Here is a 63,875-nt window from a genome sequence, read left to right on the forward strand (position 1 = left end):
TGGATAAGTGGCATGCACAAACCAGGACTCCATCAGACATCCGAATCCTATGCAATATTGTGATGTGATGGACAGTTCTGCTAATTACAACTGTAGACCTGTAATTACAATTTTTACTCCAAAGTTGTGAAACAGTCTGTAGTAGACTTGTGTAAATGGACTAAAAACTACGCTGATAATTTTTTTGTTTTGTTTTTAGTCCATTTGGTTTTCTGCCCTTTCAGTTCAGATGAAATCAAGAGGGCTTTTTACATTCAGAAAAACAATTTGTTGTTACTCACTCTCATTCCCTCTCTCATGCTCTTTCACACTCTCAATCTTTCATACTTTTTCACACTCTCATTCATGTTATCTCATGCTCTCTCTGAATGCCTACAGTCGACTGCTTCTGTGTCCAGTTCTCCTTGCACCATAGCTCTGCCTTTTCTCTTGCAACTTCTTTTTCTTCTTTCTTTGTCTGCTGCTCCTGGTGTCTTCTTTCTTAATCTGTTTCTGAGGGGCCAGAATAATGCAGACAGATTTGCGGTGCAGAAACACTTTTCTTTCTCTGCCAATCTGTCTTAATTATTCTGGACTCCTGGTGAACCTCAAAATGGTGGAGCTTCCAGACACACCCTCTTCCTGTTCCTCCAATTGTTCCTGCACCTCTCACTCTCTGCAACTCTATATGCCTTATTGTGCACTTCCGCAAAGGGGTGCAGCCACGGGCATATCCCTCCCCATTCCAATCAAGAGAGAGGGTGGGCCTGGAGCCTCTGTCATTTTGCAGAGGTTCACCAGGAAGCCAAATCAGAAGTTGACAAAGATGACACGAGGAGCAGCAGATGAAGAGAGAAGGCAGAGGAACAAGAAGATGCTAGAGAAGTAGCGGAGCTGCAGGCACTGAAACAGGGACAGGTAGGAGAAGGTAGGGAGAGAGTGTGAGTAAGAAGATAGTGAAAAAAGCAACAAAATTCAAACAAAATTCTGAGCACATTTTCATTTGTTTCACTGGGGATCCCTCCTTGCTTTCAACTATTTGTATGAATTGACAGAATTTGCAAATTACGTTAAAATAGAAATTCAAACAAATCTGAATGCACAAGTCTAGTCTGTAGTTATTGTTTCACTTAAACATTGACAGAATATGAAGCATTATTACACAAAAATACAATATTTGGGATGAAGTTGCCCTCCCTAAAAGGATTTTTATTACACTATTTGACCAAAAGTATGTGGACACCCCTCCAAATTATTGAGTTTAGGTGTTTCAGCCATGCCCATTGTTATCAGGTGTATAAAATCAAGCATTTTCTAACCACTTGATATAAGATGAACAGCCTTGACCCCTCTCATCTACTTTTTAGTCTGTTAGGTTTGTAATCCAAATTAATGTCACAACGAAATGAATATGTATTGTACATTGTATTTTCATAGGTTGCCTTGGTCCACTGTAAGTGCTATTATTGTGAAGGCATAACAACAGCTCAGCCACTAAGCGGTTGACCACAAACACATTCATAGAGCAGGCCCATTGAGTACTGAAGCAAGTAAAAATCATCTGTCTTCTATAGTATCTTTCCAAACTGCCTCTGGAAGCAACATCAACAAAATTGGTTTCATTGGCCAAACAGCTGCACACAAGCAAAAGAATACTATGCGCAATGCCAAGAGTCAGCTGTAGTGTAAAGCACACCACAACTGGACTCTGGAGCAGTGGAAATGTGCTCTCTGGCATGATGAATCACGCTTCACTATCTGGAAGTGTGATGGGCATCTAGATTTAGTAGATGCCAGGAGAACACTACTTCCTGCAATGCATACTGCCTGTCACATCTGCCTGTAAGAACTCACCGCACAGGTTTTTCTGAAAGAGGTTGAGCCCCAAGTTAAAGGGTCAGGGGATCTGAACAGAGAGGCGGCTCAGGTGCTTGCAGGAAAAGTTTAGTACTTTTAATATACTCAAATTGCACCGAAAAATTCAAGTCCCGCTGTAGGTAGACTGCAGGCAAGAATCACTGGATACCAATACAGAATGGATGGCCAGACACAGTCAGGTTCAGTACACTAAAAGGATATTCCTAGATCAACTAGGAGCAGAAACACTGAGCAGAGGAGTAGTTGGGCAATCCAAGGATCAAATATAATGAATCAGAGAAGAACGCTGTAACACAGAACCACCAGAGGGTACCTGAGAACGGCAGTTTCAGATTTTTAAATCCGACACGTGTACGCGCCGTCCCTTGGTGTTCGTCAAGGGTGCGGCTGCTGTTGCGCATAACTGGCGTGCCCCCTTTATTCCTCACCCATCAAGACCGCGCAGTCTGCAGCCATCGGGTGAGTACACGCCTCTCGGAACCCTCTTGCCTGTGATGGGTCCCCGTGACATAACAATGCCTACTGTAAAGTTTTGTGGAGGAGAGAAGAGACTTATATGCCATGATTACGCATGCTGGTTTTGAGAATATGACAGCTGGGTTTTAAGCTGTGTTTGACCTCTTTCTAAAAGCACTACTGCAGGATAAAATTAAATGTGCACTGCTACATCTGTCTGAAATGTCTGCATTGCTTTCATGTTTTTTCAGCCCAGTTCTCAGCATGCGTTTGCTTCATCACTGTGTCCTATACAGAATCAAGAGTGGCAAACAGCATCTTTTTGTCTGCCCTTCCTCAGACAGGCGAACAATGGGAGCAGGTGGAGTCCAGACCATGTCAATGCAATTTCATGTAGCCTGGATCTGTAAAGCAGGATTTGTTTTTATCATCGCCAGCAAGCTCTATTGATCCCAGAATATAAAAAATACACAGGATCATTTGATGAATTAAAAAAAACATGCCTATTATTGAGAGGCTGTCCTATTTTATTTGGAGGTATACAAGATAAAAATTTCAATTTACCTATCCATTGTCCATAATAATAGTTGCCCAGCATGTGAAGTACATGTGTATCCATAGTTCGACACACAGAAAACTTTATATCTCAAATTACCAATGCTTTCCAACCAACCCTAGTAATAAAGTTTGCTATTTCATGTGATGTTCATCATTTTATGGCAAAGTAATTTAGCATTTTAGGTATACACAAATATTTCTATCTTAATAACACACATCAGCATCAGTATAGAAGAAACTTATATTGCTAAGAATATCAGGCTTAAGTACTTTATACTTTAAAATACAGCTGCCTGTGGCTTAATTTATTACAACATTAAGGAGAAAAATAAATGCAGCATCTCCTATTAAATCTCAAGGTCACAGTCAGAGAAACAATGTCACTATTCACAGTCCAGAAGTATAATGGAGTTAGCTTTCAAGAGATTGATCTCCTAGCAATGCAGCAGCCTTATTTGCTAATGCTTAATGCTGCTGTAGTGAGCCATTAGTGTATGAAAGCCTTATACGAAACTTGACAAAGCTAATCAGAGCTTGAGTAGCCTTGGTTCCTTGTTCCCCTGAGCATGACGTATACTGTTAAAGTAAATCTGACTTCATTATTACTTACTGTTTTGCTGGTAATGTACACAGGGAAAATGATATGAATAATAAAAGACTATGTAACTTAAGTGATATTATTGTAAAAGATTTCGGCCAATACGTTAGCAAACCTGGCATGTACTGAGAAGAAATTGATTAGAAACAATATATATATATATATATATATATATATAAGTATACCCTATTTCAATTCTGTGGTTTTTCATCTGTCCGACGGCTAAGCTTGGCTGAAATTGGGTCATGCAACATGGCAACAGAATGGCTGAAAAAGAAAAGAATCAAGGTGTTGCAATGGCCCAGTCAAAGCCCAGATCTCAACCCAATTGAAATGCTGTTGCGGACCTTAAGACAGCTGTGCATAAACAAATGCCCGCAAACCTCAATGAACTGAAGCAACGTTTTAAAGAAGAGTGGGACGAAAATCCTCCACAACGATGTGAGAGACTTCAAGTTATTGCTGCTAAAGGCGGTTCTAGAAGCTATTGAATCATAAGGTGTATTTAGTTTTTCACACACGGCTTCTCCATTTTGGCTTTACTCTTGTTAAATAAATCATGACATGGTGTAATATGTGTTGCTGTTTATCTAAGGTTGCATTTATGTAATTTTTAGGAACGGATGATTGTTATTATGTCCTGATATGTAAAACCATGCAATGCAAAGGCATGTATTTTTTACTTTAGACTGTAGAACAATAGTGTCCCTTGTAGTTACATCTGACAGAAGGGTAAAACCTGTGGTTCTACGTGTTGTATGCATGTATATTTATTTATTAAGCACTAGCTCCTTTAGAGCTTACAGTATTGTTAGTTGTAAGAAGAGGGTGGACATAGGATACAATCAAGAATAGATACAATAAAGAGAATTATACAAGTGAGTGATGCAACTGCTTTGATCTCCGTAACAGTTCATAAAGCTTCCAGTCAGCTAGCACACATAGCACTATTGGTGGCTAATACCCACTCCTCACACATCCCTATGTCCAAGCCCAGAGGTTATGTTTAAAACCTACTGATTGCTCACACAGTACTGCTAGCGATACTGGAGGGCAATTCAATTTTTTTCTGTGTTTTTTCCACCCGATAACATTGTTGTTGCTACCAATAAAAAGCCCCGGTTGTTCCCAATAAAGTGTCTTCCTGTTCTGCATCCTGACTAGCATGTTGCACCCTTTGTCGTGATCTGGTTTCCAGGGAAATTTCTCCATAGGAGTTATATTTTACTCCGAGAACCAGAGTATTTGTAGCTAGCTCAAAGTGCAAGGAAATCGGCAAAAATAATAAATCCCATTACAATAATAAACAAAATATCATTGTATTCCACATACCTACCTAATGAAATCAGGGTTATAAAAATATCTAAATTAGATTACATTTAAGAGTAGAAACTATTACACTGGAGGCAGTTCTAGACTATATTATCCAGAAAATGCTGTCATGCGTTCTGAGATCAAATAAAAGGCCCTTAGTTCCCTGTGCTAATACATGAAGTCTCACATAAGTAAACAGATGTTGGAAGCACATGCACGCTAACAAACTCTAAATGATGTCTTTGCTGCTCTGCTTTTGACTTGGATTTGCAATGTGCTGCTGACCTCTAGTAGGCAAAGGATTTAATGACAAATGAGACATACCGGCTCCAGTAATAATAACTAATAATTATAATAATTCCAGAATAACTTTACTTAGCATCATTCATTTGTATAGTCAAATTTCTTTCAATTGTTCTGCCAAAATATATTAAAAACCTAAAATATTTTTGAAAACTGTCAAGACAGTTTGTTAATGCCCCATAAACTAAATGTATGAAATGGCCTGAATAAAGCGTGTCTTGTAATGGAGGAATGTACTAAATCACCACTGTAGGACAGAAATGCAAATACATGGTGTGAAAAAAAACACAGTAACTTTTCTAGGCTTTCTTTTCAAACTGTTCTGTATGAAAGTGACTCAGTGGAGCACTTCCTCTGATGTACAGTAATGTGATTGTATACCCGCCTTGCAGATGTTATCCCAGGGATATGAACCATTAATAAACCAAAGCTTCACACCTCTGTCACTCACTAGTTTAGTTTAACCCTTTCTATTTCTTCACAGGCATAAGTGAAAAACATTCACATTAATACTTGGGAATGGTCAATGCACACACACAATGTCTTCATTAAATCATTGAGTTCTTATTAAGGTCCTCTGTAATTATTTTGTATTGTCCACAGATATAATTATGAGTTTCAAAAGTAATGTTTGGCTTTTGAGAGCAAGGTATGACTTCCCCTACAATTCACAAACAATCTCTTCAATTCCAGCACCAGGGGGATGGAGAGTTGTATAGGGTCAGTCCCTGATGGCCTAGTGTAGACCTGTCAGGAACACAGGCATTTTTACCTTGGTCACGGCCCTAGGACTGACCCAAGGCAGCACCCCAGCCGGACCTTCCTCTGCTACTAATCTCACTGAGGAGGGCTGATATAAGATGCTATATCTGAGTGCTCTATGACTTAATTGCATGCAGCACCTTTTAAAGTGGTCTACTTTTTAACTGGCCCATTGAGCAGTGAGCATTGAGACTTTGGATGGCTTGATCACTTAACATCTTCCCCCCTCTTTTACAGCACAAAGACTTAATATGTCGCTGGTCAGGAACTACGGTAATTAGCTTTTTTAGTTCCTCATGTGCATTAAACAGAAACAGAGGCAGAAGAAGGCACAGATCTATCTGCTTCACACTGGACCACAGTAGACAGAAGTCTCATTGTGTACAGAATAGCTGGGGTCTGCTTGCATCTTCACCCAATTAAACATGTAATTGCACCACTACTTAAAAGCAAGCGTCACTCCCTGACTAACAACTAACCTACTTGCAACTTTCCCAAAAGTCTCACTTGTGGGGCATTCATTGAATTTCACCAAGGGCATACTTTATTTCTCCCAATCAATTTGCTATTTATAAACAATGTGTTCTTAGAAAATATGTTTATCCTATATCTCTAAATGGTGCCAGGTTTGGAAAATAACGTAACATCCATTTTGGGTTTGTTATAGAACGGGCAAAAGCTCTAAGAACCCACCAGTCATTTTTCCGAGTTGTTTAGATTTTTTTTGCCAAATCAAATCTTCACAGTAATTTTATGCTTGTTTTTGTTCGTGTTCTTATGTGTTCAGACAGATCTCTGAAATGCAGGCAGCTGAAATGAACAGCCTTATTAAACAAAAGAGTTACATGTGGGTATCTGGCTCCTTGTATTACATGGTAATGATAACCATGATTAGTAAATGACCTTCAGCACAATGGCACCATTGAAAATAAAAGAAATGCATGAGAGAGACAAAAACAGCTGTCCGCCTTTGGTTATGTGACTCTTTTACCCAACCCAAGAGTGATTAATCAGTTAGGCTACAGTGAAAGTCCATTATATTTTACAGACATCACTTGTTCTTTTCTTCTATAGCAAAGTCAGGGATATTTGAAACCCTTCTTAGCTCCGTCTAAATCTCTGCCTGAATCATTTCTACAGCCTTGGGGTGTTTTGACGCTGGATTGCATTTCACACACAGTTTAATGGTTTGGCTGTTCAAACGACTGGGATAGGCTGAGAACTGCTTGCTTATGACCAATCCCATTCTGGTTGTTGGGTTACTCTATCTATTTTTAGCCTGACTGATTACACACATTCACAGACACCCGAGAGAGTTGTAGCAGGATAAATGAATGACATCTTGAAAACAGAAGCATTCTGTGCATCCTCTTAAAAGCAGCATACATTGAGAACTCTACAAATGAGTACATTAAATATTTACAGAGCCAATCTAAAGTGCCTCTGGGCTAAAATGTATACAACCAAAACAGAGATTGTTGTGCAATCAAATATCATAGGGACAAATTATGAGTCTTTTTATAAAATTATAGATAATTATAGAATTCTAGAACAAGACCTCACCTGTTGTTTCTGCATGTCTTCTTGTTATGTTATATACTAAATGTTACGGCCTATCTACCCTTTGTACAGCTCTGTGGAACCTGATGGCGATTTATAGCGAATAAATAATAATATGTGCAGGCCATGTTCTAACACCCCCCTGTTTTATTATGGTGGTCTTTCTATTCTCAGCTTTCATGTAAACTCCTTTGATTGTTATTTTTCTTTATATCAGCCCATTCTGGGGAAAAAGAGCACGTGGCACTGCATTAATTTCCAACCCCCTGGGCTTTTTCTTTTTATGATCTAATTAGACGCCTTCACATGCTTCTATTTACGAAACTCTATTAGACGTTTCAGAGCCGAAGGGATACACAAACATCTTTAAATGTATAAGGGCTAAAACATTGCAGAGCTCAGAGTCTGTGATTGAAAAAAGTTAATATTTATTTTAAGTGGAGTGCAATGCAATTCTGACTGCTACAACATGGATGATATGTTCTGATGTCTCATGGGGTCTTTTGATGGCTAATGCAGAGCTGAAAGAGAAATACCTAGCAGCTAAGCTAGACATAGCTTATAGTGACAGTTTAATCTATGAATACATCTTCTCATGAAAAATAGCTGACAATAGGGACAAGGGAAGGGGCAAATGTATATGGAGGGATTCTGCAGAATTCCCTGCTGCATTCGTGAAAACAACCCCAAGAAAATGTAAATGTGCCACGCAGCTCTCATATGCGTTAATGTGCAAATGATGGCTGGAGTGTCCCTTTAAATCATCTACCACTACTAAAGATGGTAAATGCATTTGATATGGTAGACTCACAACAGATGGATGAAAATAGTAAACAAGTATTGCCCCTACTAGAATAATTTTAATGTTAAGAGTAATTTGTGTTGTTTAGAGATGTTGTGCCTATTGTATTCCTATTGTGCTAAAAACTTAAACCCTTAGGTGTGATACTTTTACAGTAGAAGGAGTCGTAGGATTTGTACTTCAGTATAAGAACAAGGTATATAGTGGCCACTAGACTATCATTGCCTGGTGGTATAAATGGGATACTATGAAAGGAACACTGTCATGGTTCATTTTCGTACACACAAAAGACTGTACAGGACAAAGTTAATAGATATGATGCTAGGTTTAATACACGTACAATCAGGGCTCAATCAGGGTGAAAAGCAGCACTTAAAGGCCAATGGCAGGAAGCTGGATGTACATGGCCATACAAAGTCTTGCAGCATGTGGCCACATGTACTCAGCCAGCAGCCACACATTAGATGATCGGATCTGCTGTTGAACTGACACTGACACTGGCTTATCTGTTTTAATGCCCACAAAATGTTTTCTGCACTGGTGCACGTATACTGGAAAAAAAATCCCACCTGCTTCTGGTTTGGACTCCCTATTAAGGGTTGAAAGGATGATACATATAAAGCCTACTCTCAGTCATCAAAGATACTTGATTTAAAAGCCACTGTGACACTGTGTTTTAGTTACGACTTACCTCTCATGGGTTACCTTGATGTGACAGGTGAGCTTATGTGCTTAGTAAAGCCTTGTGTTATTTACCAAGTATATATTTGTAGGTTTGTAGTTGAGCACTAGTAACATGATCTTCTTTGAAATCAGTCATGCAAGATGCTGCGATAGGGTTAAGCTTGTGGATTTGAGAAATAAATCCTAAGCCACTGTGAGTCAAAAAAGAGGAGCTTGTGGAATAACATGTGGCAGGAGAAGGGTTCAGAAGCAAGATGGAGCTAAAGGAGCATGTGAAAAGGTTTACTTCTTGATGCTGCTTTGTGACCCGACAAAGCTGTGATTAAAAATTGAGAGAGGATAATAATTAACTAAGCACAGGAATCTATTACAATGAAACAAAAGCTGATTTTACAGACAAAATCATTGCCAAAATCCCATCTGTTTGTTTACATTATTTTCACAGTGCAAAACATAACTAAATCTACATGAAATACAGTGGAAGTGAGATGCAAGACAAGGCCCATAGCATGAGACTGAAAATAAATGATTTACCAACAAAACAATTTGTGCCAGTCTTAAGTGGACATCTAAAGCCTCTCAACCCACTTTTCATATCACACAGACATGAGGAATAGAGGAAACTCAAAGATTCCATCAACACTGAAGCCAGATACCACCACTACACCTAGGGATACATAAAATGCATTAACTCCCATATTTATCATGGCTAAGTATGAAGAGTTTTCAGAATTCATGATAGTAATCAAAATCAAAGTTGTTTTTTTATCTAAGGCATAAGGGGATTCTGTTATACTATAGGACCATATATTGCTTTTTCCAACACTATGTCAAAGTACTCCAAGTTTGGGGAGTCCTGCATTGCATGTTTAACCTGATGAGACTCTCATGCAATTGAAAGCCTTCTCTGGACACCATTAATGAGGCATCTGTGTGACAGGAGGGACTGCTCAACCCTAAGGTTTGGTCAGAACCTGCAAATATACAAAAACAGGGGAGCTCACAACCTAAAAAAACATAAAAGGAATACATACTCGTCTAGATTCCCGTGTAGATGCTAGAATAATAATGACCACCATGTATACAAAACAAAAAACTTCTATCCAAGGCATACATTTTGGGGATTCCATCACACCATACGGCCATATATTGCTTAGCCTGCAACTACATCAACCCCTACTTTATTATTTGAGAATTGTTGAATTACAAAGGTCAAAGAGCTTTATACATATAAAAGGCCTGTCACCATGGGACTGTCTGTTGCTCTGCTTGAGTCTAAGGCAGAGGTCCAGTCACAGTAATCTAATTTTAATGACAGGTACGTACACTAGTAAATGTTTGCTTCTGTAAACCAAAGGGCTCCAATATTATACGGTAAGTGGAGTAATTGCACATGATGTCTCACTTTTTATATTAGTTGTTTGTGCAATATTTAATATATATTTTCCGGCACTACAGCTCCTGTCATTATCTATTTTTGTAACTATGCTATACTGTAAAGGTCTTATAAGTCAAAAGGTCAGCAGTCAACATATTTTCTTGCAAGCTAAATCACTGTATTTACTGTCTTGTCTATGGATGGGGAAAAGGGAGGATATTATCCTTTTGATATGTTCAATTACAGAACATGCAGTAATAAACAAGTAATGGAAATGTATTAGTACAGCTTCATATACTTTATGATGGAAAAAGTGCTATCCAAAAAAAATATCCACATAAAAGAAGCCACATTATCAGATCTGCAACATTATTACTGTACTATATTCTTACCATAAGACAGCCACAGTATTGGATATCATAAAAATAAAATAAATCCTAGTACTCTTTCAAGATTGTAAACTTGTTTGTGCAGGGTCCTCCTTACCTTTTGGTTCTGTAAGTAAATACTGTTATATTATTTGTTATGTCCTGTTTACCCATTGTACAGCACTGCAGAGTATGATGGTGCTTTATAATCAATAAATAATTCTAATCAGAATACAGTTCAGGTGAAAGATAAGGTGATAAATTGGGCATACAATCCTTGATGCTTTAGTAAAAATGACATTTGGGAACTGGTGATAGTACCATGCTGCACCAATCAAGGACACAAACCTCATCCATCATTGGACACAAGTAGTAAGGAAACAAAAACAAGATCAAAATGCACTCCAGGGAGCATATCACAGCGAGCATTTTGTTTTGATAGCCTTATTTACTAGACTTGTGCACATGAACCAAAATGATTCAAACAAATTTTTCATTTTGTTCTTGGCCCCTTCTTTTTTGAGCAATATTATTATTATTTATTGTTTTATATAGTGCCATTATATTCTGTAGTGCTGTAAAATTAGTAGACAGGACATAACAAGTAGTATATAACAACATTTTGACTTACAGAAACAACAGGTAAGGAGGGTCCTTCTCAAATGAGCTTATAATCTAGAGTTTTTAGACAGTAAATTTAATTTCCTGCCCTTTGGGTTCAGAAGAAATTTGGAGGGCTTTTTCCATTCGAGAACGAAAATCATTGTCACTCATTTACACACTCTTTCACTTCCCCTTTTGTGGAAGTGCTCCAGGAGGCCAGGTTAATGGCTGCTTTAGCTGCTAGAACTTCCTTGTCATTGAGACAACCACCACACTACCTCTCAACCTTTCTCTGTGCCTTATACCCCCCACACTACCTCTCACCCGTCACTGATACCCCCCACACTACCTCTCACCCTTTCTCTGTGCCTTATGTTTGTCACGCCATTCCCTCAAGATTGTAAGCTTGCGAGCAGGGCTCTCGCCACCTAATGTGTCGGTTTGTCTTATTCTGTCAATTCTCGTCTTGTCATACCCCTTGAATTTATGTATTGTATTAAGCGCTGCGTAAATTGTTGGCGCTATATAAATAAAAGATAATAATAATAATAATGGAGCGGACAGCAGGAAGAAGCAGACTAAGAAAGAAGACAGACAAACAAGTAGCCAAGGATAGCCAAGGATATAGAAGGTGATGGGTGGAGAGGGCAGGGAGATATTGAAAGAAAGTGAGAGAGAGTAAGTAAGAGTGTGTGATAGAATGTGAGCAAAAAAAAAACAATGAAATGCAAACAGAAATTCTCTACTTTGTTTCCTTGGTGTCCCGCCTCATTTTAATGTTTTCATATGAATCCGAATGCACAAGTCTTTTATATACAGCATATTATTATATACTAGTGGGTATGTAAGGGATCTGTACTGGGAACCATACTTTTTAATAATTTTATTAGCGATATTATAAAAAGGTCTCACAGGTACAATATGTCTTTTTACAGATGACACAAAGGTCTGCAGCAGGGTATAACGAATGATTAAAGCAGCTTCATGTCGATAAATGTCAAACAATGCACTTAAGATGTAAAAATCCAATGGCAAAATATAGCATTGGGGGCACTGTTCTCTGAGTGACAAGGAAGAGAGGGAGAGTATTTTTTGAGGGGGACTTAAAGAAAAGTAGGTAATGCAATAAATCATCAGAAAAAGCAAGCAGGGTGCTGGGTTGTATAGCTACAGACATTAGTACAGGAAGATGGAGGTGGTTTTACCACTTAACATATCTGTGGTCAAACCTGTGGTGAAACGAGTAGAAATGTTAAAACAAGAGGTTATGCACTAAAACTAGAATGACATAAGTTTACATATAATGTAAGGACATTTTACTTTACTGCGAGGGTGGTATATAGGTTGAACAGCCTTCCATCTAATACAGTGAGGGAATTTGAATATGCATGGGACAGGCATAAAGATATCCTGAATCTAAGACATGACCAAGGACTGATTACAGTCTTTGAGATTTTACTTTAGAAGAAATGAGCAGAGTAATGGGCCAAATGCTATGTTTTTATGTGCCTGTATTTCATTAATATTTGAAGTAATGAGGAATATTTCCAGTATGCTAGGTTTGGTTAAGGATGGTTTTCAGACGTCTGTTGTCATCAAGGGTCGGATCTTTGTACTAGAATTTATACTGAATATATTTTAATAGGTTGCTTAGGGACTTGGACGGCAATGTATTTTCTAGAGAAGGTTACTAAATGTAAAGAGTACATTTTCATGCCACTGAATGTGTCATGTTATATGTAGTTGGTGTTCCTTTACTCATACATTCTCCACAAATGAAAACAGGAATGCACGCCTAAAATATCAGAGCCATCTCTTTGATGTTATCACCACCTAGTGGTAAAATATTAAAAGCTTTGGGCCTATAGGAAAACAAAAATCTGCTTATGAGTACAAATATCCATCGACCTATTTTTCTAAGCCTTCCTCTATAAGGGAAAACATGTCAAACCAAAACTAAACGTAAATTTAAAAATGACCGGTATGTAAGGATGCAAACTCGGCTTACCTCAATATAGGAACACAAAACAAACCATTGTCTATGTAATTTGTTATAAGGATTAAATCAAATATGATTTTTTTGTATTCCTTTTTTATTTGCACTTAGATGCAAAAGTAAAGTATTTGATGTTAATGAAGCCATTGAATTCTTTGTATGGTCTGTTTCTGATATATATTATTTTCCTCATAGTTTGTTGTCAGTTATACTAATAAGCCTTTAACGGGAATAACAAACTGAGCAGAGCTGCAGAGATTTAATGTCGTGGGCCGGTTGGGATCAGACATCTCCCCTAAATCGCACTCTTAGCTGCAACAAGCACACCTTAGCCATAAAAAAAACTAAATGATGTAAAAAAAAAAAAGGTGTTGTGAAATTGTCATTGTAATATATAGGCAACATGTGTAAATATACTTAAGACAACTCAACCAATTGTATGATGTTGCTGGAATTGGGTTGAAATGGAGGCTAAGAAAAAAAGATTGTTATTGCACAAGAAACACTGATATATTGATGAATGTCTAAGAATTTATAGTTAGTGAGGTAGTGAGATCATTAACATTAATGCTTTTATTATATGATATCTTGTGACTAAACAAAGAATGATTGCTTAATTATATCTATTAATACTCCCAGCACAATCCTAACATTCTCGTGTTAAATGGCTGCCATTTTTTTTCTTCAGCAAGAAAATTAAGAAGTATGTTTCTGTTAATCTCGGATGCTCAATCCTAAAGATTAAGAAATATAAAGTATTATATTTAACACTGTGCCTTGATTGCTATGTAAGTATAACCATAAAATGTGTCATTGTTTTATAGGAACTGACATAGTTGCACTGTATCATTTAGATATCTTTAAATTTAATATTGCGTGAATAAACCTTTCTATAAAAAACGTGAAAACGCATATTGCTTGCATATCTCTTAATTCATAATTTCTTTGGATTAGATCTAATGCAACCCTGGGACTGTCCTTATTAACATGAGCTGAAACCTTGTCATTCCAAGACTAAATTGCTAAGAATATTAATTTGCTTTTATAATTATGGGCTCTTCTCTCTTTGGTTACACTAATTAATAGTGACAGCTTCTGCCTCATTTGTGGTAGTGTTCTCGACAGCTGTCTGCTCTAACCCACAATGCAGTCTTCAGGGGGTCAATACATAATATCTCTAAAATAATAATAATAATACCCTTTGTTTCTTTATTGGCTTCACGGATTTCTCTAGTAATGATGTCTTTGTGGTATAGCTTAGTAGCCCCCTAGGCCCAAACACACTAATTCTATTGCACACACTAGCACACACTTACCTTGGTTGGAGCCTGTCTTATTTACGTGACTCCACTGCACTCCTGTCACTGTGAGCTGGCTTGCCCAAGTTTGACCGACACAGTTTAAAGACTGGCCCAGGGGGCATTTTCTGCCTCTGACTTTGGTGATATCACTGGGGTCCCTCTAATGTGTATCTTCTTTTTTACTTTTTCAGAATTTAGTTTATTGATCCCCCATCTGTGGTCCATACAGTGATCAGGAATAACTGTTTGCACCTCACCTTTGTGCTTATATCTACTGTAACCCTCATTGAATTGTCCTCTTCAACTATTATTTGGTTTCAATGTTTCGTTGTTGTATAATGACATATAATAATATAATAATACCTATACAGAAATATACAGGTAAAAAACAACAAGATATATGAAGAGACACAGGTCCAAACACAGACAGGAAATATGCCACTGACCACTAGAATTCTAATAAACAGTACTATGTATCAGAATTCTGGCGGTCAGTGAGGTTATTCTAATAATTGCTTTAATCACTTTTGGCCCCAAAAAGTGTGTTGGATATAAACTATTATGCCAATGAATTCAACAACATTATTATTATCTTTTAGTTATATAGTGCCAATAGTTTACACAGCGCTTAATACAAAACATATATTCAAGGGGTATGACAAGAATTGACAGACTAAGACAAACCGATACATTAGGATCCATTTCGATTCAGTTGTCGACATGCTGCCTTTTTTTGATGAAACAAAGGGTGGCAGTGTTTCTTTGTAAATGTGCTGACCAGAATTCTAATGGCAGCAGGATGGGGCCATAGCTGATTGCTTTGGCTTATCATAGTTTATTATGGTGCATTTGTAACATGTTATTACCTTCAGCAAAGGATATTGCTTAACACAAACATGTCCTTTGATTTTTCTTAAATATAAGGGCCAGCTTTATAGATGACCACCTAGGGCAGTGGGCCAGTCAGTGATCCAAGTGAAATTAACAAAGTAGGTTTGAAAAAGAAGGTTATAAGCACCAGTGACATGAAGCCACATTTAATAACCCATCTTAAAACTAGATTTAAAAAAAAATGCACACTCGCTGGAAAGATATTCAAACTCCGGGCATGAAACTGAATAATGAGTGCTAAGTGCCCAACGTCACATGCATTTGGCAAGTGTATTTCAGTATAACAGCACAGTGCTTGCTGATTCCAAGTTTAAACCTTTGTGAGTCTTATAAGATCAAAGCAGATTTTTGCATCTCCAAGTAAGATCAAGGCAATCGGCAATTAAGTTAAACAAGTTCTATAAATATGTAGAAAATCAGTTTTGTTAAAAATGAATTCATGTTTTTAAACCAGTCATTGAACTCATTTTGTTTAATTTAAAAATGAAAGAACCCACGTGTGGATAAGAGTGTAGTTCATGTAGAGAAGGGTTGCATATATTTAATTTATTTTACATATGTAATGTACCAGCATTAAAGATGTTAAAAACACAATTTAGTGTTCGAATATTTTTTTTTTTAATTAGGACCATACTATTTCTCACATAAAATCCATGCAAATGTATTTTCAGAACTGGTGGAAACTCTCTTCACTTCTTCTAGAAGTTCAGAGTAATAACATTAATATGTTTTTTTCGATTGAGCTGTGCAACTCTTTTCTGGCAACAAGCCCAGAATTCTACTGTTTAACCATATGAAGGAAAATTATAGTACTTATTCAAACATTGTTTTAAAATACATGCGTTTGAGCAGGGCCCTTCTTACATTTTGTTTCTGTAAGTACAGAACAATATTACTACAGAGCTACAGAAGTTTTTCGTTGTCTATAAATTGGAAACTTCCGACCAGGGCCCTCTTTACCTAATCAGTATCAGTTTATTATGGTCATACCCTTTGAACATATGTACTGTAAGAGGCACTGCGGAAATTGTTGACGCTATTTAAATTAAAAAAAAATATAACATCTGTATTATCATAGGGTTTAAAATATTGAAAATTATGTTATAATGAGGGCTTGTGTAGCCACCCATGGTTATCTCCCAAGAGACTCTACAGAGATTAAAAATCCCATAATGCATGGGAAGGTTGACATTAATGGGGTCTATTGGAGCTACTCAAGTAGGCAGGGTTAACAGAAGTCCCTGGAGTGGAAACAGGTTATGTAAACAGACATAATTGTTAATAATATCAGAGCAATAATTTCAAGTAGGTAAAACTTCTATTTTTGTGCTGTAGCCATTACCATAAATAGTTTCAAGTATTACGCATGGTCATATTAAGTATATACGTCAAAACAGTCCAATACTTCAGTGATCAAAAAAAGCAGGTTTTAATAAAGAGATTCCAGGGACAATATTAACTAATTATGAGCACTATGTATTATGTGTTATGCATTATGTTATGCAACATAAACATACTATATAGAAAATAGACATTCAGGGTTGCAATCAGAGGTTGTAAAAAAAAAAGTAAGAAAAAAACACCTTATATTTAGATTGCATACTAAGGCCCGATAAATGTGCATATGACAACTTAAAACCAGTTGCACCTAATCTGCCCTTTAGGGTCATCCAAAGCTTTCTTGAGTTCATTTTTCTGTGTTTGTCAGTACTACCTCCAATGGAGATCTCAGGGGCGTCTTCAACAGAGGTCAAAATGGGCATCTGCCCCAGTCATTCCTGGGGCTCATAGCAGGTGCCCCTTGAGTTGTGTTACTTCACGTTACATGGCCCTGCTATGTTCCTGCTTCCCCTGGGGGAAAAAAAAGAAGTTGCTCATGCAGTGGAGGTAGGGAATGCAGGTAAGGTAGGGAGTGCAAGAGGGAGTATGAATGAGTATGTGTGCATGAATGTGTGTATGGCAAGAATCTGGATGTGTGTTTGTATTGATGTATAAGTGTTGGGAGAGGAGATGGTACAGACAGGGTGCTTGAGGTAAAGATGACACACGCAGGCTGTTTGTGGACAAAGATGGATCAAGCAGGGCGTTTAAGGGCAAAGATGGAACAGGTAGACTGGGACAGAAATAGCACTGGTAGGCTGTTTGAGGGGCAAAGATGGCACAAGTAGCCTGTTTGGAGTCACTGACAAGTTGTTTGGGTAAAAATATGGCACAGACTAGCTGTTTGAGGGCAAAGATGGCACAAACCTGCTGTTTGGGGGACAATGTGGGTGCTAGGTGGGTCCTGTAGATGCTATCTGGGTGCCGGGTGCAAGTTTTATATGTGCAGTCTGGGTTCCAAGGGAAAGTCCTATGTGTGCAGTCTGGGTGGCAGGACTGGCCTTTGGGGCGTGCACCTGTGATCTGTGCCTGCAATTTAGGGTTTCCATGCATTATTTATTTGATTTATACATTCAATGCTGAGTTTAAATGTGATTTTCAGTTGATCTATACCTGAAATGCTGGGTTTGTGTGTTTTTTAGTTGCTCTGTACCTGTAATGCAATGTTTCATGTGTAATTTATTATTACCTGCAAATGTAGGGTTTGCATGATTTATTAAGTTCATCTATACCTGCAATGCTATGTTTCTATTTGTTGTTTATTTAAACTATAGTACACGAGGAAGGAAATTAAAGGTGTGGCACAGTTAAGGAGGGGACAAAGGGACTCTGGGGGTGATGATAGGGGGGGTACATTTAATTTAATGGCTAAATATAGTTATATATAGTTCTGCATAAAGGCATATTATTGTCATACTAAAGAAATTATTGAAATTCTTTTATGTGTTTCTTTTTCTCATATTTTAATAAATATGAAATTACACTTCCCCTTTTTATCCTTGTGGTTTAATAAATTACATATTTGACTTTAGTTGTATAAAGAACAGCATGTTTATACATGTTATCATCTACAAAAAGGGAAGTAAAATTAATCTGTATCATGAAATAATGTTTTATTCCTCCTACACAATATTTACTTAAAACAAAAATGTATGCTTGATTGTTTCCCAACATATTCATATTCAACATTTTTTTGAAAGACTGATTAGCTTTGTGAATGCAGGATATGGAGGTAAACATAGTAAAGCATCAACATTGAAAGATGATAATCTGGTAATTTGAATATTAGTTAAAAAAGGGGAACACTCTTCTGTATATTTAATTTGAGAAAAACAAGGTAATAAACTTTACAACACTGTTACTGAGAGAATAGGCGTGACAGTGAATGGCCTATGCATCAGTCTGATCTCCCTACACAATCTGCCATTGATCATCTCCACCTTCTAAGAGGAGGCTTCTTTTTCCTCTTGTGAGGACCATCTATAAGGGAGGGTTGGCACCTTCTGGCTTGGGGGGCCAAGTAAAGGCAAGTAACCATGATATGTTTTAATAATTTTTTCCATCTGTTCCCCAAATTACCATTTTAAAGAAAGTGCAGTTGGAAGAATCAAGAACACAAATTGCTACACAGCTTTGCCCTGGAACATGGTAAGTACCAGATTTAACCCTTGAACGTTATAGAGTAAGGCTTATGATTTAAAAATCCACACTTTCCACTATCCATGTTTTCACAATCTCCTCTCACAAGCCTGGATGAATCAATCACTGCTGTATTTATTCTAATGTTATGCATTGTTTGTGCGGATTACAAAGTGTTCATTAATAGCATACTACTTTAGTATATCAAAGCCTCCTGTTGCTTTTCACTATATAAAACGTGACTCAAGATTTATTCAGAACTACTGGTTGAAAGCACAAGTAAGTACAACTGCATTAATTCAGAACAGTAGTCAAATGCTCAAATCTGTAAAAAAATTCAATGATTGAAGTTACTGAAAATAATCTTAAATTGGCACCCTACGTAAACCCATTATTATTTAAATTCCTTCTAAATGGGTACTTTTTTGCTAACAATTCCTTTGTTTTCCAGTGCTCCCTGGGAAAAAGGGGTTCACGATTTAGAAATGTATGCAATAAATTACATGATATGCTTTCCTTAAAATTGCACATTTGTTGCCTTCCTTTTTAGGAAACGGTTCATGTCTTTCTTTATAAACCCTCAAAGCGTTACTGAAAATGAGTTTTGTCACTGGAAACCAAACATGTATTTGCTGATGTTAAATAGTGAAAAAAAATGAGATGGGTGATATTTCATTTGAAATAAAAAAAGAAAGAAAGCCTGTCAGGAACTACTTAGATTACATCTTCTGTTTTACCATATTTATGTTCATTTGTACATAGTGGAACATAACTCATACAAGTGAGCAAACAGATAAATCATTGTGGATGTTGTAGCCTTTATTGTGTGAAAATCTGTATTTGTTTAGAAAACAATAATGCAACAATGGGTTTCTGTACCTTGTGTACGGAGAAATGGGTTCAAAGTTAAAAGTTTAACTATAATTTCTTTCTTTGCAGCCTAGGTTTTTACTCAGAATCACTGTGCTAATATATAAGTGAATGTAAAACTCATAGATTAAGATGGGTTTCATTATTTTGGGGGTGGATCTTTCGTAGATATATAATCTATATTTCTGTTCATATGCAATTTATTATTTTGGGAAAGGGTCATCACTAATCCACCACAACAACCTCTTAGGATATGGCTAGGTCTGGAGAACCTGAAGGTCCTAAGCCTACACAAGCAACAAGTCAAACAATCCTCTTATGGGCCCACATTGGATCAGATTGTTAGTTTTTTTAATGTATCTTTACTAAAGTATGTATGTTTGATTTTGGGGTGGACTATCTGTTCCAAAAACTACTGTCCTCTAAACTCCACAGCTTCCTCTTTAATGACTATTCTCTTACAATGTGGTTTCAGATACTCATGAGGTACTCATTTACAACATTGTTACCAATATATCTTGTATTATTAATACCTAATGAAGCTTCACCATTGCCTGTTACTGGTGGTTTAAGCTTCAGTTTCAAAAGTATTTGATTAGCAAAATATGACATCATTTTGCAAGAGGCTGTGAATAGTTGGAGAGTGACTCAATGATGGACATGCAAGTGGAGGATTAGGGACCTTTAGACCTCTTCTCCTGAGTGACAGTGACATTTTACAATGAGAGTATTTTTGAGTGGCATACCCTGTTTTTAACTTGCATTAGTACTTCCAAAGTGTAATCTGAAAAACAGTTTCACTGAAGGATTTAGGTTAAAAAAAATACATTTTGACAGCTCTGTTTACAAAACAAGACTCAGTTACTCACATGACACAATAATCTGGTAAAAAATAAGGAAATACATATTTTAAATTAATAAAACTATCAACTCATATTTTATAAAATAATATATAACATCTGAAAACAAACACAATGTGTTTATGGTTTTTTATATATATTGCTTTATTAAAATTACATAGCAAAAACAGTGCATTGTTAAATTTCTGGCCTCAAATTGTGCCAAAAGGTTACTCATAACACAGGTGTGATGTTAACTTGTATGATTTTGTTGTTCTTAGCATTTTCTGCGCCATGCCTTCGTTTCATCAGCACAAAAGTAATGCTGTTAACAGTTTTGTGCGTAGCTGGATGAGGCGGTGTGGGTTTTTTCCCAAAAGGGGAAGTGCATCATAATAAGGATTTTTTTTCCCTTTGGACGTTCCTATGTGAGTCTGTGTGAACTTGTACGAACTTGCTCATAGCCCAAGAAACAGATTAGGCCCATGTCAGACTTGCTCACCTCTACCTCTGCATGATAAATGTACTAATTAAAAAATATAGCAGTAGTGCTTGATGCAGTGTCATAAAATGCTCCCATTTATATCAATGGTAGTGTTTTCTACGCATGGGGTGGTTTCATAATATCTTCTCCCTGCACAACGTTTGCTGGTGGCGCTGCCTGCGGTAAGTATATAACGTAGCTGAACACATCTCCTGCACAGAAAATTTGGAGCAAAAACATTAAGAAATATTTTTTAAGATATATTCCCATGGTAATTTGATGAATGTTTAATCCAATGTGGTTTATGAGATTTTTTCCATATATACAACTTGCCTGACACTCATAATGAAGCTATAATGTTTGTAGTATATGTTATTTCTCAATAGTCCAACAAATCCAAAGACTATAATGGAGATTAGACAGAAATGTAATGTATTGCTGACTGCTGGATCTTTGGCATGTCTATTACATAATATATAACCTTAACCTTTAACATTGTACGCAAGTGTCTTTCGCATTAAGTGTAATAAAAGATTTTCTTCAATGTAAAGTGGCTGTAAGGAATATAATACATGAGCAATAAAAAAAGTTCAAGATAGGTCAAAAGTTACTCTAACCCACATACTGTATCTCTCCTATTTATGACATCTGCAAGAACAGAGTAAAAAATGGTTCTGTATATGCAGTTGGGAAACGCGGGAGTGTGATTTCTCTCCAGGAACTTAATTGCTCCATTTATATTAGGCTGCCTTCCTTACAGTCATTCCAAGGACAGCACTAGGATTGGCACAAATAGGACGTTCTCAAATGTCTAAACTCTTTGTCTCCTAAATTTGCACACACTGAAAACAATTCACACTAAGCAGAGTTTTAGAGTATTTAACGTTGCTTAAAATTACAAAATGCAATAACCTGCTTTCAACCTGCAGGAGGAGCTCAAGAGTTCTCAAGAGGGTCTGGATAGACACTCTGTGAACACATTCATTTGTCAGTTGGCGACGCCATCTTGTGAGTGGCGGCAACGCCACTTACTTCAGCGCAATCACAAGGCGATCAGGGTAGGGGCATTGTGTTGCTGCATGCCTCGATATTGAGGCATGTCAGCAACACAGTTTATGCTTAGGAAACGCTGCCGCGATCTGTGATGATCGGGGCTCCCCGGATCCACGGTCAGCCTCATTTGTGAGACTTCCGTGGATGCGGCAAAGCCGCCGGCAATTCAGCTGTTTAACAGCAGCCCATACATGTACGGGCTTTGTTTGCATTGCACTGCAAACCCGTACATGTACGGGCTTTGTCGTTAAGGGATTAAGTGACTTTGAACATTGCATGGTTGTTGGTGCCAGGCGGGCTGATCTGAGTATTTCAGAAACTGCTGATCTACTGGGATTTTCACACACAACCATCTCTAGGGTTTACAGAGAATGATCCGAAAAAGAGAAAATATCCAGTGAGCGGCAGTTGTGTGGACAAAAATGTCGTTGATGTCAGAGGTCAGAGGAGAATGGGCAGACTGGTTCGAGATGACAGAAAGGCAACAGCAACTCAAATAACCACTCATTAAAGCCAAGGTATGTAGAATACCATCTCTGTCAAATACCATCATGTCAAACCTTGAAGCAGATGGGGTACAGCAGCAGAAGACCTCACGGGGTGCCACTCCTGTCAGCTAAGAACAGGAAAATGAGGCTACAATTTGGACAGGCTCATTAAAATTGGACAATAGAAGACTGGAAGAACGTAGCCTGGTTTGATGAGTCTCGATTTCAGCAATGACATTCAGATGACAGGGTCAGACTTTGGCGTAAACAACATGAAAGCATGGATCCATCTTGCCTTGTATCAATGGTTCAGGTGGTGGTGGTGTAATGGTGTGGGGGACATTTTCTTGGCACACTTTGGGCCCCTTAGAACAAATTGAGCATCATTTAAACGTGACTTCCTACCTGAGTATTGTTGCTGACCATGTCTATCCCTTTATGACCACAGTGTACCCATCTTCTGATGGCTACTTCCAGCAGAATAATGCACCATGTCACAAAGCTCACATCATCTCAAACTGGTTTGCTGAACATGACAATGAGTTCACTGTACTCCAATGGCCTCCACAGTCACCAGATCTCAATCCTATAGACCTTTGGGATGTGGTGGAACAGGAGATTTGCATCATGAATGTGCAGCCGACAAATCTGCAGCAACTGTGTGATGCTATCATGTTTCCAGCACCTTGGCAATAGTGGGTCCAACCTGGTACTAGCAAGGTGCTTAGCCTTGACCTTTGTTCCCTGATTCTTAAGTCCTCCTACGGTATACCGGACCTCAGCCTTCCCTGACTAAGATTCCTTCTACACTATGCTCCTGCTGTGTCTGCGCAGTGTTTGCTGGGTTTATAGTTATCGTTTAAATTAAATTGTGTTAATAAAATGCATCAATCTTTCTTTAAATTAATTGCTCAGTTACATCAAAAGAACAGTATTACAAAATCTCATAAAAAGTCTTTTAAGTTAAATCTACACCTATAGTAATACCACTAACCGTGTCCACAGAAACAAAAGTGTTCCTCTGGCCATTTGACGTGCCAGGAGGTATGTATTATTATTATTATTATTATTATTTATTGCTTAAATAGCACCATCAAATTCCGTAGCGCTGTACAATGGTTAGACAGGACATAACAAGTAGTATGTATGATTAGACTATGGTTTTGGTACAGGCAAATTAAACACATGTCATATATTTCATTGTAAAAGGAAGAGGAAAAGTATGTTGTGCAACATTAAAGTATGTACATGAGTTTTGATTGATCTAACACTATTGTTTGAATGCAAAAACAGTTTATTCTCCAACTGTTTTGCATTAGTCATTAAAACGTCTACTGCTATGGCATATCCCTGAACGATAAACTAAATACTACATTCACATAAACATCAGCTCTTGTAAACCTGTATAAGTGACAATACACATTTGTGATTTCGTTGGTAAATAAAATGTTTGTATTAAAATTCTCCAATACTATAGAAACAGTCACTATAAATGTACACTTGATAGTTTTGCAATAAAATTGGATTTTTTTTATTTAATAAAACTGTACGAGTTTCTATGAAAAAAATGGTCCAACAGATACCCAGACCAATTTTAATGTTTTTGAAACCGCAACAGTAAGCTTTTGTACATAGAGGGTATCAACAAAATAAAGGGACACTCTAGCCATCCGATATGCATATGATAGCCGAGCATCTCCTTTAAAGTATTGCTTTCTCCCTCTTGCAAGTGAATGGTGGGACTCAGCATTTGACTCTTTCACCTGCACCAAGCTCCTAGTCTTGCAGGAGATAAATTCAGCCAAACACTTGCTGATAATCACCAAAATCCAGCTGCAGTACTGGCTCTCGCAAGAGTTCCAGGAGAACCAATGAGACCGCTAGCATGTATGCGCATGAAAGCCCTCTCGGATCTCAGCAGGACGATTTCCTTCCTCCGACTATCTTCTTCAGGCAGCAAAACCTGGAGCCACGTAGGGCCGGTGCGCTGTAAATTCTCCTAAATGTATTCATTTTTCCCAATACAGATTAAAGAATGCATTTTAAAAGTACTAACAAAGTACTTTAACATACAATCTGTCCGTTTAAAGGGACTTTCTCAACAAAAGAACCAAGATCACTTTTTAAATAAGGTTAGAACTGTTTTGAATACCAGCATCATTGTATTGTCAGAACAAACAAAATAGGCCGATCTATTCAAAGCATTCTTTTTAAACATGCGCATTACATTTCCATTTTTTTTAACTTTTATAAAGGTTGCAGAATCATGTGACGTTTCAAATTCAAACAAACAAGGAATGCCTTTCTGTAAAAATAATTGCATTTTACCAAACGCACTGTGTTTTATAAACTAAACATTGTAAGGTCTTCGGGCTAAGGGTGGGGTAAGCTAATGGGAGGAGGGAAAAAAATCTCTTTTCAATGATGGCATGTCTTAAATATTACCAGATGAACCAGTTTCCTGACGTGCTAGCAGAGGGCCGTTTTCATCAAACACAGTTAATTGCTTCAGCATTATTTTGGACAGCCTTTCAAATCTAGGTCAGTAGCCCCTATGAAAGGACAAGAAATAATAATGGAATAACCATGCAACTTGCTGACTGGATCTGATCCAACAACCCCAACCTTTGACCTCTGTGGCAAACAGAGCTGCAGGGAAACTTTGTATCCATGAGGAAAAGCTTGTAGTCGCAGCTGAAACTTCAACAAGAATGTGCACACAGAGCCAAGGCTTCATTATAACCGAACCATATCAGCAGGTGTCGGCTTCTCGCTTTGGTTTTAATTTTTTCTTCTAGTTTTTTCACCCTATGGACACAACTGAAATTTAGAATCAAGTTTCCAAGATACGATCCAGTAAGTATCAAAACATTTTTTTATAGTTTACTGAACTTATACATAATATACATATAAATGCTACAAAATATTTCAGTTTTTCTTATTCTTCTTTTTCTTATCTTTAGAAAAAGGTATCGTGAAATAAGAAGGCTATGTACTATTCTGTCGATTGAGTGAGGAATATGTACGTGTTATAGTCTGTAACAAATCTATTTTCTTTTTATTGTTTATTATAAAAACATGATTTCAAAGCATTGTCAATGTACGATAAGACGTACTTCTAGTAGAACATTAGTATACTTCAGTTTGTTTCTTTTCTAAAGTTATATTGAACGGAACAACATAGTTAAGTATCTGAAAATCACCAGATATTAGTACTGAGCCGGAAGAGTTGAGGGACGATGTGTATGATAATGTTCAGAGTGTTTTCATACAACACAAAAACTGTGTTATCATATTCAGTGTTTGTTGATCAAAAAAGAATGAATGACATGCAAATACACTAAAGCATTTGTTTTATGAATGCTTGCTATGGTAATGATAATAATAATCGCAAAGCACCTGGAAAATAAGAACTGGTACGAATGATAATCACTCACCACTTATGACATTAAAGACCACTTTATAGTAGTCCTATACTAAGTAGGTACATTAAACGGTTCTAATCTCTCTATACATATTTTCCCATCAATGTGTCCTGCACTTCCTACACACAGCATTAGTCACTGGTAATGTTTGTGTGCACTGGGATGCATATGATAGCTGAAGTGTTCCTTTGTATTTTTGTAGTATCCCCATTGCAAATCCATGGGAGATCTTCCCCACCCTCCAAACGTTTGCCATGCAGGCAGTGTTTTCATCTGAACTCCTGACATATAATGTACTTACTGCCGGTCAGCGCTAGCTCTGGCTCAGCAAACTTTCTGTTGGGGGTCTTATGACACCCATGTGCACATGTATAGAAGGTGCTGCTTTTTTTTATTTCAATGGGGGTACTTTCATGTGCTCCAGCCAGTCAGTGACTCATTAAGGTAGGGAGGGGGCAGGTTAAATACATGCATTACATAGTACTTTCATGTACATTCATTGATCAGGGGGCTGTCTGGGACACTGGAGTGAATCTCCCGCTATAAGTATGGTTAAGATGGTAATTGGGCAAAACTTATGCTGTTAAGTGACTTTTTACTTTATCATCTATTGCAGACTTAGAATAGGCAGGTAAATCATTTGTGCAAATGATCCAGATGACTCACTTTCCTAACGCTACTACTTGGCCAATATAATGTTATCAGTGTCTTGAAGATAATCTTCACAATACAATAGTTATCCTTAACCAAGGTGGAAGGGCAGCTGGTTTAGATCAGTCACTTAGAATTGTGTAGGCTTTGCTTCCCTGCATGTTTACTGATGTCTCACAAGCAGGTGCAGGCTCAAGAGCACTCAGACATCAATGTCTTTCAACTACAATCCTTGTCAAAGTATGCCTGAAAGGAGCCAGGTTGTAAACCCGGTGTAGAAAACCTGCCATCTTTTAGAAACCGAGATATTGATCTGTTAACAAAAATATTTTCCAAACGTGAAAGTTATTTTATCAAATCTCTCTAGATCTTTAAGAAATATAAAGAAAAATAAAATGTACAACTTTAAGAAATATATCCCATCTTTACATTATTGTGCCCATCTATAAATAACAAGCAATAACTGCTGATGGCGACAGATTTGTCTCCCAACAGAGTACGCAAGTTCTACTGTAATACATCAACAATTCAATCAAAAGCCATTACTTGCATGCCATACCCAGAATAAAACCTTATTTCTTACTAGAACATGTCACTCTAATAAAAACCACAGATTGCACCCAAAAGGAAAACATAACCATGTTTGACTTATGGGATAAGGAACAAAAGCTAAAGGCTTAGTTTTTATTTATGATTTACCTTGTAAACATATTACAAAGTACAGCAAATATCAGTTCGGTCAAGTAAGAGTTTAAACCATGAATACCATTTTGTTAGTCATTTGTGCTAATTGTTCAATGTACCTGTGCAGCATGTAAATGCAGTTTTTCTTTTAACACACCATAATAAACTTCTCCTAATAGCAGTGGGGCAAGATAATAATGGGTGTTGGTTGAATGGCAACTAATTAAGTCATTCCTGGATTCTACATGAGATGTTTTGTAGTCTATAAAACCGTGTCCCAGACAGGATTTAGCCTCCCAGCTATATAGACATGTTGTCTTTATGATAAACCCATTCTGTGTTGGGGGATTCATGGAATACAATGGCTCCTTGTTTAAAACTCAGACAATCGCACACATTATTCACATCATAATCTCAAAATGCAATTTATTCTATGAATATTATGAGAATATGCCAATGCAAAGAAAACTGAAATAGAGAACAGTATAGACATACAAGTATTATAATTATTTTAATAAAAATTACACATAACAAAGCATTGATACATTTTTTTCATGGCATATCCTAGTTTTCGTCCATCTGATCGTTCACTATTAAAGATAGCATATTAGCCAGCTTTAGGATTTGAATAGTTCTATTATTCTCTATAGCAGTATGTACCAAAAGTCCATACCAGTATCCCCTAAAAGTACTGATGTTCATGATCTCTTCATATAAGTACAGGTGAGTGAATCAATGTGTCTTTCAAAGCTAAAGCTCCCTTTGTGCAAATGAAATAGCCACCTGTGAAATGAAATCCTAATCAGTGTTTGCCACCATGACTAATATTGTTTACTTCTCTATTACTGCACTACTGTTAAGTCCCTTACAACGTACACAACAGACAGGTTCCCCAAATGTTTTATACACCAGGAAGTATGCATTTAATTCATAAAAACGCTAATTAAATCTGATGTGTCAAATACTGTATTAATTTACCTGGCCTGCCTTAGAAAACAGAAACTTCTGCTTCTTTTAGATTTAGACATATAACTGATGCAGAGTCACACTGTGGCATGGTAGAAAATCAACTTTAGAAATCTATGTTGGCTGAGGCAGCACAGTGTTGTCTCACCAACAGCAACCTAAATACAGAGCCGGCCTTAGGCGTTGTGGCGCCCTGTGCGGACTACTCCTCTGGCGCCCCCCCTCACTACCCCCCCTCTCTGCCCCTTCAAACTACCCGCCCTCTCTGCCCCTTTAAACTACCCCCCCTCAAACTACCCCTCCCCTCTACCCCTTCAAACTACCCCCCCCTCTGCCCCTTCAAACTACCCCCCCTCTGCCCCTTCAAACTACCCCCCCCTCTGCCCCTTCAAACTACCCCCCCCTCTGCCCCTTCAAACTACCCCCCCTCTGCCCCTTCAAACTACCCCCCCCCCTCTGCCCCTTCAAACTACCCCCCCCCACTTACCTTGTTGCCGGAGTCCTGCGGTAAGAGCGGGAGGCATCCGTCTTCTCGCTCTGCCGGCATTTCATGTTGAGCGCCGGGCTATACCGGCGCTCAACATGAAATGCCGGCAGAGATGCTGGCACCGCGACGGAGTCACGGAGAGTAAGGGGCGCCGAGCGGTTGCCGAGAACTTCACGAGCAACCGCTCGGCGCCCCTGACCGGGACTTAGATTAAAGCATCGTTTTTTTTTTAAAACTTTATTTAACATCAATGATGTTAAATAAAGTTTACAAAAAAAAAAAAAAAAAAAAACGATGCTTTAATCTAAGTCCCGGTCAGGCGCCCCTGCAACCATGGCGCCCTGTGCGGTCGCACAGGTCGCACACCCCTAAGGCCGGCCCTGCCTAAATAGAATAGAATAGATGGGAGAACATACACTTCACAATATCATCAGATATCTCAGAACACATGAGGTCTGTTGACCACAGATAATGATGTTGACTGGGGCATTCCTTAATCCCCTGGTTACAATCTGTTCTTGTATTAGCTGTGCATTTGAGTCTCTATTAGTGTGGAAATTAATCGTTTTCTAGGGGTCTATAAACTTGATGACAAACAAAGTGGCAAACTCTATAATATGCGATGTGATAAGCGATTCCAAAAAGTGTAAAAAAAAACAAAAAAACCAGCCTGCATAGTCATGTTTGTGTGTTTTGCCGCAAACAGGCTAATTCGGGTCATTAAGGAGCAATCCATTGTGGGATGGACAATATTTTAGAAAGATCACTCTGAAAGCTAATGCTTTTTTTATAACAAGGCAACTCTTAGGGCAAATCAAACACAAGATTTATTGTGCAGAAGTGAAATTAACTTTTTTCAAACTCTGTAGCTTAACCTGATTGGAATGTGGCTGAACATTTTGGATCAATTCTGAAAGAGGCAGTAGAGACTCATGCTTCAAGACCGATACAACGACATATACCTATTAACATTTTAAAGACATCTCCAAGAAGTATAGGAAGACACAGAAAATTCAAGTTTATATGGTTAATCTGCAATATCAGCATGATTAGTGGGGAGGAGGGTACTAAAGTGTGACAGATGGTCACTAGTCATGACCAGGTATGTGCAATAATATTGCATTTCTGTGTTGTTATTACTTGAAAGATGGGTATATTGAAAATAAAAAAATTAAACCACATACAAATAGGGGTATTTATTTGTACACTCTATAATGGAAATGTACTGACCGTCACTACAATTACATATTTTTAAAACAAAAATTAGATTTCCGCTTGTAGAATGACAACTAGTAAAAAATATCTTGTACAATGTGTTTCACTATTTCAGGATACTCAAAAATAACATGGGCATATATATAATGACTGTGGTTTTACAGTATTTTTCATAAACATAATAAAAACACAATATATAGGTACATCCTAAAATGTTAATATTTATAGCAAAACATTTTTGTTTAAATATATTTATTTACCATAATATCTTTGTGCATCCACAGAGTTTAGTTAGGACGTATTTTAAAAATATTCAGTTTGACCTTGTCAAGCAATGTGTAGTGAATCCTCTACATATCTGCACAGGGCATGGCTGAGAACTATGGGTGGTGTGCGTATGCAATGCCAAAACAAATTAACAGGAGTGAGAGATATTAACATTGTGGTAATAAAAAAATAAATTATGTGATTATGTTCAGTAGGTTCTGTTGATTGTTTTATTTAGAGTATTTTATATACAGCAAGCATTCTGGCATACATAGTAGTAGGACAGCTTATGCCTGGCAGCCTTAGCATAAAACAAGGCACATGTAAAAATGTAAGGAAGAGTCATTTTTGTTTTTACATGTGTGTTTCCCTCCATCCTCCCACCATTTGTTGTGGTGTTGAGGATACTTACTCTTGACCCCATATTGAAAATTAGCAGTGCTATTGTAGAGTATGAGATGCTCACCAAGAACAGACAGCTGCTTTATAGGATGTCATGCTCATACTCATACTCTTTTTGGATTTCACCCTTCATGGATCTCTTGAGGTTTCCCCAGTGTAAAGGGTCATCCAGATGTGGACCTCTTTGCTTTCTTGTGCCTCTCTTGTGGGCAGCATCAGACTGATATGTAGATGGAATTTTTTTCTCTGTAATGGCATAAGAGAGCACACATTTTAGATGCTCCCAAGTGGTGAGGCACCATGGGACAGGATATAACGTTACTCTCTGTTCTTGGTGAGCTTCTCATACTCTTTTTGTATGGCATCATTTGGTATCTGACCAGTGTCAGGGGCACCTAAACCATGACGAGGATTCCCATAAGAGCTCTCAGAGTCATACATGATAGACAATGGAAAGTGTATGTGTATGGTTTATAGAAACATGGTTTATACCCAATAAAAGAACTGTGACATTAAGGAGCAGTTCTCATTTATAGTTTTGTGTTTTTATTTACATTAAAGGTATTATTTATGTTTGCCGGTTTTAGTAAAGTGCAGTCCACCAATAAGATACTAAACTATTAAATACATTACACCCTCATTGATATTAAGATCATGTATTGCTGTATTCCACAAATTAGTGACATGTTTTGTGGTACTGATTTATATTTATCAATTCTTATATTTATATATAATAATTCATTTGTTCTTCTTCCAGGGACTCTGAATATTTACAAATGTCTTAAAATGCAGGAACCAGTTAATTTTATTTTTCCAATCATGGATGACGAATCATTTGAGCCTACAGTGGACACAATAGAGGAAACTAGTTCACAAGGATATGAACTTATTGATTCCGCTATTGATTTAGAGATTACATGTGTGGAATCAGATGTAAAAGCTGTTGAGATCTCTATGGACAATTCAAAGTCTAGAGCAGACATTATACATAAAAGAACACACAATGTTCAGCATCTTGTTGTAATGGTTCCTTCTAAAGAACCAGATGGAAACTATAGCACACCCTTCCAGTTTGACAGACTGGCACCAGCAAGGATTTCAACTAGTCCCACATTAAGGAGATTACGCAAAAACACTCATGGACATTTTATGCCACTGCAGGATTTCTTTGACTCGGCCAAGTTTGCAACTCACAAAGAACAATCCAACTTGGAAAGTTCTGAGGGATACCTTTGTGAAACTCCCCCTTGGAGTCCCAAATACACAGAACATTTCTCACCACATTCTTGTGAAATCCCAATAGAGTCTTCCAACGTTGTTAATGAATTTAGTGAACCTCAAAACCAAGAAGAAAAGGTCAACAATGACAAAAACATAGATAACCTAGCTCCGCACAGTAACCCTGAAGGGGAGGAAAACATTCCACTGAGCTTTGAGGAGGATAATACTATCAATTCTACAAGAGAAAATCCTCCAGATGCTAACAGTGTGCAGAGCTGTACACAGGTAGGTCAAGTTAGTGGACTGAGATTCTTTTTTTAATATTGTGAATTAATAGCAATTGAATATAGTGTCAATTTCGTTTGTGCTGTATAAAAAATGCACAATTATGACTTAGCTGTCATTCTTTATGCCTCAGCCCATTTGGCTGTCAAAAACCTCATCTTCCTTCCCATTTCCCCCACATTTGTCTTTCTAACCCCCTTCTTTTCCTGTGATTTTTTTTCTGGACATTCCTTTCAAAGCATGTTTGCCTCTCAGAAAAAACAACTTTCCCCTTTTATCTTCCGTCACTATGTATCTTGCTTTCTCATCTAATTTTCAAGCCTTTCCTCTCTACTGTCTGTCAGGACCCTTTAGCCATTCTGCTTAGCATTAGTCTTTCAGAATAGTTTAACCAGGAGCTCCATCTTATCTTTTTCAGTCTCATCACATCATTAATTCTTTTTCTTCACCCTCATTATCAACAATGAACAATGAATATCTTCTATTCCTTGCACTCTGAATTTTCTCAGCTTGCCCATACGCCATTTGTTTCTCAACCCCCCTCCTCCCCATGTACACCCCTTTTACAAGCTCTGTTTTGTCTTGTAAGGACTAACCTAACGGTGTTCTCAAAAATAACATGGGCATAAGGAGACATTTTCTGCTTCACACACTCTGTGATTGCTCATAGGGCCATTGTAGGTCTAAGAGTTTGGTTGGGCTGTAGGCAGTCACCTTTTTTACCCTGAGATTAATACCCCTATGCACTTAAGATGACCATATTTCAAGCAAGTGTGGGGTAACCATTTGTTTTATTATTTGCACACACAGTCATAATCACATGTAATGAACATCAATGGTGTCTCCAATATAAAATAAAAACCCACCTGGAGGCCAAGTAGGTCAAAGACCATTTCGATCTCTGGATGCTGTGCATCATGTCAATCTTCCTCAGTACGCCGGTACACAAAATTAAAGTTAAAAAAGTACACTATTACCCAGTTTACTCACAGGGCAAATATGTTCTTTAAGAGTATGTAATAAAGTAGAATTTTTGTTATTTTATGCATACTTACGACAAGTAATGCTCCAGGGCAGTGCTCTGTTTTTTTAATAATGTCATAGGAAATGTAACCAGAAGTCTTCAAAGAAGATGTATACCTAGTGCTGTTGGTGGCATGTAATTTCCTGTAACATGGCCATGGTTTGCTGCATCCACAAAAAATAAAATAAAACCAAACAAACGTATACGCATATTAATAATAATATATATAATATATAATATATATATAATATGTTTATAAATAAATCCAATTAACACATTTTTACTGAGTAGTCACATTACACCGAGGTAGGCAAAGGGTATATTCACTAAACTGGTGAATTGCAGATGAGCTGCCCTGCATAATGCTAATCAATGATCTTCATTAACTATATATATCATGCAAGGCCAATTCATTGGGGTTGGCCCTTAATAATAATAATAATAATAATAAAAACTCAGATAGTACAGATGTCAAATTATCCTACAAAGTGCTGGTCAGATTAATAATACAATAAAATGAAAAGCTGCCATTACAAAACCTTGACTAAATTACTTGTTAAAAAGAAGAGATATATTAATCTGTTACTGATACACTGTGCAGCGGGATAGCTGAAGAATAACATTTTTATTGTATCAGCGACCACTGGGAGACATGTTGTAATGTTCTTAAATGGTTTGCACAAGGACGCAATTTCACACATTCACTTTTACAATACATACACATGTCCCTAGCAACCTGGAGCCTGTCAACGGTATCTGGATTAAGTGCCTGGAGATGTCAGTTTGTGGTTGTTTAGTGGAAGGCGGGTTAGGAAAAATCTGGCTCTTACTATGCTAATAAATTGTGGTTAACAGAACTATTCTGGTATCTAACAGCTAAATGGCCCTTACATGGGAACTATCAGTTCATATAAACAGGAATAGATTGCAACCTCTTGCCTATAGGCGGGAGACTTTTTGGCTCTCCATTTATTACCACACCTAGAGACATTTAATCTCTCTGTATTGAAAATAGATATTAAATAAAGTAGAATAGGCTGCTGTTACTGAGAAAATGAGCATATATACTTTTTACATTAAAATGTTTTATTGTATAATGTGTGTATGTATGTATTTATAAATATATATATATATATATATATATATATATATATATATATATATATATATAATCTGTAACTAGAAAGCCTAGACCTAATCAAAACTATCTTTGCGCATTTCACTACTGTACTCAATTCTATAAATCATTAAAAAAAAAAAAACAACTCTTCTAAGAAATGCAAATCACCAAACATAGTTCTCAAAAGTAATTATTTTGTTCCGGTAAATGGTATAGATAAGATATGCCTAATTGTTTACCACTATTTGGTGTCTTCTACTACTCTATGTTTGTTTGTTTTCTTGTAGATGAAAGAATTTCACCAGTCTCGGTAAGTACGGATAGTCTCCGACTAATGTTGTGATGACAGATAGGGTCACACTCTCTTAAAACCTGTTCATTTGGTGCTACACTACTTTCTTATGGAGCTGCCAAATTTATGCTTGTACTGATTTTAGGGCGTGAGGTTTTCTTTGTCAAACAGGAATTCTTTGACAGCTCTCATTATGTTCTTGGCTGTTACCTCTTCTATTAAAATAAATCTGCCGTGAGATAATACTATGTTGTATGGAAACCACCAGTGTATTAATCATATAAATGTATTAAGTAGAATAATTAAGTGGTTAGTTAAATGAAATTGAATTGCTGATTGGTGCATTCAATTCATTGCTATGGCAATAAGACAGCTTTTGCACCAACATTTATAAATAACTCATTTAGAGCTCCAAATTCAACGAAATTGCTTTAGCATATACATAGAAAAGTAATTATAAGATGGTAGAACTAAAAGACATCCATTGTTTTATTTTTATTATTTTGCACTCTGGTTTAAACCTACAATTTTAAATATTGAATACATAGAAGGATCAGGACTTTTGTATAGCTATATGTCATAAAATGAATAGTTAATGTAAAATGAATTTTAGGATGCTAATTCACATACAAAACCAGTAGACATCAATGGGGTTAGGAACTTCTTAACAGTGGCGTCTCCAGCTTTCATATTTAGGGGGGGCACATGGGGGGCCAGGGACCAAAGTAGGGGGGCCAATTATAAAACAGTACATATACACATATATATATATATATATATATATATATATATATACACACATATATACACACACACACGTTAGACGTGCATTTTTAACTACATAATATGCACTTATCACTTTGAAGTAAAGACCGTGATTGAAATATGATTTCAAAATAACAGCTAAAGTGACAGTTATTTTTCATTCTTTAATATTAGCCCCTGCTGACAATATATATAAATATTAGACCCTGCTTCCGATATATATTAATATTAGCCCCTGCTGCGGATACATACTTATATTATACCCTGCTGCCAACATATATTAATATTAGCCCCTACTGCTGATATATATTATTAGTCCCTGGGGCAAATATATATAAATATTAGCCCCTGCAACCAATATTTATTGATAATAGGCCCTGCAGCCAATATGAATATAAATACTAGACCCTGCTGCCAATATATATATATAAATAAATATTAGCCCCTGCTTCCGATATATATTAATATTAGCTCCTGCTGCTGATATATATTAATATTAGACCCTGCTGCCGGTATATATTATTAGTCCCGGCTTCCGATATATATTAATACTAGACCCTGCTGCCAAAACATATATAGATATTTACCCTGCTGCCAATATATTTTATAGTGAAAATATTGGACCCTACCCAAGCATTTTCTTGGGCCCCGCTCAACGCTCCCTAGCATGCATGGGCGTAGGAACCCCTAAAAATCTGGGGGGGATAGCATTTTTACTGGTAAGGTATACCTGACCATTTCACCAACAGGGACTTTTATGACATTGCATTATAAATACATAGAGATTAATATGTAGTTGGTCCCCCTTTGCAGCTATAACGGCTTCCACTCTTCTGGGAACGATTTCCACAAGATTTTGGAGAGTTTCTGTGGGGAATTTTTGCAACCATGCCTTTATGGACCTTGTTTTGTACACTGGGGCACAGTCCTTCCCCAAAACTGTTCCCACAAAGTTAGAAGCATAGTGTTGTCCAAAATGTCTTGGTTTATCACCTTCAGCTCATAAAACGTTCTACTAGATGAATGGGAGAAAATTCCCACAGAAACAGAAAAATCTTACAACCACAGATGGACCCCACTGGACACGGCCACAGAGACTACTATGATGTATTGAAGGATCCATCTAAGACTCCTAACACGTCATGCACACAGGAACATATCCACACACTTAGACACTTGAATAACATACATACACATGCACACACTAACAAACACACACACACACACACACACACAATAATACACCCCAAAACAATCCCACCCTAATATACCTAGACACATGCCCACTATAACACACCTGGAAACAGACTAATATACCCATAAAAACAGATGTGCACAATAACATACCCACAAACATACGCTATCACACCCAGACACGCATTCAAACACATCATTCACTTACTCTGCCTACCCGTAGATTTAACGAGTGGCGCTTTGTATTAGTGATGCCCTAGACCAAGTAGCACCCCGCAATATTCTCTTGTGTCCAAATGCTACATACAGTGACACACACACTCATTTTAACCAGAAATAGGCCTGGATTTAACCCTAGGTGCCCCTGAGTTAAACATGTGTTACAGGGAATCATTGTCTTCCCTTTAAGTACAACATGCCTGCTCATACACACACATATGCACTGCTCTTACGCATGCCTGCCCACAAAAACACATATATACGCTGCAATTGCCTGCACATACACACTTGCCAGTACTCACACATATGAACTACCCTTATACACGCCTGCCCAAACATACATAAACTGCTCACACACACATGCCTCCCCATAAATATACACTGCCCTTGCACATACTTACACAGACGTATACACTATAAGACAAATACACTCCTTATATACACACATATACACTGCCCATACAGACAGACACATATACACTGCCCATACACACGTATGCACATACAGTGCCCATATATGCGCGTGCCCATACATGCACATATACACACCTGCCCTATACACACACACATATGCCTGCCCAAGTGCCCATACACATTCATAGACATTGCCCATATACATGCCTCACCATTTGTATATGCACACACACATATCTACCATCAGACCCCCCTTCGTTTTGCACATCAGACCCCCCCTCGTTTTGCACATCAGACCCCCCCTCGTTTTGCACATCAGACCCCCCCTCGTTTTGCACATCAGACCCCCCCCCCCTCGTTTTGCACATCAGACCCCCCCTCGTTTTGCACATCAGACCCCCCCTCGTTTTGCACATCAGACCCCCCCTCGTTTTGCACATCAGACCCCCCTCGTTTTGCACATCAGACCCCCCTCGTTTTGCACATCAGACCCCCCCTCGTTTTGCACATCAGACCCCCCCTCGTTTTGCACATCAGACCCCCCCCCTCGTTTTGCACATCAGACCCCCCCTCGTTTTGGACATCAGACCCCCCCTCGTTTTGCACATCAGACCCCCCTCGTTTTGCACATCAGACCCCCCCTCGTTTTGCACATCAGACCCCCCCTCGTTTTGCACATCAGACCCCCCCCCTCGTTTTGCACATCAGACCCCCCCCTCGTTTTGCACATCAGACCCCCCCCTCGTTTTGCACATCAGACCCCCCCCTCGTTTTGCACATCAGACCCCCCCTCGTTTTGCACATCAGACCCCCCCTCGTTTTCCACTTCAACCCCCCCCCTCGTTTTTCACATCTCTTACATTTCTCTTCTTCCTTTCTGCTTTCTCTTCCTCCTTTCCTTCTGGTTTGCCGCTCACTCTGTTTATGCTGAGCGCCGGGGCTGGGATATAAACGTCATATCCCATCGCCCGGCGCTCAGTGACAGAGAGCACACGGATCTCCCCAACCAGTCCTGCACGCTGCAGCTGCTGATCGGGCAGCACCACTTACAGCCCTGGGGGGGGATTTCTCTATTATCGGTCCCCCCCTTCGGTTTTTCAGCAGCTCAATGTGCCGGCACACCGGGAAATGTCCTGGTTTCCCGGCGGTGAGCCGGGTCAATTGGGGGGGCACACTGGGGGGCACAGCATAATGTAGGGGGGGCCATGGCCCCCTCTGGCCCCCCCCTGCCGACGCCACTGCTTCTTAAGTCACATTCTAGGGTATTCTATTAGCGGCTAAGGTGATAGCTACTAGCCTGTTGCTCTAGAATTGCTTTTTATTTATAAACCGTGATTATTACACATTCTCTTTCATGTATATTCACTCTTTCCTATATACAGGAATTCCGCACCCAAAATTCTTTAGCTTAAGTAAAGCTAGTATTTGCTTTTGTTTTTATTGGATTGAAAAAAAATAACATACTGGTATTTTCTTTGAAAAGGTTGTACTTGAAATGGAGTTGAGTTCCAATGTATTTAGTGGCTGATCAGACTGTGAAGACAAACGTAACCTTTCTGGAGACTTATTCTATGTAAATGACAGGCATCTTTCCAGGTGCTATATTGGTTTGCTGTATGCTTGTTATAATATTTTTTATAGAGATCATATTAGTAGAAAAACAAACTACAGCAAACACTTTACTGACTTGTAACAATATGTTGACATGAGGTTTTTGCCCCGCTGATCAATTTCATCTTAGCAGAAGATTAAGTCATTTCAAAATAAACCTGGCAAATAAAGGCCTTAATCTAATAAATGTGCAGAATTCTCAGACTTTTTAATGTACCCTTTATATTTAAGTGGTCACAAAAAATATTTTTACTATTTTTACAACACATTAATAAGTTATTACAGAGAAACCACATAGCTATTATGTGGTCCTGAATAATTGCATTATATTTATTTATAAAGCACCAGCAGATTCCGTAGCACTGTTACTACTGTCTAGGGAACCTCTCAATGCTCTTCCAAGTGTTTTTTTTTTTTTATCAAAGATATTAATCAGAAATAACAGGTTCTTTAAAACAAATCCTAAACTATTAGTTATTTATCATGCTTGATGATAAACATTTAAAATATGGAGGTTAATCCATTAAACTGTTAGTATATAGTAGGTACAGTAAGAACACCCTTGAGTTCATATGTCAGCAGGATGGAAGCGGGGGCAGGACAGCTTCTTCCCAGGTTGTGACTGTAATTTGTGTCAGGTGCTGTGACTGACAGTCCGGAGAAAATCCTATTTCGATTGATTTCGTGTTAATGTTCACATAAGTACCTTACAATTTAAAAGGTAACAATTTAAAGGGAAGAATAAAAAAAAAAAACTGCCTTGGCCACTTTTGCTTTTTCTTCTTCAGTTGGCGATAAGGTGTATATGAATATGCAGGATTGTCTCTGTAGAGAGTAAGATGCAGAGGTAGCTGAACAAAAGCATGTTTAGATATTGTCTTTCAGAACTCCATGTTGGATCGCCACCCAATAACATGGAAACCAGACACTACACAGAAAAGTCATAACTCTAAATTTAGCATATATTTCCAGAGGTGATATTTAATCACCTGTAGAACCTTCAGTGCAACCTTGTGTCCTCCAGATTTGGTTCCACAGAAGAACAACTGTTTTAGATCTAAAAAGGCTACAATAATGGAGAAGGCCTTTATAACATTTTGAAACTTTGTTTGAGGTGGACTGACATTTAGCATCATCCCACTGAGTCTCTTTGACACAATTGAAACATAACAATGTCTTATATATTGAGCAGCAGATGAAAGCTGGAATTTGAAAAGTTCACATTGATTAATATAGCTGGAGATTCTCCATAGTAGAGGTCATAGACAGGGGGGCATACATTTAATGGCCTGCATGCATGAGGTTAAAAGAAAGAAAGAAACAATATATTAAACACACAAGTTCACTTAATCAATAATTGTGTTTTTCTTCTATAGTTTTCTTTTAGTAGCCGACAGCATACATATACACATTACATACCTCTTGTTTGTCCATTAAATAGTTATAGCACTTCAAAAGGAATCGCGAAACCTTTGCCCATTCTGTTGATATGATTACCTTGGCTAATCTTTTGCTCTCCTGAAATTCTTTGCAATTTTTTTGGTTTAGAGGCGTTAGAGAAGCTAATAAGTTATAATACATGTTAATACTATGTGGTTATAAGTCAAGTATCAGATTTCAGTCTGTTAACTCTGACTGTGACAATTGCATTTCTGAGCTACCTGCCACTTGCTTGGTGCGGTTTTTGTGTGTGTTCTTTAATGTTGTTTTCACAGTATCTGTAACAAGGTTAATATACATGCACGCTATGTATGGTAAAAAAATAAATAAAAAATAAATACAACTTAACCCTTTGAGTGTAAGACAGTATATGTTTCTTGCAAAATAAAAGCAAATAAAAAAGAATTTAAATTAGAATTTTGTTTAAAAATTCGAACCAAATTAATATTAACTTATGTAGGTATATGTATATGTAAAAGTATGCAAGTGTATCCTTACTAAGTAGATTGTTCTGTTGGTCACTGTACGTGTTGAATCACTGTTTCTTTTATGAAAAAATAAACATTATGCAGGCCCCGGACTGGCTATCCCACACACTGGCCAAATGCTTGGTGAGCCACTGGTCTACAGTGAGACAGATAAGGTGCAACCGTGTGGCCGCCGACTGAATATGCCCAGCCATGAGCCTATTTAGCATACAAACATAACGTACACCTGTGCATATCCAGCCTTTGGCCATCAGGCTGCTGGACTTCAAATTAGTTTGGTTAGCAACAATTACAGACAGGAGTTACCAGTGAGGTTTGGGGTCTGGACTTTCTTGATGGAGGAGCAGATGTTATATCATTTATGAATTTATCTTTTGTTTTTCTTAAGCTGCTCTCAGTTTTTGAGTTGAAATAAGGAGTAAAACAGTCACCATTCCTCAGAAGGTATTGTGTCAAGTAATCGTTTTGAGCTAGGCTTTCAGCTTTCAAGTAATTACATTTAAAATTAATTAAATGTGTCACTCAACAAAGATTTGTATATCTAGGCTTTCGTGTACTGGAACTTAAAACACTTAATTACTTGAAACATTATCAAAGGTTGTGTTTCAGCACAAAAAATATAATGAAAACATATCCCTTTATATAATGCCACGTTACTAAAAATATAGGATTGATTTATAGAGGAGTCCCAAACACAACCTTGTACCTGTGGTGCACCTAGTAATGAAATTAAAAAGTTGGAATACTATATTTTGATGCAAAGACTATTTAAGCTTCAAACGAGGGATCAACCTAATTGATTTCTCACTGTAATGTGAGTACTGTAAGAGTTAAAAGGATAGGTGACTAGATCTTAAGTATGGTGTGTGGGAAGTGGTTTTTTTTCACAAATTCCAAAGAATTAACATATATGTAAGCCTGTAAAACAAAGCAAAATAACCCAAAGCAAGTGTCATTCACTAGTGATGAATACATATAGTTGAGAAACCAATATTTTTTAGGTAGGACAATGAGAAGTGAAACACTGATTAGTTTTACTGGCTCCTCACTAAATTGGAGAATTAAAATCAGTGCTGCCCTGCACGAGTTATTGTTTGTTTAGGGGTATTGGGACACACTTATCACATCTCCCTTTTCCTCCAAAATCTTGCTAATTTCTTAAATTATTACATGAGAGGTTGACTAGAAATTCTGACAATTACCAGCTCAGAGAGTCACTCAACTGAACATTGCCACAATTCTCTTGAACTCAAAAGCAGAGCTCAGAAAAAAAAGCAGCTGGTGTCCGCATTAAAAGGAAGCTAGCATATCCATTTTAATCTCCCTTCTGCCCTCAATCCACCATTATCCCCCCCCCACTCCACCCCCTGGGCAGGTTGCCTTGCATTGTTCAGAATATATGTTCAGCCAAACACATCTCTCTGCATGGCTTGGTGAATGCTGCAGGTAGAGATCTGTTGAAACCTTGATACATGTGTGCTGCAAGCATATCATTGATTTCACTTCCTTGCCACTGACAGGCTGCTTTAAACAACCAATCAGTTGCAAGAGTCTTAAGACCATGGGGAAGGACGGCAGCTGCAGCAATTTCTTTTTAGTTTTGGAGATGTATGTTAAAATACTCACAGAGCGCATTCTTCCTTAGTGGGACCATAATAAAGGTAATAAGTCTTATGTGCTCTCAATGAACACGCACGGCTTCCAGAAGTGTGAAGCCTCAAGTTAACAAAAGAAGAATGCTAGTTATCAGTCAGAATCTCTATAAACAGAAATAAACCATCTAAACACTACCAGTAAGGATGTGTTTGTGTGTGTGGAAATGGCAGTGTAGTTGTCAGTTTCGATGAATTCATCAGTCAAAAAATAAAGGTCCATGCATGTTGGATGCCAAATTATTGGGAAAATTGTCAGATCTGTACCTTCCTACATCCAAAGATCGGACCTTGTGGCATGGCAGGTGCCCCCCTTCCCCACTCATTAAATCCCATATAAATGAATTTAAGAAAGCAAAAAGACAAACACTCATACATCTTTAAAAATATTTTATATTTTCTATATACTGTAATGGGATTTGAGGTGATACATAATTTGGATTAAACTAGACATCTATGAATAGCTTAACCTATTGTGACAAAAGTTTATTTATCAAAACTACAAAAATTGTCCCAGCATTTAGCTTTGCCTTTACCTAAAAAAAACAGTGCTGATGAAGATACGCCTGTGTCAAAAATATATAACGCTCCTCTCTTATTCTTGTGTCAAAAGGATATTTGAGAGAAGGCGCAGCTCTGTGGTTTTGAGTCTGCCTGGACTGGAAGTGTTTCCAGGTGATCTTTTGGTGTCAGAGGATTATATGTACCAATCAACATGGCTTCCAAATACTGGTAAGAAATGTATTTTACCCCAATGGGAATGTGAATAACAGGGGTAGTTTATATAACCTGTGTTTGGACTAGCAATGAAGAACAATAAGGGACATCAATTACCGCTAACTACTATAAAATAGGTTCAGAAGTTTGTAATTCAGATTATTACCTGCATGTTTATATCTGTTGAAAGTCAGTGTTAAGGCAGTTTGTGGTTGATTCGGCTTGAAATGTCATCAAGAAGATATCTGTCCTTGGGCAATGGAAATGGGGTGCACACATATTGTGTTTATTGCCTTAACAGTGCCATGGTGTCTATTGTGCAACAAATTCAGAAAATAGATTTCTAGGAATAACTTTTTTTTTTTATTATTTTGCCAGATGCCAAGAAACCAAAGTGGCCTTTTTCCAAAAAGGGATCTGTGAGTATATTTGATAACCAGAAAGAAATTATTCCCTTTGTAGAATGCAATTATAATTAAATACTTAAGAAAACTAGTATGCAGACAAAAAAAACTTGGCAGTACAATATGGATATAAATTGTTCATTGAGTTACTGTTGTCACTGTATATATGAATCTTTATCATTATTAAATATTGTGAGTTACTTTCCCTTTACATGGGTAATTTTATATACTGTATGGCGCAGGTTCAGAATTTAATTTTCTATCCAAATATTTGTCAGCAGCCCAGATACAAACAAAAGCAAATTTCTGATTTGGAGAACTGCCTGTCAACTATGAGGATCCCTGAATTCACAGAATATGAGTTTTACAACATTAAGGTATAGTAAGTATACAGTATGTAACAACACAATTTACAATCTTTGATGCATGAAGCTCAGGTTGCTGCATGCACTGGATAACCCATCGGCCTCACATAGTTGTTGGTGTTATTCACCTATGGGTTTGAACTTGAGGTCCTGAGTTATCACATAATGCAACCTTAGCCCACTTAGATATTAAACAAGAAAGGCCAGTTTTTTCCATCACTGTAATAGGTTCTTAAACTTCCATCAACAGCATCCATATTTCTTTACCGATGTTAGTGGTGCAGTTGGTCCTACTGTGTTCCTGATAAAGCCACCATAAATCGATATCTTGGAATTTGTGAGGATATCCATAAATTCAGCATTGTTGCTGAGGCCTACGAAACCAGAATTTATCTGTGCCTCTGCAGGCTATTATTTTTTGCATAACCTGATATTGAAGAACCGTAAACAGTCTATTCGGTAATTGGTGATTGTTGCAATTGTGATGTTATGTACTGTGAAACCTCTTAACCCTCCAGTAAAAATATTTAAGCTAAGACTACCTAAAGAGACACATGACAGTACGTCATTATTATTTGCGATGTAGGATAAAAGCTGGAATGAAGTTATAAGCATGCAGTCCCTGGAGAATAAAAAGGTTCATGCCAATCCAAACAGAAGGCGACAGGAGTCTGTCTGGGAACTTTTTACTTCTGAGTGCACATATTTTCTGGATCATCTACTTGTTCTCAAAATGGTGAGTTTAATCTCAAATACTATATATTAATGTTATTTAATCTGCGCTTACATGTTAAAACTGAGAGGTGTGAGTAAATTTTATTCACATAATCTGAATTCTCCCTACAAAAGAAAATAATGCGTAAGCAGAGAAGATAAATAAGATGCTGTGTATGCAAACTCACAACTGAAAGTCAAAGTTGTGGTTAAAAAGTAACAGGGGTTATGTTTAGAATGATGCAAGGCAAATTTGGGAAAATCATAATCGGAGCTGCATACCTGTCTCAAAAATGGCTCTAAGTCTCATGGTCTTTACTCCAATTTCAAAGTAAATAGGCAAACTCACAGGGTCACACTGACTCATTTATATATTATTTTGTTCTAATGATGCATGAGCATCCTAACTGATGCTTTACCCACTGGTACACTTTATAACCAAAAGTTATAAATGCAGGGCCGGCCCTATAATGGAGCCGACTGGGGCAATTGCCCCAGGCGGCACTTTTTAAGGGGCGGCACTTTGCCGCCCCAAGCGCTTTTTTTTTAAGCGGAGGAGAGAGAGGGGCGCCGAGTGGTTTTCGCTTACCCGCTCGGCGCCCCTCTCTCTCCTCTGTGGCGAGTCTCCCTGTTCGGTCCCGGTGCCGGCTTGTAATGCTGAACGCCGGAAGTGACGTCAATTTACGGCGCTCAGCATTACAATCCGGCACCGTGTCAGAGCAGGGAGACTCGCCACAGGACTGCTTAAAGGTAAGTCCCGGGGGGGTGGGTTAGGGTAGATAATGGCGTCGGCGAAGTTTAAAATGCCGCCCCCCCCCCGGCATCGGCGGGGGGGCGGCATTTTAAACTTCGCCCCAGGCGGCATTAAGTCTTGGGCCGGCTCTGTATAAATGTTGAACATTCCATTCCAAATCCATGCGTGTTAATATGGAATTGGCTCCTTACTTTGCAGTTAATAGCCTCCATGTTTCTGGGAAGGCTTTCCACAAGATTTTGGAGTGTGTCTATGGGAATTTGTGCCCCATAGCCAAAAGGGCATTTGTGAGGTCAGGCATTGATGCTGAATGAGAAGGCCTGGTGTGCAATCGGTTCATGCTGAAGGTGTTCAGTGAGGTTAAGGGCAGGGCTCTTGCAGGTCACCCAAGTTCATCCACACCAAGCCTGTGAAATCATGTCTTTACGGACGTTGCTTTGTGATGGAACAAGAAAAGACGTTCACCAAACTGATGCCACAAAGATGAAAATTCATACAATAGTCTACAATGTCTTGGTATGCTGTGGCATTAAAACTACCCTTCACAAGTAAGGGACTATCTGAAACCCTGAGAACAGCCCCAGAACATTATCTCTCCTCCACCAAACATTACAGTTGGCACTATGCATTCCGGTAGGTAGAGTTCCCCTGGCATCCGTCAAACCAGATTCATCCATCACAATTTCAGGTTGCGCGATTCATCACTTCAGGGAACACTTTTCCACTACTTCAGTGGCAGTGTACACTACACGCCAGTGCTTGCCATTGCCCAGTGGCCTGTGTGAAGCTGCTCAGCCATGGAAACCCATTTCATGAAGCTCCTGACAGTGCTTGTGCTGATGTTGCTTCCAGAGACAGTTTGGGACTTTGTAGTGAGTGATGCTACAGGGAACAGGGGGATTCTTACGCTCTATGCTCTTAAGTACTTGTGGGCTGTCACTTTGTGGCTAAGCTGTTTACTTCTAGATGCTTCCACTTCACAGTAATAGCACTTACAGTAGGCCAAGGATATCTAGCAGGGCAGGAATTTCATGAACTGACTTGTGGCAAAGGTGGCATCCTATGATGTGCAATTAGCACTTCAGTACGGCCCATTCTACTGCCAATGTTTGTCTATGGAGATCGCTGCCTATGTCATTGATTTTATATGTTAGCAATAGGTGTGGTTGAAATATCTAAGCTCAATAATTAGGAGTGCCCACATACCTTTGTTCATATACTGTAGTGTAAGTCACAGTTGGAATTCCTGCTTGAATACAAGTGACTTCACAATATCTTTAGTATCTGACAAGTAATGTTTTTTTTATATATATATATATATATATAAAGATCATTATTTGAAACATGTCTGCCATGTTGAATTACTACATAGGGGGCTGAAAATCCAAGTGTTTGAACTAACATCATAAACCAAAGCGTGGGATTTGGTATATAGTATTAGCACATATGTGTGTCGTTATATAGTGTTAGCGATGTAGTGACTGACAGTGAGGAAGAGAGGAGAGAGTGTGTGTAAATGTATGGTGTTAGATTGAGTGCATTGGTGTTAGTGTAGGGTGTTAGAGTGAGTAGACTGGACCCAGCCAGGCCTCTCCCTACCGTAAAGGGACATTAAGGACATCAATCTGTAGGGGAAGGCATCATTTACTGCCCCCCTTCCAGCTGCACAAGACACTGCAGAAAAGGGGACACTTGTACCACTTGGGCAGCCTGCAGGAGTTTCCAAGTGGCACCTCTTTGGTAAAAGGAGGGAAGCCACAAGCATTGAAGTAAATTGAAAATGAGCTGGGTAAAAGTATATAGAGCTTAGAGAATATTTTTGCAGGTTTTTTTTAGCTAGCTTTCTTTTACATGGAAAATATTAATACTTGATTTAATAAAGAATATGTACTATTACATGCATAAATACAAATCAAAGGAATAACAGAAACTGTAAGCAAAAAATTATACGCTGCATATCACAGTTACTATTTGGGAATCTAGCAACACATCTGGCCTCAGGGTTAACTCAGTTACAAGAACTACTTGATGGTTTCATCATGTGCATACAAATCATCTTCTCTTAAAAAAGGCCCCATAATGCTTTCATATGGGATAAACAGGATCAGTATACACTGTTTATTTCCTTTTTTATGAACTGGTGACGATTATTCCCACATTGGTGTCAAAACAAAATATCACAATATAGCACACTTTCAATTCATCATCAGGGCCGGCCCAAGACAAAATGCCGTCTGGGTCAAAGTTTAAAATGCCACCCCCCCATTATCTACCCTTCCTCTCCCTCCATCCCTGCCGCCCCCCCATTATCTACCCTTACTCTCCCTCCCTCCCTATTATCTACCCCCCCCTTGTACTTACCTTTCAGCACTCCTGCGGCGAGTCTCCCTGTTCAGTCTCGGTGCCGGCTTGTAATGCTGAGCGCCAGAAATGACGTCATCTTCCGGCGCTCAGCATTACAAGCCGGCACCGAGACCGAACTGGGAGACTCGCCGCAGAGGAGAGAGGGGCGCCGAGCGAGTACTGACAACTTGGTAAGTGAAAACCACTCGGCGCCCCTCTGTCTTCCGCTTTAAAAATAAAAAAAGGGCTTGGGGTGGCAAAGTGCCGCCTGGAGCAGTTGCCCCACTCGGCTCCATTGTCGGGCCGGCCCTGTGTATCATTATAGTACATGAAATAATCAATTAGTAAATTGTTATTTAATATTGCAGGTATTCTTGAATACACTTAAGTACTTGCAGAGTAATGATCACCTGTTGGATGTGGATGCGGCGAGGCTATTTGCTAACCTGGATGAACTTAGCCAGGTAATTGTAGAGATAAACGTACTTCTTTTGGGCTTGTATTTACTAAAACCCGCATTGATACATAACGGACCTCCTGTATTCATGCATGGTATAACCTATTGATGGAATTCCCAGGTCTGACATATTCTCTAGCTATTCCAGAATTCTTCAGTGGCACTTATTTAGTCGTTATTGAGAAATAGGTTATTCCAGTAAAAAAACAGGTGAGAAATACAGGTCTTACAAACACCCATTTGACTTTTCTTGTATTTCGCGTATAGTATTCTCATATTCTTTTCACTCATATTATTTGGTATATCTGCTTCGATTCCCTGGCTGATGGAGCTTGCACCTTTATGTCCAGACTTCTTTCTTTTATGAGAAATGTCTTCCAATACTGATAAAGTGTAAGAACCCGATGCCCAGATATTCTGCATGTATCCATATTAACGCAATGTTAGTTGCTCTGTTCATAATCCAGACCTGGTAATTCCATTATAAAAGTGACGCAAATTATATCAGTTCTTAACTGAACTCTGCATGTTACCACCCAGTCTAACTGAGAACATCCATATGAGAACTAATTTACTACATAGCAGATAATAAATGGTCAATTACCCATCATTCTGTTCATTTGATAAGACTTTAGACGTGACTCTGACCCTTTCTCATATTACATGGCAGGCGTTGGACTGTAGACATATGATGTAAGTAATAACGGATAACATGATAATAATAGTGACACTATTGCGTAACGCATCGTAAATGCTAAACATTTATTTTGCTTAACTGCGTAGGAGAGCCTGAACTTCGCCACTAGCCTGTTCATCACTATTGAAAGCAGAGAGATGGGATCAAACAAGACAATTGGTCTGTCACTGGCAGATCTGCTAACCAAGGTAAATGATGGAGTCACAATGTATATGATTAATTTATTTTAAGAAAAAAACACACTGCCTTGTGCTAAGCAATAGAATGTCTCAGTCTCAATCAACCAGCCTGACTAAAGAGATAAAGGATCTGCTCAGTGTGATGTTTGAGTAGGAAAAGTCAAACATAATGACTGACAACAACGGCAGCCTCCAAATCTGCAGATAAAGGACTTTTTCTGTCAATCTACATTTCCGTGTACGGCACTGCATTCTATGCCCAATGAGAGCCTTTTCCCCAGCAGGACTTTATTTTAATATTAAAGGGTAACTTTGCAAGTACCACATTTAGGCTTTGCCTGAAGTTCTCAGGTTGCCTTTTGTTGTCTGCAAATCACTAAAAAAATCCTCATCAAATATTTTTCTTTTTTACTGTTTTTTTCCAGTATTTCAAGGAAAGCCTGTGCCTTACTCACCAGATTTACTGCCTCAACTACACATCAGCTGTTATTTACCTGGAGAACATTAAGCAAAGAGAGGATTTTGCAGTATATCTAAAAGTAATGTTATCAACTGATTTGGTTTGTTTTTATGGTACAATGAAGCATGGCGACTATAACCTGATGATTAGAAAGAGAACATGTAAATTATATTCCAATGGTACATGCATGTTGTCCATGCAAAGTATTATAGCCCTAGCTGATAGCTCTCTGAGTTTGACCCAAAGTCTCCAGGTGAATCCCTGCTTTCCCATTCCACTTTTCCAAAACTCTAGTTAGAGAGAGTAGTGTTTGACCATTCTAACCATTCTTGTTTTGCCTTTAGTAGTGGTGTGAACAACATGAACATTGCAAACGACTTCATCTCTCCGATCTTCTGGTAGCGCCACTGCACAGATTGACTCGGTATCCACTACTCCTCAAAAACATATGGAAGAGAAGCATGGATTCCAATGAGAAAATCTCCATCTATTCTATGAAGGAGAAAGTGGAAAGCTCAATACGTAAGTAAGATAACAACACAGTGATGCACAAAACATTAGCTAACATTCCTTTTAGTAGTTTCTACTTATTCCATTTGATGATTGAGTCCAACTGTTGGTTTATTTGTCGATGATAAATGCACATTAATAGGCCTTACACATATTTGAAACCTGTAGGCTCGCTGGGCAAACCTCTTTTGGATGGATTCATAATACAACAGACTCTTGCAAGATCTGATTTGGTAATCCAAGTCAGTTCTTAGGACCATTTACCCACTTCGCTTCCAATTAACGGAACATTTGCTTTTGACAGCTGTATCTATTGCAGTCCATCAATCAAGGAAGCAAGCTAATCAAGTCATAGCTGCTAAGACACTGACTCTGGTGGCCAGTATGACATGTAGGCTACCATGTGCTGCTTAGCAAATAATCCAAAATACAGTCCAAACCAAGAACAGCTAACATGCAGCTCTCCAACTACTGCAGAAATGCAACTCATATGATGAGCACCTGGGAATGATCAGCTGCATATCTTGTGAGACGTAGTTCAATAAGTGCTGATTGCTATTTGCTGGTTAAACCTGATTTCAAGGCAAATAAGAACCATTCACCCCATTTAGTTAAGTTCGTAATGACTAGGTGACAACGCATGTAGTGTGTTCCACTTTTTTTCATTAGAAGCAACGCAGAATATGGACAACCAAGAACAGTTCCAGTCCATTGTGCCCTTAAATTGTTGCAAACAATATATAGCTGCACAGCTAAGCATTTGTTTTTTCCAAGTACTGTCTCCATGGATCAAACTGCTGCTTGGCTAACATTACACTAAACAAAATAAGAAAATTCTGCCCAACAAGTCTGTGCCATGTGCGATTTAGATTTATTATAAAACGTGAACAATGGTGCAACCGTAAACAACCCCGTGCCATTCATTTGTGTTTGCTCAAACGTGTCTAGTCAGACTTCTTTTGTTTGGAGAGGCATGAGTCACAATAAAATATATTTTAAAAGAACAGGCTACCAGAATAGATGACAGAGAGAGGCTAATACTAACAGAGATCATAAACGCATTAGCAAATCTTGTGTTAATACCTATTTAGACTTCAAACCATTTCTTATCTTTCTTCGCTATTCCCTGTGGCAATTTGCTAAAAGCATGCTGTCTATTTCTGAGAGACAGAGCAGGTCTAATGCTGGGCAGGAATGTTCGCTAGATGGCAATTTCCCAGCCATTTTGGGAATGTGGTCATTTACTGTTATATTTCTATTTTCTGCTGCTAATGGTATTTTTGAGTTGCTTGAAGTAAGACTTTTCATGTCAATAATCCATTAGGTAAAAGCATAAAATTAATTCTGCATGCGCCCCAAGATTTTTTCTCTTTTTTGTGCATGATTAACAACCCATTCTTTTAAGGTGATGAGATATTGCTCACACTTCTCATTTCAGCCCTCTTCAACCTCATAAATCCTAGCGCCCATCCTGTGGATGCCTAATATTAGAGGTTCTAGTGAAGGCTTAGTCCACATTTCATACAAAGTCGTCTGTAAATTAAGTATTTACTGTTTATATACCCTGACATTATTAATCTATTGCTGTTTTTCACTCTTAATTGTAGGAGACCTTGAAGGGAATGTGAAATGGCTGGACAAGTCACAAAAATTCAAACAACTCCAGGAAGTTATAGTGTGGCCACTCTTATGGGAGAGAGATAAACGTTTTTTTGTTCCCGAGGTATTTAATTTTCTTTGTGTATTTTATACGTAACATTAATTATATTTATATGCATAACGTTTACGTGACCCAAACTGGATATAGCACAGCCTAGAAACTAGTTCATTAATTGGTGATATTAAGCAGGACATCCCAGCCTGTTTACAGTTTATTCACTGAGTGGCTCAGTCTGGCAGCACTCATGCACAGACAGTCCTTCGCATAAAAACAGTTTACTATGGACTCGCTTTCTGTACGTTCTCCCTGGATGTTATAAATTATTGTGACAGTTGTTTCCTGTTCCCGTATTTAAGACACCAACTTTTTGATGGTTGATGTCAAAGTCGTCTTTACTGGAAAAAAATGTATCTGGTCGAACTTGATAAACCAGGTATATATAGTGATTATCTTTAGTATAGTCTCATAAAGCTACACAGGTGTCACATTTCTTTAATCATTATTTCTCTGACAGCAGACTACACAAGTTATATGAGTAAGGTAAGTATATAAAAAGAATGACCCATACATTTAATACAGTGTACTAAAACAGTAGATTTACTGACACTCTAATAAGAGATGGGTTCTTTCAGCGTGCGGCCACATGCTACAAGAGTGTATGAGCGTAGCATATGGCCACATCTATCCAGCTGGCAGCCGCACGTGTCCCATTTAGTGTCCAACCCTGTCTTTTTCCTTTTTTATACAATTTGAATTAAAAATATTGGAGGATGTAGGTGCTTGGCTTTCGGTTCATTCCAGTTTGTTCGCTATGCAGTAGGGTATCTGAGTTCCCATAAATTTCAACAATATACCAGTATTAGGTTGTGTTTTTAAAGATGGATTTAATCCTTAGTCACAAGATAAATGGTTATATTGTATCAGCTTTTTGATTTACACACGTTAACATCCCCAACCACTGTCATATTTCTAGGGCTTCAAACACCTTTTCAAAGAAACACATGTGGAAAACATGTTGTCACATCCAGGCAGGCATCTTATCCACGAAGGAAAGCTCATTCTTACAGGTATGTTTGATATTCACACTTTTATTCTTAAATGTGAAAATCTTCCAACATCTAGATTTATTCATTTATTGTTTAATGTAAGCCCTTGCAAGCTGACACTAAATGTTAGTTAAATTATAAAGGTATTACCACATACAGTAGTTTTACGTGAAGAAAAAGACACACAAAGAGTTTTTTCTCTATTGTGATGGCAACAAGGTCTATCAGTAGATGCATAAATGAAGATAGTTATGCAAACTAGTTGGAAAGGAAACAGTCCCCTTAATAAAACATCCAGGAAATATACTTGCGACACAAGTAGATTTGATCATAGAATTATTGCTGGGTGGAAGAATTACTGTATGATGTCCCTAATGCTTTGTTTAAAGTGCTCTTGGTGTATTGAAACCACATTTTTTTTATGGAGATTATATATAAATATATATTATATATAATTTTACCTTCTTGTATTTCAGAAAGCATCAGACTAGTGGATGCATATCTGTTTCTATTTGATGATTTCTTGCTGATAACAAAAATTAAACGGAACAAAAGGGTAATTATTACGATAGCATCAGCGTTTTGGATTTGCTTGTGGTGTTGAAGCCTTTGATTGAATAACTCATTTGGAACTTGCTTTGCTTTTCAAGAAATCTTCGAACTTGGAAATGAACCTTGCATACTCATCCTTACACCCCGAGTTGCAGTCAGTGATAAAAGATGGTGGGTATTGCAAGGTTCTCGACCAACCAATCCCACTAGATAGATTGGGTCTGAGGAGCATTGATCAGTTCCACGTCACAGGTACGTTGGTATTACAGTTCCGCTGGTCTGATGCATTGGGTGCCCATTTCCGTAGCGAGTGAATATTTGTTTCACAGAGCTGGTTGTGATTTTTGCGTAAACCATTCTTTACAAAGATTGAAAATATATTTCTTGCTAAGCAACTGGAAATGAAATAAACCTGTCCTCAATATAGCTTTAACACCCAATAAATGCTGATCCAAAGGAAATTATTACACTTACTGGGTGCCCATATTTGGCTATTTAGAGAAAAAAAACTCTGCAGCTATGAACACTCCTTACAGTGGAATTTAACACACCTATTTCATACCAACTAGTTACACTTTGAAAACAAGACACAGAGAAACCGAATTCCGAACACGCATATAGTGTGTAAGTGAAATCTCACTGAAAAATGAAAGACAATCCGGTTTGTTTTATTTGTCCAGATATTGAATCCCTAAAACATCAGGCAGATATTTTTCATGTCAACATAATGAAAGCAGACCCATCGGCGGCAATACATATATTAGTGTGGATTTTGTATATATATATATTTTTTGTATATATATATATTTTTTTTTTTTATTAACAGTTTCTGGGATGCGGCATGCTTTCCTGATTCAGCATGAGAACAGATACCAACAATGTGTAGCTGCATTTATTCTACAAGCTCACACAGAATCTTCTAAGGTACGAGCACTACAATTTCCTGTGGTGCAGCAGCAACATTTCTCATTTAAACGCTATGCGGAATAGCAAATACCTTTCAGCTTCATGTCCTGTTTTCCCACGGGACACTGTGGATGTCTGTGCACTATCCCGCTGGACCTGTTGGGGAGATCCTCTGATCTCACCTGATCTCACCTTTCTGGCCAACTGGGCTGTAAATTTGATCGAGGTATTGCAGCACAGATCTCAATCACAGCTCCTACATGGCCTCCTCACTATTTAGTGAATATGTGCACCAGGATATGTTAAACCCTTTGAATCCATTGAGGTGTTACCGTCAAAATATGTGTGGACCGTGTTCTATACAAAACATATGCTTCATGTACAAACAACATGTATGTACTAGTACTTACAGTATACATGATACAAGTTGGGTAAAGCCTTTTAAGAATTATTTTGCTTCAGTTACTTCTACTATTCGGTTTGGCATATATGGAGAAATAATTGAGAAAAGATTAGCGTTTTGGTTGCTTTGTCTGTTTTGACCATTATATTATGACCATCTGCAAGGTATTTCTGAATGGCCCAACTAGTCCGGCAAAAAAAAAAAGTTTTTTTATAGGTAAAGTGTCAACTGTTAATATGGTTCTCATCTAAATCTATAAGAAAACTGGCCCAGCCTCCAAAGATTTCTTTAACTGTCCACTGAGTTAAAGAAATCCTTTTTTTTTTTTACATGATCAATAACATAGCTCACTCACTTATATAAAACAAAAAAATGTACTCTGCTCCATTTATTCAGCATCAATTATGAGATTTTTTTTAATTTAATTTTTTATTTTTCTTTCACAGAAAACATGGATTTCACAGATAGAAACTGCCATTTCATCATACGCAGAAACATATGAATCTAAAAGAATATCTGTCTGTTGCCAACCAGCAGAATCCACAGAAATATAATGGTTTTATAGATATTACAGTGAATTGTGATGGTACATGCTATATTAATTTAATGTAAAGTTTTCTGCTGAGTTTTAATTTTTTTATGAATGTATTTTCATATGAACAGTGTGTATATATAAAAAAGAAACAAACTTTCTCTGCATTTTAGAGCGTTCTAGGTCAGTGGCTTATTTTCTTCGAAAATTTTGATACATTTTGTAAGAAAAGTGTTTTACTGCAGTTGCAAAATGTTGTAAAGAAGAAAAAATTAGAAGAGAACAGACTCTGAAGTTTTAGTGTCCCAGATTAATTAATTGAATTAAACTTTGACTTCTTTTATAATTTTGGCTGGGAATATGTAATTCTCATTTAACACAAAATCAAGCACTGAAAAAAAGAATAAAACGACAGGTCTGGTAAGGTATATTTTCTTAGCAGCTCTCTTTCCCCCATTAGCCTACTATGAACAACCCTTAATCCCAGTTAACATAAAAATGACTTGGAATCAATGGAGTGGAAGTTAAAGGCTAAAGAGCCATCTGCTGGCCAATGATATTATGGGCTTCTAAAATAATGTATGTTAAAATATAGAGCTACCAACAATAATGTGTAAACTAATAACAAAATGCGAACAGCAATATGTCACCTAGTCAATCAACCTATGCATTAAGCAAAATTCATTTGCTTATTAAAAAGTAAAAAAGTAAGGAACTTTGTGTCACCTACCTCCTGGTCCACCTCTTGCCAGTGCAATAAGGTCTTCTGTCCCGACCCGCCGTCGGGGATGTCCACCATCCAGTATCCCAGGCCGCTCAATGGATCTTCTTGTAGCCGCTTACTCCGGCTGGCCCCGCGCCTCTCTTGCTTTTAATCTGGCGCACAAGATGGCACTCCTTTTGAATTTTTGGTGCCTTTTCTCCTCCCTAGCCCTGTATGAATCCAAGATACCCATTACACCTGGCTCTACGATAGTCGTATCTATGCTTGTTTATTATTAATGCGGTGTTTGACGCAGCTTGACCTCAACTATTCTGTTTTCCGGCTCCCTGACTACATCTTGACTATCCTGTGCACCCTTAAAGTTGGTCCCTGGTTTTGGAGTATCATACGAAAGTTCCACAGCCACGAGAACCCAAAAGCCTGAACCTGAGGGGAAATCAGTTGGAGGGCGAAGAACAGTAGTATTGAGTACTGAATTTCCCCTTAAGGATTATATAAAACAATTCTAAATGTATTTTTTAGTTTATAACATTTAATTCATTTTAAGTTATCATATTAATCGAGGGTTAGCAGACATATGGCTACCCAAAACCTTAGTTCTTGTCTCGTCTAAGGTCTGAGCCTTTACAACGAAGAAAAAAAAAAAAAGAATAGATGGGCCGAATGACATCTATGTTTCGATATACCGTATATTCCGGCGTATAAGACGACTTTTTAACCCCAAAAAATCTTCTTAAAAGTGGGGGGTCGTCTTATACGCCGGGTACTTACCAAGCCGGAGGTTCCCACGAAGCCACCAATCTCTCTAATCACTACGCGCCGGCTATTGATGCCGAGCGCAGGGATGCCGTCATGTCCCGGCGCCCGGCATCAATTGCCGGCGCGTAGTGATGAGGGAGCAGGGAAGCCCGAGGTCTGGCACTTCAGACCTCGGCTTCCCTGCTCTCTAATCACTAGGCGCCGGCTATTGATGCCGAACGCAGGGATGACGTCATGTCCCGGCGCCCGGCATCAATAGCCGGCGCGTAGTGATTAGAGAGCAGGGAAGCCGAGGTCTGAAGTGCCAGACCTTGGGCTCCCACAACTGGATGGAAGAAAGAAGATAAGGTAAGAGATGGGGAGAAAGGGGGAGAAATATATATATATATATACACACACACACACACACACACACACTGGTGTGTGTATATATATATATATATATATATATATATATATATATATATATCTATATCTATCTATACTGGTGTGTGTGAATATATATATATATATATATATATATATATATATATATATATATATATACACACACACACGTATATGTATATACATACATTACATACATATACATGTGTGTGTAAAGGCAGGGGTGTGTGGTGAGGGCAGTGTATAAATGTGTATGTATGGACAGGCATATGTGTAGATATATATATAGATATATATATTATATATGTGTGTGTGTGTGTGTGTGTGTAAGGGCAGTGCATGTATGTGTATGTCAGCAAATCAACCAGCAAATCACCGGTAAGGTACATCGCTTGCCGTGATTGGCTGGTTGTTGTACGCTGGGTAGAGGGGTAGTCTTATACGGCGAGTATAGTCCAAACTCTATATTTGGACTGTAAAAGTTGGGGGTCGTCTTATACGCCCAGTCGTCTTATACGCCGGAATATACGGTAAGTTGCAGAACCAAAACCAGGAACGATACAGTTAGATTTACAAATAATAATCCCCATTGAATGGATTATTTAATCTGCTATCACGTTTATAAAATTTTGAATTTTAAAGTCTAGCCAATTTATATTGTAAATTTAAAATTCAAAATCATTTCATTATTTAATAAGAATAACATCATGTCGATATATATCCACAAGACTCTGCCGTAGTTAGAAAGGTCTATTTTTATTTAGCATTTTGTTATACAGATTAGAAAAAACAAATAACGGTTCAGCAAGCATCCTTCCATTTGACTCCATGACAAAACCCTGCTGGAGCTTAAGATACCAATGTACAGCTGCGGATAGATTTCCAAAGTGTGTACTGAAATTACGTCTCACAACGTAAGGCACCACTACATAATCACAGGCTGTAAACACAACATTGAAAGAAAGTAGGTCAAATACTCATGCAGAACAGCGTACGCATACTTTGTATGATCCAGTTAACGAAATATATTGTAATAAAATTGCAGTGCAAACTTCAGCAGGAAAGAACCCACTAAATCCACAAGAACCCATAACAAAAGCTTCAGATATTGACTAGATGATAAAAAATTAAATAACGGATGCCATTCTACTTAACAGAGAGGTGAGCAATTGGCTTCATATCCCCTTTGACATTGAATGTCCGTGTTCCTTTCTGAGGTAAGCATTCCTTTCCAAAAGATTTTAAATTGATGAACTGCTTGAGCGGGAACATGAGTCAAGGTGATAACTCAAAGAAGCCTACAGAGTGAATGGGAGTTTGCTCACACTACTTCCATATTGTAAACTCATTTTTAGTGCTCCACACACCCCACTGCTACCGAAAAAAACAACATTTTGTATTTGGCAACATAGAAGTAGTAACACTGAATAGCAAAACCTATACATTCTTGCTTTCCTATGTTTAGTATCGTACAGATCGCAAAAAATATGTACTAATTAAGGTTATTGACATAATTTTGGATTAATGGGAGAGCAACATATCCTGTCATCAAAAACAGTTGTCTATCTAATGCTCACTATGAAATATGATCATGCTATTAAAAAAGGCAAATGTTGTGGGAATCCATATTAAAATAAGATACTTTTCACAAGCCGCAAACTGACAGCAATTTGATATAAATGCCCACTTCAGCCCTATTTTTATGTTAAATGTATTTTTGGAGTCCATTTTGCATGGATTCTAGTGCATTTTACTGCACAAACTAGTGCAGGCTCATTCTAGTTATTGGAGTTGGAAAATGAACCATCCGTCTGATTAAACTCCTCCCCCAGCTGCCTCTTCTAAACACAGGGAGCATTTGTCAGTACACTTCCTGCACATGCTCAGTAGCACTCCTATGCTAGTCAATGAGAGTAAAGCTACCACTGGAATAGATGGGAGTAGCAGCAGTCAATCACACATATGTTGTTATCTGAACACTGATGTTTTCCTAACACATGTGATTCGCTGCTGTTAACCGCACCGACAGCAGTGGGAGTGTGACTCAGCATGCGCAGGGAGTGTGCTTCTTACTTACACTACATGGTTTCAGTAAAGCAAGCCTAGGGATGAGTTAAATGAGACAGAGGTATCATTTTCCAAGTTCATTAACTAAAAAAAAACATGCATGTATCAATTTACATGCAGTTATGCATCAATGCAAAATGAACTCCAACATATGTTAAAAATAAAAATACACTTTAGGGGACTAGACTGTTCCTTTAACAAAACAGATTATTTTCTGAAGTTGTGAACAAAAATACCACTGTATTTAGCAATATAAGATTAACAGCAAAGAAAAACGTTGCAATATCCATTGCTACGCCAATAGTTATACATGACACTGGTACATGAAATTCATCTTTTTACTTAAGTGCGGCAACGCATTAATAAGTGCTGGTAGCAAGGGAGTCTTACAGAAAAATACTGCGATCATAAAAGTCAAGGTGCGGAAAGTGGAGCTATATCTGCCAAACTCTACGTAAGCCTGAGAGACAGGCAAAGATGAGTATGTCTAAATGGATCCATTCTTGCGGAGATTCCTACATAAAAGAATAAAAAAGGCCTGATCGTTACATGACACTTATTTCCCAGCTAAGACACTATTTTGTTCCTTTTCGTTAGGTTTAATATAAAACATACTATAAATCTGATTTAGTATATTTTCCATCAAAAGGGGGTTTTGCACAAGTGGGAGTTGGCTGGAAACTTGTATATTCATCTGCCTGCTCTGAGAATAGCTCGGCTGGCCTGGTTTAAAGTTTATTTAAATCGGCAAGCTGTTGCAAGTCCTCTTATAGTCAGAACAATGTTTTATGGTTGGCCAGCACAGCCTTTTTCACAGAGTTATTATAACACACAGTGAATTCAGGGAATTCAGGAAAACGGGCATTAACGCAAGTATTCAATCTACCATCTTCTCCAATTGCTGCAATAAAACTTCTAAGTTTTCCTTGACATAATGTTTTCCAACTTTTTTCCTTGTCAACATAAATAAGAACAATGGGAAATATATACACGTGGGATAGAAATCTATTTAGCACTCATACTTAGCACAGAAATAGTTCATGTGCAATCCTATGGCACAGAGCAATCACAGTAACACAAACTAAGGATGGAATAGTCATTCATAAAATCACATGAACTTGCACAATTCAAACCAAATATATGACTCTGTTACACAATTCACAACTGACATATACCCACTAATCTCACAACTATTCACAAGTTCCCAGTTCAACCCAGTGCCGCATTCCGTAGTCATTGTGGTTCCATTCCTTTTACACAGTGCAGCTCTGACACATATCACACACACACACACACACAAGACAACCGGGTGACCGACATGGGCTTGCCTTACTTTTGTACTTGTGATTACTTACATGGTGTAATGTACAACTGGCAGTGTATAGGGTGCTAGCATGTAAATTGTAAGACCGGAAACCGTGGTAAATGAGCACGCCGAGAGGTAGCTGGAGATGCATTGTAGTGAAAATAGTCATATTTGCTTATTCACGCCCATGTACAGCCTTGAGAAGGGGTCTTGCAATTTTCACCCCATATACATAGAGCTCTCAGAGGTAGAAGTGCATTTTTCTCCTAGTTCGACACAGAGGGCTATGAATTACTTAGGCTTAAAAGCAAAGGTGGAAAAGTGATGAGTTCTAAGAACATAATCATGCCATTCATAGCATTCTTTGATTACAATGTGGGTTAACAATCGTCAAGGAATGACATTCTAGTACACAATCGCACAATTTAACTAGAATTATTCCCTACACACACACATGCACGCACATGTAGATAGGCAAAAACACCAAAAAAAAAAAAAAAAAGCAATGGCTTCCACACATAATTAAAGATGATCCCACACCTTTATTTTACTATAAACCAGACTGAAAAATTCATTTAAAACTAAATAATAGGTAGAAGGCTTACCATTAAGCTTAGTGGTTAGAGAAGTCCAATCGGGTACATGGACAGTACGCAAAAAGACTTGTACTATTCTCCATCATCATAACCATGGGGAAACTGCCTGTGGGGCTAGTAGGGGTGCAGAGCTGTAGTCTAATAACACAATTCCCTTTCTGAATGCCTCAATTTCTTAGCAAAAACCATACAATTTTCCAGTATGTACTAAACATGGTTTGAACCAAATCTGCTGCAAGCTAAAACAAGAGTAAGTTTAAACATTTACAATTATTTGCTGTGTTTATGCCAACATTTAGCACCAGTGTACAAAACAAACAAAAAAATATAATCAAAAAGTCTATTAAAATAAATCTGCTCCAGGTTTTTTTTTAAAAAAAATGACACATATGTGGCCTCAATGTCCACTTGCTAGGCATCAGCAATGACATGAAAGTTTGCCATGCTTAACAAACATGGAAGAGCATATTAAATGCACTCAAATCCAAACCTGCAAATAGCTGTGATAGGAAAGGGGTAGGCCTTGCATGCTTAACCAAATATTCCTCATTCATTCCCCTTTCATATGTTCTCTTGGTCTAAGTAGTAACACTTTTTTTTTTTTCTTTGCCCCATAGCTCCCTTGGGGTATCTTGGCACGACAGGTGAGCTTGTGTGTTTTGGCCATAAAGCTCCACTTACTAAAGTCCTAATTTTAGTGTGAACAACATGACAGCTCTCATTAAGGTTTAATGGGAATTCTCCGAATACAACTGGAATTTATAGGGGAAGTCCCCAAAATAAAATCATAATTTTTCTTTGAGTATTAAACACAATGTTACATATAGTCATGCAGATTACCGTCGAACAAAACTTGGTTTCATTTCATTTCAATTTATACAATATTGACTTTCCCTGCTCAAACGCCATACATTAAGGCAATGCTAATGAAGTCCTGCTTAATTCTTTCATCTACAGACTTTCATGAGTCAGCTGGTGTGTGCAGCTGGGCGATTAACACTGAGCCATTCTTCTCCTTACTACAAGGCGGTATGATCGTTTGTCTAGTAGATTGGGCTGTGATAACAGAGCTAGAAGACATCGATAATTAGTAACATGCACCTGTCTGAAAACATTCTCTAAAACCTAGAACTGTTTCAAACGACAAAACAGCACAGGATTTTTGGAAAACTCGTTTTTTAATTTGATACTTGTAATAAAAATGGTGGGAGTTCCCCTTTAATGTTCTTAATAGAGGGTAACAAAAGTAGCAACACCGGTTAGATTTCAAAACAGTCAAGCACTGGCTCACATGGATACAGTATAAGCATACATACATAATACACGTACATATAGGTTTGCAGAAGTTTACATCTCCCTGCAAAGCTTTCAGTTGTTTTGAAACTTGCAATCACTCGACATGTTCACTGCAGATGTCACATACAACATTTTCAAAATACTACTAAGTTATACGTTTCAAAATGAACCTCCGTTATTTAAGCATTCAGCATTGGCTGCTGCAACACTCAACCAGCTCGGTTTGAAATATCGGGAAATTTGTAAATTGATGAAACAGGTTCCACCGCCTTCCATAGAGAATGCTAAAAATATAAAACTACACTCATTTATTGAGCTATGAATGTATGAATCAGATAGGTGGGTGTCACTAGGGGGACAATGATATTATTATTATGACATTCCAAAAGTTGACTATCCTTGGATTAAGCCTCACTCTATAGAAGAGTAGGTAAGTAAGACATAGGCTAGGGAATGTGGTATGGATGAGGCAGTTACATTAAGCACACCTCCACGAGACATTAAACATGATAAAATGATTAATCATGTTTTGGGTAAACATTTGTACTTGGATCCTCTGAAAATGGCAATCTTTTAACTACATTCCAAGCAACTACCAATGTATACCTAACAAAACCAATGGAGGGGCTTCATACTAAAGTTAAAATGTATATGTTCTATTTAGTTTTCTTGTAGTTTCAGTCTTACTCAAAATACAGTGTTACAGTGTTAAAAGTGCATCAAAATCTAGATAAAAATCATGATTACTTGCATGGGGCAGTTACATCTGTATTACAATATGTAATTGTTTTACAAATGCTTACACAAACCAGCAGCTCTTAAAATGGCTGTGCATGGAATAATACAGATACAATAACTTCAGCTTTACCCAGATAATGAATACCTAATCCTTGAAGGAACGCAGGGGAATATCTGGATGACTTTGCATTACACACGACACAGATAAACAACTGTATGCCTTTAGAAGGACCCGAATAGTCTGCTTGAGAAAGTGACATCCTGGGCATGAGATCAAAGTTCAAAGTCCATTACTGCGTCATTCCATAAACCATTATAAGATATGTAATTAAGGAATCGATAGCCCAGCACTGTATTCACATTAAAACAGTTGGTTGGCCTTGAAGGTCCATCAGTTGTTAAAATCATTCTTGCCTCACACACATGATGACATGATGCAAGCAATTTACACTGCCTACCTGAAATAAAAGCCCATTAATGTGAAACAATTAAAAGTTATATGAATCAAATGTCTATTGCCGATAAAGATGAAATCTTTTGGGGTGATTGCAAAAGTGCAATAGTGCTTTGACTTGGAATTATGCAATTTGGCCCTGATGAATAACCCATATAAAGGCAGGAACACTAGGGAATAATACAAGACTAATATGATTTGTTACAAGATCTTTTGTTCAGAAACCACACTGTGACACCATGGTAAGAGCATTCGTTTTTACCTACTGTTAGTATAAGGGATGACCTTAAAATATTATTAAAGAACACCAACTATTTCACATTCTACAGACATAGGACAAGTG

The 63,875-nt window shown here is 38.0% G+C and overlaps 1 protein-coding gene across 3 annotated transcripts; it reads left to right on the plus strand.

The window, feature by feature from the left end:
* The first annotated feature begins 25,123 nt into the window (after positions 1-25,123).
* On the plus strand, positions 25,124-55,467 carry PLEKHG7 (pleckstrin homology and RhoGEF domain containing G7). Of its 3 annotated transcripts, XM_053462407.1 has the most exons (16): positions 25,124-25,540; positions 31,539-32,287; positions 43,120-43,238; positions 43,602-43,642; positions 43,906-44,004; positions 44,579-44,728; positions 48,172-48,267; positions 49,044-49,145; positions 49,562-49,675; positions 49,944-50,118; positions 51,714-51,829; positions 52,740-52,833; positions 53,289-53,368; positions 53,463-53,616; positions 54,191-54,288; positions 55,120-55,467. In XM_053462407.1, the coding sequence occupies exons 2-16, from the start codon at positions 32,259-32,261 to the stop codon at positions 55,225-55,227; spliced, it is 1,575 nt and encodes a 524-aa protein (XP_053318382.1). In that variant the 5' UTR covers positions 25,124-25,540; positions 31,539-32,258; the 3' UTR covers positions 55,228-55,467. The 3 variants fall into 3 exon arrangements, with proteins under 3 accessions (XP_053318382.1, XP_053318380.1, XP_053318381.1); XM_053462405.1 differs by lacking the exons at positions 25,124-25,540; positions 31,539-32,287 and having other exon boundaries at positions 42,900-43,238; XM_053462406.1 differs by lacking the exons at positions 25,124-25,540; positions 31,539-32,287 and having other exon boundaries at positions 42,900-43,238; positions 43,909-44,004.
* Positions 55,468-63,875: the final 8,408 nt, after the last annotated feature.

The sequence above is a fragment of the Spea bombifrons genome, chromosome 4 (assembly GCF_027358695.1).
Source record: "Spea bombifrons isolate aSpeBom1 chromosome 4, aSpeBom1.2.pri, whole genome shotgun sequence".
Taxonomy (NCBI): Eukaryota; Metazoa; Chordata; class Amphibia; order Anura; family Pelobatidae; genus Spea; species Spea bombifrons.

Excerpts from the sequence above, each read along its gene's own strand:
- PLEKHG7 (XM_053462405.1), top strand. The coding sequence starts at position 43,061 with ATGAAGATACGCCTGTGTCAAAAATATATAACGCTCCTCTCTTATTCT. Across the intron at positions 49,146-49,561 it reads TGGCAGATCTGCTAACCAAG|TATTTCAAGGAAAGCCTGTG; the intron begins GTAAATGATGGA and ends GTTTTTTTCCAG. Across the intron at positions 53,617-54,190 it reads TGATCAGTTCCACGTCACAG|TTTCTGGGATGCGGCATGCT; the intron begins GTACGTTGGTAT and ends TTTTATTAACAG.